The sequence below is a fragment of the Rattus norvegicus genome, chromosome 6, assembly GCF_021556685.1.
Source record: "Rattus norvegicus strain SHRSP/BbbUtx chromosome 6, alternate assembly SHRSP_T2T, whole genome shotgun sequence".
Taxonomy (NCBI): Eukaryota; Metazoa; Chordata; class Mammalia; order Rodentia; family Muridae; genus Rattus; species Rattus norvegicus.
This window is the reverse complement of record NC_141539.1, coordinates 97,872,982-97,945,070: the sequence shown is the minus strand read 5'-3', so window position 1 is coordinate 97,945,070 and position 72,089 is coordinate 97,872,982. Positions and strand designations below refer to the sequence as shown.

The 72,089-nt window shown below is 37.8% G+C and overlaps 1 protein-coding gene, 1 long non-coding RNA gene and 1 pseudogene across 8 annotated transcripts in view; all 3 read left to right on the top strand.

Annotated features, from left to right (window-relative positions):
- Positions 1–961, top strand: part of LOC148005311 (uncharacterized) — a 12,014-nt gene extending 11,053 nt beyond the window's left edge. For all 3 annotated transcript variants that reach the window (XR_015622459.1, XR_015622460.1, XR_015622458.1), the window contains one exon: positions 429–961. This is a non-coding gene — a long non-coding RNA (uncharacterized LOC148005311). The remainder of the gene's footprint in view (positions 1–428) is intronic.
- Positions 962–15,126: 14,165 nt separating this feature from the next.
- On the top strand, positions 15,127–51,399 carry Six6os1 (Six6 opposite strand transcript 1). 5 transcript variants are annotated; one of them, XM_087554272.1, is made up of 18 exons: positions 15,127–15,168; positions 15,990–16,046; positions 16,148–16,204; positions 17,645–17,771; positions 19,683–19,772; positions 22,846–23,033; positions 23,124–23,166; positions 24,804–24,924; positions 26,265–26,356; positions 28,800–28,921; positions 29,642–29,718; positions 34,924–35,009; positions 35,167–35,213; positions 38,967–39,028; positions 40,905–41,080; positions 42,822–42,960; positions 46,461–46,518; positions 50,319–51,314. In XM_087554272.1, the coding sequence occupies exons 2-18, from the start codon at positions 15,998–16,000 to the stop codon at positions 50,513–50,515; spliced, it is 1,731 nt and encodes a 576-aa protein (XP_087410398.1). In that variant the 5' UTR covers positions 15,127–15,168; positions 15,990–15,997; the 3' UTR covers positions 50,516–51,314.
- LOC120093488 (U2 spliceosomal RNA) lies at positions 20,928–21,027 on the top strand (annotated as a pseudogene).
- Positions 51,400–72,089: the final 20,690 nt, after the last annotated feature.

The following is a 72,089-nucleotide window of genomic DNA, read 5'->3' as shown; positions in this document are numbered from 1 at the left end:
CATTGTTATTAACTTACCTCTTCCTTTTTCCTCACCACTTTCACATCCCAGATCAAAATATTTTTTAAAAATACCCATAATGGGAAGTCAGGGTGGCTCATGGATAACCCTTCTTGCCACAGAGCCTGACAACCTCACAACAGTCCCCAGATTCCACATAGAGGAAGGAGAGAAGCAACTCCTACCAGTCATCTTCTGACCTTTAAACACATACTGGGGTAGGCCAAGCAGGTGTGCATGCGCGGGCACACACACACACACACACACACACACACCCTTAATAAATATTGTAACTTTTCTGAATTAATCTCCTCGGTTCGCAGAAAACACTTTTAAAAGTTGCATTATAAAAAATACACAACATCTTACCTCCTAAGTAGCCACATTCTCCTGAAAGAAGTCTTACTTTTTCCTCCCACCACTTCCAGGACACGTTGACAATATCCAAAGACATCTGGAGAGCCAGAATTTAGTGACCGAGCCAGAGCCAGAGCTAACACTGGAACAGAAGATCCCCTGACAACGAACAACAATAACATCGCTTCTAAGAACTCCAGCATCAAGGGTTTTGAAAGTGAACAATGTATGAAGCCTTGCTAAGGTTCTGCTTACTCTGTGGGTGGATTGCTTGCAGAGGAATCAGTCCAAGCCCTGCCTTGAATTTATCTATTGTATTTATGTGTATGAATGTTTTGCCTATGTGTATGTTTGTGAACCAAATCTGTGTCTGAGGTCTGAAGAGGTTAGAAGAGGATGTTGGATCCCCTGGAACTGGAGTTATAGATGGTTATGAGTCACCATGGAGGTGCTGGAAGCTGAACCCCGGTCCTCTGCAAGAGCAACAAGTGTTCTTAACCCCTGAGCCCTCTCTCCAGCCTTGGAATCAGTAAACTTCCTATTGTACCTTTTTTGTAGGCCACATTAATAAAATCAGTTTGTAGGACCCACTTTTTTCTTAAAATTTACTGTAGTTGTTGTCTGTAGTCATGTTTATATGCCCCCCAAAAACCCCACTGTGATCAGAATAAGTTTTTCTTTCTGACATTATGGTATCTATGGTCTTTGAGTAATTTAGGACAGAAAGAGGTAGGTCTCTCTCCATTTTACAAAAACCAAAGATTACCCACATTGCACATCTAATTAGTGGCAGACAGAGGAATACAACACCCTCAGATTTCTAACCATTGCACGTCCTGCTCTTTCTGCTCAAGGGAGATGGTTTAATTGTAGCAGAGGCCAGGGCAGAAGGTCTGAACCACACACACAGGTAACTGACCCTCCATATACACAGGTCAGCACTGTGACTTCAGCACCTGAAGCACTCTAATTCAAGGAAGGGAGGTAGATTTAAACTGTCTTGGATATAACCCTCGCCACTCCCCAAAGAGACCCTGAATCTAAATGTGGCTTTGGGACTCCATTGTCTTCTTCGGAGACCGGAAACTGCTGGAGTCTGGGGCTGGCTCTATTGAAGAGTTTTTCCTGAGTCAGCATACTGTCCACTGGAAAGGCGAACTGAATACAGCCTCGGGGGACAAGAGATTGGACTTGAGGTGTTGTAAGGCTGGGTTTAAGTGAAAAAAAAAAACCCTCTGAACTCTTTTGTCAGGTCTTTCAAAAGAATAACAGTGATGCTCACAAACACTTCTATAATTAACAAGCTGTCAACATTTTCTATTGCATTTACAGAAGTCGATTACAGACCTCAGAATGGTGATAAATGTTTCTTTAGGTCTGAAATGTTAGCCTTCATCTTCTTTTCAGCCTAGGGGCAATTTTTGAAACCAATTTTGTTTCAATCATTTTGGATCAGTTGTGCGGTAATTTTGGAAGTGCAGATGCTCCAGGCCTACCTATTGAAATAAAGATTTTTAAATGGAAACACAGAGAGGAGGCTGCTTAAGCCCCAGTAGGACCAGCTGCAAAGCTCTGCTAGGGAATTATATAGGCAGGCAGAGGAAACGGAATTGCAAAAAAAATTAAAGGATGGAGAAATGTGTGTGTGTTTCTTTAAGAGCAGATTTCCCACCCCCCCCCACCTTGAGTCCTTTTCTCTGTTTTGAAAAAAGGAACGTAAGAAAATTTATTTAAAAAGTTATTAACGCTGGGGTTGATCTGTTTTATAAGTTTAAATATTTATTTTTATTCTTCCTTTAGTGAATTTTCTTCTATATCTTTTCTATTTCTTTACCATTTGCTACTTGTCACAATCTTGTGTGTGTGTGTGTGTGTGTGTGTGTGAGAGAGAGAGAGAGAGAGAGAGAGAGAGAGAGAGAGAGAGAGAACTTATTCCTTAATGAGTGCTAATGATTATTTTTCGGTGGTATAATAATATGTTACTTTCTCTCTTTTCTACTTGGTCTGTTCCATGGCTCCCTCCATCTGCCCGATAGTCTCCATTGCTAAGAACTTCCTCAGTAGACTAAGCTTAACTTTGTGAGGTAGACAAAAACAAATATTCATTCCTGAAAAGACGGGAGGAAGGAGGGCCTCAGAGCAGAGGAATTGAGTCATTGTACTGGTGCTTTAGGGTAGCAATGCTCTCACACTAGCATTTCCAGGAGCCATGAAACAGTAGATGCAGGGGACTTCAGATGGTTTTTGCAGCCCCAATTTTCTTATCTACTGAATAAAGTAATCCTTAGACGGGAAGTGCAGGGCTAAGTGAGATATGAATGACTGTCCTTTGCACAGTGTCTGACATCATACATTTCAACCAGAATTAGTTCCCCTTTTGTGACTGAACCGTTGACTGAGTCTAGCAATTAGGCCTTTTGTATTGTCTTCATGATGGCTGACTTTCCATTTGGTGGTTGACTTTGCTATCTTTTGCTGTTGTCTTTGGATCCCTGGAAACTTTCTTTAAATTAAAAAAAAAGATTTATTTTATTTTATGTACATGAATTTGCCTACATGTAGTAAAAGTGTGTACCACACACATGCCTGACACCTACAGAACTTCAGAAAAGGATGTTGGGTCTTCTGGAATTGGAGTTACAGATGGTTTTTAATCACTTTGTGAATGCTGGTAATTGATCCAGGTCCTGTGCAACAAATGCACTTAACCACTGAGCCATCTTTCCAGCATCTCATAGCCTTCAGAGCAAGGGTTTGTCCAAGGTAAATGTACTGGCTGGTTTTGTGTGTCAACTTGACAGAAACTGGAGTTATCACAGAGAAAGGAGCCTCAGTTGAGAAAATGCTTCCATGAGACCCAGCTGTAAGGCATTTTCTCAACTACTGATCAAGGTGGGAGGACTCAGCCCATTATGGGTGGTGCCGTCCCTGGGCTGGTAGTCTTCAGTTCCATAAGAGAGCAAGCTGAGCAAGCCAGGGGAAGCAAGCCAGTAAGTAACATCCCTCCATGGCCTCTGCATCAGCTCCTGCTTCTTACCCTGCTTGAGCTCCCGTCCTGAGTTCCTTTGGTGATGAACAGCAATGTAGAAGTGTAGGCTGAATAAACCCTTTTCTCCAATCTTGCTTCTTGGTCATGATGTTTGTGCAGGAATAGAAACCCTGACTAAGACAGGAAGCATTCCTATTCTCTGTTTCAGCAAACTAAATGTTTCCTCTCCTGTTTCCTGTGACTGATGTAACAGTGCGCCTCAAAGCTGGGTGCTACCAAAACCCAGAAATGTATTCTCTCACAGGTCTGGAGGACACATGTGATCAAAGTGTTGGCAGAGGTCTTTCTAGAGCTCCAGGGAGGAATGCTTCTTCCTCTTCTAGGCCGCAGGCATTTCATGTTTTGTAGCTGATTCTCTCTACTTTGTGCTCTGATCTCTATATCACTCATCCTTTCTGTGTGCACGTGCGCGTGTGTGTGTGTGTGTGTGTGTGTGTGTGTGTGTGTTAGTGTCTATGTGTGAATGTATATGCCTGTGTGTGTATGTCCGCATGTGAATGTCTGCATGTGAGAGTATGCGTGTGTTAGTGTTTACAAGTGAGTGTATATGTCTGTGTGAGAGTGTGTGTGTGAGTGTATATGTCTATGTGTCAGTAGTGTGGGTGTGTGTGAGAATATGTATATTTAAGTACGTGTGCGTATATGTGTCTGTGTGTATATCTGTGTGTGTACACATGTGAGTATATGATGTGTGTGGGTGTTAGTGGTGTGTGTGTGTGTGTGTGTGTGTGTGTGTGTGTGTGTGTGTCTGTTTTGTGAAAATACCCATATTTTATAAGGATAAAGAAGATTCTACTAGAGATCACCTGTGTAATCCAGGATGTTTCTCCTTATAAGATCTTTAACCTGGTCACTTGTCTTACCACATAAAGTCAGGTTCACAGATTCTGGGGGTGAGACAGTGAATTTATCTCTGGCAACCTTCTTCTTTCCAGCTGACACACCCAGGTACCTGACATGTCAGTCTCAAATGTTTTGGAAGTAAACAGAAAGGATAGAATATCACAACTGATTGATTTAGAAATATAAAAGACATTTTTGGCTCTGTTATTTTTAAAGTAAAATCAAAGATGAATTTTCATTGATTTCTTCATTTCATTTGAAATTGTTAATTTTTTGTAGGACAATTGATATAAAAATAAGCAAAATATAGGATTTATGTCATGGGATTCAATAACTGAAAGAACATTCCACCTCTCTTTGCATTTTCTATTCAAATGTAGAGTCTTTAATTACAATGCACTTATAGGAAGAAATCTGCAGGTTATTTGTACTTTATTTCAGAGAGTTGAAATAGAACTTTTACCTTTTTAAAATAATATATGTAATTGATCTCTGTTAATAAATCACCAAGTCTCAGAAGAATCTTGGGGCAGAATTTTGATTCTTCAATATAATTTACATAATTTAGTATAGAGCAGTGAGGCACTTCTTCAGGTTTAGCAGAATCCCCCCTTAGCTGTGAATCTGTTATGCTACCCAATCTTTCGTTTCCCTTCTTATTATAAGGGTATAAACTTTTATTCAAGCGAAAGCTCTTCTATTAAGACCTCACCGTAAGATGGGTGGTGGTGCACACATTTGATCCTGGCACTTGGGATGAAGAGGCAAGTGGATCTCTGAGTTCTGGTGGCAGAAAAGTCTGCTAGAACACCTGGAGCAGCTGCTAAGGCTGTCCGCACACAGCATTGCATTTGTCAGGTGGTCTACATCCTTCTCACATTCACCTAGTACTAATGACCCTTCACTAAGCCATCTCTCCAGGCCCATCACTTCTACAAATTCTTAACCCAAAACACCACATAAATGACCCTGGGAGAGCCTCTGCTTCCTTTTGAAATGTCGCAATCCAGGCCTCCATCATCAACATTGCTCTCAACACTCTTCTAAGCTCCCTGAGAACACCTTGTTAGGATCTGAACCATGATCATGAGCATCTTGAGGAGGAAAAAGGGCTTATTTCATCACACAGTTTACAATTCAACATGAACCCCAATGGAGCCATAGGGACACCAACCCACCTACAAAACTTTCGACCCCAAATTTATCCTGTCTACAGGAAATGCAGGGATGGGGGATGGAGCAGAGGCTGCGGGAAAGGACAACCACTAACTGGCCCAACTCGACACCCATCCCATGCTGTCAAGCACCCATCCCATGCTGTCAAGCACCCATCCCATGCTGTCAAGCACCAATCCCTGACACTATTAATGATACTCTGCTATGATTACAGACAGGAGCCTAGCACGGTTGTCCACTGAGAGGCTCCACCCAACAGCTGACTCAGACACAGATATCAAGAGCCAAACAACAGTGGACTGAGTTTGGCGACTCTGACGGAAGAATAGGAGGAAGAATCGAGGCCATGAAGGGGATAGGAACTCCACAGGAAGCCAACAGAGTCAACTAACCTGGACTCTTGGAGCTCTCAAGAGTGTGAACCACCAACCAAAGAACGTACACGGACTGGACCCGGGCCTTCCTGCTCATGTGTAGCAGATGTGCAGCTTGGTCTTCATGTGGGTCCTGGACAACTGGAGTGGGGACTATCCTAAAAGCTGTTGGCTTTATGTGGGATATGCTCTTTTAGCTGAGCTGCCTTGCCTGGCCTCAGTTGGAGAGGATGCAATTAGCTTCAGAGAGACTTGAAGTATCAGGGTGAGGGGAATAGCCAGGGGAACACCCTGACTCAGAGGCAAACGGACGGTCAAAGGGTTGTGGGAAGGGGTGACCGAGAAAAGAGCAGTGAGTAGGATGGTAAGTGAGTAGGTAAAATAATAATAATAATAATAATAATAATAATAATAATAATAATAATAATAATAATAATAAAAGGTGATCCCTCACATTCATTCCCACAGACCAGTCCAATATAGAATAAAAACAAAGCCCATTTTCAGGTTATTCTAGGTGGCATTTGAATTGACAATTAAAGTTGTAATTATCATGCTGAGATTTAGAATATCATTTAATGTGGTTCAAGTAGGTAGAGATATTTGAGGAGAAACAGGCTGATACCTAGAACAGAAACAAAGGCACATGAACAGTAAAAAAACTGAGAGGAGTGAGGCTGACCTTAAGTGGTATTTCCCTGAGATGGGTTACGGTTACACAGTGGTGTTTTGCTGCAAAAAGCATTGTAATCTGCTCCAGAGACAGGGAGTCAAGTAAAGAAACAAAGAGATGGTTTTGTTTTAATAGTTAAATGTGAATTCTAGGGGGTTGGGGATTTAGCTCAGTGGTAGAGCGCTTGCCTAGCAAGCTCAAGGCCCTGAGTTCGGTCCCCAGCTCTGAAAAAAAAAAAGTTTAAATGTGAATTCTATCACACATACAAAAATCTTGGCACATTTTAACCCCGTTTTTCCCCCATTAACCTGACTTGGAGTCATGTAAATAAACTAGTCCTAGCAGGTCACACTGGTAATTCTTCTATGCCTATGTTTTCCGTAAGAACAATTCTTAGGACACGTGTGGGGTATTTCTTTCCTTGGAAGTGCTTGTTAAATTGAATTGAGATTGTAGCCATAATATAAACTATTTTAAAGCTGTCACCTATCACCTATTTATTGTGGCTACCAAAGTGTGCCTGGTGTGGGAGTTTGGAGGAATTGGCCTGTTCTTGAGGAGTTTATAGACAGGAAATTTATGTAACAGTTATACAAATAATGGATAACTGAAACTCTGTTAATGACCATGAAGGATAAGGGCACAATCTCAGAGTTTACTTATGTATGTGAGTTTACTTGTATATATGAGTTTGTGTCCATAGGTACACCTGCATGCCAGAAAGAGGCCTCAGATCCCATTAAAGATGGTTGTGAGCATCATATGGTTGCTAAGAATTGAACTCAGAACCTACAGAAAAGCAATCAATGCTCTTAACCACTGAGCCATCTCCTCAGCCCCCAAGCTACTAGCTAATAATGCTGAGACTGTTAATACTTCAGTTGAGAGTTGGAAGGTGTGTAGATTATTCAGTGAAGAAAGATGGAGAGTTCTAGGCTGAGGAGCTACCTAGAAACTGAATCAGTGGTGGAAAAGAGTGTGTTCAGTGCTGGAAGATTCGTAATACAGATGCATTGCAAAGAGACAGATGGATGGGCTGGACTTGTGCCGAGATGCTGGGAGAGATCACGTACACAAGGACTAATACATACATGTTTAATGGATTTACTGACTGTGCTCACTAGTTTTGTGTCAATTTGACACAAGCTATAATCATCTGAGAAGAGGGAACTCAACTGAGAACGTACCTCCAGGTGATCAGGCTGTAAGCAGGCAAACTGTAGGACGTTTTCCTAATTAGTGATTGATGGGGAAGGGCCCAGCCCATTCCCTGAGCTGGTGGTCCCATGTTCTATAAGAATGCAGGCTGAGCAAGCCAGTAAGAGCATCCCTCCATGGCTTCTGCATCAGCTGCTGGCTTCAGGTTCCTGTCTGAGTTCCTGCCTCAGCTTCCTTCAATTGACTGTTGCCTTGGTTACGGTTTTACTGCTGTGACCAGACACAACATCCAAGGCAACTCTTATAAGGACAACATTTAACTGGCTTACAGGTTCAGAGGTTCAGTCCATTATCATCAAGGTGGGAACATGGCAGCGTCCAAGCAGATATGGGGCTGGAGGAGCTAAGAGTTCTACATCTTCATCCAAAGCAGACAGGAAAACACTCGCTTCCAGGCAGCTAGGATGAGAGTCTTAAAGCCCAGGCCACAATGACATACTTTCTCCAAAAGGTCACATCCACTCCAAGAGGGCCACATCTCCTAATAGAGCCACTCCCTGGGCCAAGCATATTCAAACCACCACAGCTGTGACTGAGCTATTTAAGCCAAATAAACCATTCCTTCTCCAAGTTACTTTTGGTCCTGGTGTTTTATCACAGCAATAGAAACCCTAACTAAGAAGTGATAGAAAGTCATTTTAATGTTTGGCAAGAACTAAGTTTATGTTGCAATGGAATTGGAAGGTAGATTTGAGTTCGTTGAGAAACAAGCTAGGAAACAGACAATGGGAGCTTGAACAACTGTTTAAAAATGTGTTGGCTGGAGGCCGAGCAAATTGACTGTGGAGAAAGACTCTCCAGAAATCTATTTGAACAGCACTTTGTGTAGAAAACTGTCTTTCAGGGGTGCTAAGGACAAGGTGAAAAGTCTTAGTTTTAGCACAACGTGATGAAAAGGTGCAGAAGGAAAGAATAGCTGATCATACCCCTTCCGTGATTTCAGGCGAGGTTGCATGGAGGAGACTGTTATAGAGAAAGTCTGTAAGAGCTAAGTATAAGCTGGAGAGCACGGGAGGGGTAGAGTCATGAACCAGGGCCACCAGGAGAGCCCAGCACTGAGCTGTCCCATGGCTCTTGCCTCAGTCCATAGCCTTAGAATGGAGCCTCTGGGGCCCTGAGAGGCTTATGATCAAAGGGCCGGACTACACACAGAGACTCCATGGGCTGGTGAGACTGTAGGAAACTCAGTGAAGGGCATCATCTTGGATCCCACCACCAGGCTGGTAAATGCAGTGTCTGGCAGATTCAGTGAGCCTTGGTCCCAGGCTAGTTACTCATGATGGAACCTCTGCCTGTGACCTGCTCTCTGCCCTATTTCAAAAATCTCTTCTACAAGGGCAAGGGAGATGATCTGCCTAGTGGATACATTTAAATAATTTGATTACTCATACATGGGTCAGATGATGGTGGTGTTGATAAAACTTGGGAACCTGTGTGTGTGTGTGTGTGTGTGTGTGTGTGAGAGAGAGAGAGAGAGAGAGAGAGAGAGAGAGAGAGAGACAGAGAGACAGAGAGAGACAGAGAGACAGAGAGACAGAGAGACAGAGAGACAGAGAGACAGAGAGACAGAGACAGAGAGACAGAGGGAGAGAGAGACAGAGAGACAGAGACAGAGAGAGAGACAGAGACAGAGAGACAGTAACTAAGCCATGCACAAATGTGAATTTAAATGCAAATAAATTGGGGTTTACACCACAGTAAGGTGATGTTTCTAGATTTCTGTAAAATTTTATTAGACTGTCTTGAGTTGAAGTGACTCTTGACTTATTAAGCTTTCTTGGAAGCTATAGTAGTAACATAATTCCAGCAAAACAATCCCCCAGCCTAGACGTAGTTATTCTCATATACTTTCCTAAGAGGGAGAGTTAATAAATACAATACAGCAAATATAATAAGTATAAAACTGGGTTAATTACCTAAAATAGGAAGGAAGAACACAGTAACAAGAAAACACAATATGATCTAAAAAGGAGTCAAGGACCTAGGTAGGCAATTTTTTTAAAAAAAGACATTTAATTATAATAAGTACATGGAAAAATGTCTAGCATTACAAATTACCAAGTAAATGAAGTCAAACCCATGAAATATTGCCTCACGTCTATTAAAATAGTATGATTTAACAACAATGCCAACCAACCAGAGCTTCCAGGGACTAAGCCACTACCCAAAGACTATACATGGACTGACCCTGGGCTCCAACCTCATAGGTAGCAATGAATAGCCTAGTAAGAGCACGAGTGGAAGGGGAAGCCCTTGGTCCTGCCAAGACTGAACCCCTAGTGAACCTGATTGTTGGGGGAGGATGGTAATGGGGGGAGGATGGGGAGGGAAACACCTATATAGAAGGGGAAGGGGAGGGGTTAGGAAGATGTTGGCCCAGAAACCAGGAAAGGGAATAACAATTGAAATGTAAATAAGAAATACCCAAGTTAATAAAGATGGAGGAAAAAACTAGTTATGATTTTAGAAGAAAAGATAACAGGTGCTGGTAACAATGTTTGAAAGATGCAGCATTGAACACTATTAGTGGAAATAGAAATTAGTATAGACATCACAGAAAAAAACAAGAGGATCCCTCGAAGAAGTGGAAAGAGAGGACCCTGGTGTGATTGTATATGCCTGTAGTCAGTGCTGCAGAGGCCAAGGCTAAAGGATCTCGTTCTAGGCCAGTTTGGTCTGCTAGCAAACCTTGTCTCAAAATACATACATACATACATACATACATACATACATACACACACATGCATCATACATACATATATGCATGCATGCATACTTAAATGCACACAATCATGAATGCATGCATTCACACATACATGGATCATATATACATGCATGCATATATACATACAAACAATGCATGCATGAGTACATGCATGCATACATACCTACATGCATACTTATATGCACACATAAATGCATGAATAAATCAGTGTTAACAGAATCCAGTGGTCCTATTTCTGGGTATATATCATACAGCAAGGAGGTGTCTACATTCCCATGGCCACTGCTGCATTGTCCCCATAGCCAAATGTGTGGCACTAAGTGTCCACTGACCAATGATGGAATAAAGAAAATGTAGCATACACATGACAAACAATACAGTGCTATTTAGTTTTGAAAAGGAGATAGTCCTGTTACTTGTGACAATGTGCACAAAGCTGAAGGATGTTATGAGAAGGAAATATACTAGACACGGAAAGACAGATATTGCATGATTTCACTTGTCTGTGGATATATAAAAGTCTAGCAGTTAGGGAAATGCAAATCAAAACAACTTTGACATGTCATCTCACCCCAGTCAGAATGGCAAAGATCAACAAAACAATCAACAATAAATGCTGGAGGGTGCCAGGAGCCCTCAGTCACTGTTGGCGGGACAGCAAAATGGTGTAACCTTACGGGAATTCATGTAAAGAATTCTCGAAACAGTAGAGATAAATCTACCTTATGGCTCCGCTGTCCCACTCCCTGGCATATGCTGTAAGGACTGGACATCCTGCTCCACAGACGCCCTCAACCATGTTCTCTTCACCATAGCTAGGGAATAGAACTGATTTAAATCTGCTTCTGCCAATGAACGAGTAATGAAAATGGGGCACACACACACACACACACCATAGAATACTATTGAGCTGTAAAGGAAAATGAAATCATAAACTTTGTAGGTAAATGGATGGAACTAGAAAATGTCGGATTGAGTGAGGTATCACCGAAAGACAAACGTCACACATTCTCTCTCCTCAGATGTTCCTAGCTCCAAATGTTCAGATGTAAAGCAGAGCCTGAAATCACCGTAGAAACCAGGAAAATACGACAGGACCATTGCCAGAATGGGGGCGGGTGGGGTGGCCTGGGATCAATAGGGAGGGGAAGAGTAGGGTCCAAGGGATCTGACAGGGGAAATGGAAAGAGAGCCCTTTAGGGAGCGTGAGTAGAGAAGAAGCAGGGCATGGGGTAAAATCACAGTAAGGAGGCTTCAAAAGGCACGAGGAATCATACTAACTATTCCCCTAAGAAAAACTCTGCAACGCACTCGATTCTGTGCAGAGATGTGGGTATAAGCGGTTTTTGTTTTGTTTTGTTTATTTGATTTCTCCAGGCAGGGTTTCTCTGTGCAGCGAAGATAGGAGACCCACAAGCACAACTTTGCACAGCCAGCTGTACCAGCAAGTCAAGCTGTGTCTCCATGGCTCTGTGGAGCTGTATTTATAACCTCCAAGCATCACGTGCTCTCAGCATGGCTCTTGCCACAGCAGGTGCATCCAATCAGCTGGACTCTGCAGAAGCGGAAGCAGCAGCACCCGGGGACACACCACCAGAAGTTTTTTGGTGTGTTTCCCCACCACGGAGTCCCGACGAATGCAGCTCAACGAGTCAATGTATGGGGGACCAATGCATGTGTGTCATTAGCAAAAAATCTTTCATCACGTGTCCTTTCACATGCTTGCTTCAGCAGAACATCTTCCCTCCTGTGTCTGCATCGACCAAATATTCCTTCGTGAGTCTGCCTTAGCCTTTCACACCTCTGTCCGCTTCAGCTAAATGTTCCTTCACGTGTTTGCCCTAGCAAACTGCCTTTCCAAAGAACCCTTAAGTTTCCACCTCACGCCTATGAACCACATCAGTGAACATCATGGCACATAACCCTAAAGATACAGCAGTGGCAGACTTAGCAGTGACCAACAGCTTTCTAAACAGACTTAAATTCTGCGCAACAGGGGGCTGGAGAGATGCCTCAGCAGTTAAGAGCCCCAGAGGTCCTGAGTTTAATTCCCAGCGACCATATGATGGCTCATAGCCATCTGTAATGGGATCCAATATCCTCTTTTGGAATGCAGTTGTATATGCAGACAGAGCCGCATATACCTAAAATAAACAAACAAATGATCTTAAAAAAAAACCCTCACTCAACAAGAAGCAAATTATGTCTGGTACTGGAAACCCAGCTAACTTCTAAGTGCCAGTGAAGTCATGGGTTGGAGAAGGAACTACAACCACACTTTACTAAGCTAGCATAGCTCCTAACATCGATCTAAAAATCTAAACATACCCACAGGTAAGTATAGTCTTTACTCCTCATCAAGGAAACTTCTCTTTGCAACAGATAGACCACTACAGAAAATCACAGCCAATCAATCCCAATGCATGCATCTACGAAACATTCCATATCCAAGGCAAAGGGAACATCGTGGAAGATGGGGTGCAAAGACTGTAGAGGCAGAGGCACGGGGTGTTTGCTATGAGACTTTGTCTCTTAATAATGGCTGACCAAATGTGAGCCAAACAAAGATGCCACCAAGAGACATGCCTAAGCAGACCAAGGATGGTGGTGGCGGTGGTGGCAGCAGTGATGGTGGCGTTGGTGGCAGTGGCAGCACACTACATAAAGCACTACAACTAAGGGATGCTGAGGATGGGAGGAAGAGTGTCCCCAGGGAGGAGCACATCACTTGGGTATCCAGTTTGAAAACGTCGGCCCTGAAAACGTACATACGAGTGATATTATATGCATATACGCATGCAATAACAATGAGAGATAACGAGATCAAGGAGTCAGATATGGGAGGGTTGGAAGGGGGAACGGGAAGGAGAAATGTTGTGATTATATTATAATGTCGAAAAATGTTTTAAGAGGTCACAATCATAGAAGTAGAAGGCAGTTCAGAGGCAGTTGAGAATTAGGAGAGATAGGAAATAGAGGCGGGAACATTTTAATCAGAGGGCACGAAACTTCAGCTAGGCAGGATGAATAAATTCTGGAAAGCTTATGTGCACCATGGTGACTATAGTCACTAACTGTATTTCGTACTTGACATCTGGTAAGAGAGTAGATTTTAAATGACCTCACCACCCCTACAAATAACAGTTGTATGAGGTGGTGGATATGCTACATAAATTGATTTACTTTCAGCCTTTCATAATTATTTATGCTTTGGATGACTGCCTCCAGGCTTCCTGTGTTGGAATTTAATCCCCATTTTGAGATATTAAGGTGGTAGGCATTAACCTCACTCTAGTGTTCAGAAGTGGGGACTTTGGGATGAATTAGAATTAGATACAGTCACTGTAATGGGTCCTTTATAAGTAAATGCTGATAGATTATAAAAAGAAGATAAGGGACCAGAAGAGACACAGTACCTGGTTGATGGATATCTTGTGGTGTGAGGCCTTGCATTGCTTTGGGACTTAATTGCCAAGAGTGCTATCACCAGATGTGGCCTCTCAGCCTTGGTCCTCAGGAAGGATGAGCCAAAATAAACCTCATTAAAACAAATTTACTGGTCTGTAGTGTTGTGTTATTAGCAACAGACCGAGAATACACTAATGGATTCAAGATTATGTTATACTCTGCAAATGTATACTCGGGAGGTATGAGCCAAAGCAAACTTCTTTAAAACAAAGTTACTAGTCTGTAGTATTGTAGGTTTAGCCATAGACACCGAATACATTAATGCATTCCAGTTTCTAAGTTTCGCACTATAAATATATACAAATTTATTTGTAAGTTATACTTCGGTAAACCTGGAAAAATAGATTCTCATATACACAGAAAAAAGAATAAATTTGTTAAATTTTTATGTCATCAAAGCATATTAACCTTGATGGCTTGGTATCATTAATACCAGTAAGTAATATGATATGTTATAATAAAATTGATTACATGTATGTGTGTGTAACTTGAGATATTTGAGAAAAATGCTGGATGCTTGTTTTTTAAATTTAATTAATTTATGACAACACTTGTTGAGATGATTTAGGATGATAATAGAACCACTTCCGTTAGTAACATAAAACTGAGGGGTTGGGGATTTAGCTCAGTGGTAGAGGGCTTGCCTAGGAAGCGCAAGGCCCTGGGTTCGGTCCCCAGCTCCGAACAAAAAAAAAAAAAAAAAAAAAAAGAACTTGTAACATAAAACTGAGAAATGGTATAGCTCCGTGGGTTCGGTCCCCATTACTAGTCGATTAAAAAATAAAAATAGGCATAAGTTAGTGAATACTTTAATTTTTCCTCTGTATGTTCGCTTTAGATACACAAAGTTCAAATGCATAAATTACGTAGGGGGAGTAGTTTTAAAAAGAAAAATTTTTTAAAACCAAAACAAATGAAACGGTCTTAAAATTTGCTTTGCAACAAGTTTTGAGAAATGCTAAGTTCAAGCTGAATTTTGAGTTCAAGTTTCTTCTTGTGTTACTGTCCATTTTACTGCTGATTTCCAAGTCACTTTTGTTGTGAGGACTGGGTAGTGTTTGAAGAACACCAGCCTTGAGAGAGCTGTAGATTCCTTCTGGCACTACTTTCTGCACCCAGCGTCCATTTTGGGATTTTTGACAGAGCTCCACCTCGGGAAGGCTTGGTTACAGCAGCCCAAGGCACCCTGTCAACGTGATCTCGCGAGATCTGTGGCTGACCACGTGGTGCGCAGGGTCTTCCAAGGCCGGCACCAAAGGGCTTAGACTCTTAAAGCTCAGGGCAGGTAGCGTTTGCAGAACCCCGCGCTGGGGACCCCGGGAAGAGCGAGCGTGGATGTCCGGGGGTCCGTAGGGACCTATTAGGTGGGCCGGGGAGGGGAGGGGACGTGCGTGGGCCGAGGTCTGAGGAAAGGGCCTCGGGTCTGAGGAGAGGGTGTAGGTCTGAGGAGAGGGCGTCGTCTGAGAAGAGGGCGTCCGTCTGAGGAGAGGGCATCTTTGGGTCTGAAGAGAAAGCAGCAGGTCTGAAAGAGGCAGCGCTGTGGGCGGTGCACCAAGGGACCAGGGCCTCCACAGGCGAGCATCTGTGGGAAGGGGCGTTGTCCTTGAGCGAATTCCCGCCACAAATGCAGGAGCAGATATGCGAAGCCAGCCTGGGGCAGATCTAGGACTGTGAGTTGTGGAAAACCTTAAAAAGCAAAACAAAACAAACACATGGCGGTCAATTCATACACGTCAAATTGCACCATTTCACTTTCTTTAAGAATTCTCCAGTTGACACAGAAGTTTTAAAATATATATCAAGAAATCTGGATGTCTGGGTTCTAGTGTTTCAAAGACTTCCTGCAGTACCCTATATAAACAGTCACGAAGGAAAACTTCCAGAACTTTCCTTCTTGAAGAACCCTTCGAGTTTCCACTCAGTTGCTTATCTGAGCTCTGAAAGCTCTGGCTGGGAATTGAGCCGATAATTGCTCTGAAGAGACTCCCTTTTCTCCTCGTCTTAATCCACCTATATTTTCCTTTTGAAAATGCTATATTTGAAAGGTTCTTACATTATGCTGCTTTATGCATGACTTCTGAAATTTTTATTATTTATTTTACACAGTGTCCAAGATGAATGACAGCCTGTTTGTCAGTTTGGACAGGCTTTTGTTAGAATTTGGTAGGTATAAAATGAAAATAAAGAAGGAAATAACTATTTGTATTAACAATTGACCTTTAACCATGAAGAAAAAAAAATCACAAAAGAAATCTTTATTTTAGTTTTCCAGTATGAGCAAGACATAAGTATTAAAGAAGATAAGATTCAAAGAATTAATAGTAAGTAGTTTTGCATGAAATAAATATTTTAGTCTTTAAATTTTATATAGCATAATGCATAATTACACTACTTAGAGCAACTTATAAGTTGTTTGTGTGTGAGAAGGAGATCTTTCCTTTGAGTAACAATGAGCTATTTATTTGGGGAATAATAGTTGAAACAGTGTTGCAACAATGTTTGTATTCAACATCACTTTGTAAAGAATTTCTCAGAAATAATTCCTTATATACAGCTCAAAGACCTCTTTTTTTTCCCTTTCAAGTAAAAGTCACTTTAAATATTGAATTTTTTTTCTAGAAATAATAAAAAAAAACCCAGATGGTGGCAAGTGGCAACTTTCAGGAAGAATGATTCTGAAAAATAATAAGTAAAATAACAGGGTAAATTAAATAAATTAAAATGGTTCAGTTCTAATTTTAGTCTTGAAAACTGAACTGGTAACTTTTTAGTATTCTTAGTATTCCTTAGTATTCTTTTTAGTGTTCTTTAGTATTCTAAAAAATGTTATTTTATGAAATAAAAAAGAAAATAATGTATTAATTATTTCAGAGCTGGAGAGATAGTTGAGTAGCTAAAAGCACTTGTTGCTCTTGTACAAAACTCATGTTCGGTTCCCAGCACTCACATGGTGATTCACAACTTCTTGTAATTCCAGTTTCAAGGAATCTGACTGCCTCTTACATGGACACTAGACAACACATAGTACACGTGTCATAGCACACATACTATACAGCCAGGCAAAGTACTCATACACATAAATTTTTAGAAAACTATTCCAATTTTATGTGGAATCTTTTATATTTAATAAGCAACAAATGTGTTGGTGTATTTACTAACTGATGTGCAATGGATGAAATTTCACATTTGTCAAGAACCCCTTTGGTAGTATTATTGTTCTTTTTTTTTTTTTTTTTTTCTTCGGAGCTGGGGACCGAACCCAGGGCCTTGCGCTTTCTAGGTAAGCGCTCTACCACTGAGCTAAATCCCCAACACCAAAATGTGTAGCCCAGGCTGGCCTCGAACTCGTGATCCTCCTGCCTCTGCCTCCTTCAGCAAATCCTACCGGTGTGCGCCACCACAACCGGCGCCCTTTGGTAGTATTATTAATGAGTAAATGTTTACATGAATTTATAGCAGCACAAGATAAATTAGCTTTAAATGCCCTCTAATTTAACACTTATTATAAAAGATGAGGGGGCGGGGACATTTGTTTTTAGAGTCTTCTGTTCTTTTTAGTTTCTGGGTCTAGGAAGTGGTAGGTCTTGCCTTGGTTCTTTTGATTTTTAGTATAGATGCCTATCTCTTAGGCCTCTCTTCCTTTCAGTTTTCTGATCTCCCCCCGTTAGGTATATTGCCATATACTTTTGTTTTTCTGGTATATTTCTTTATTTTGAACTTATTATTTCTGGTTAAATAAAACAAACATTTCCTTTTTCCAGAATGCCTTGAAAGTATTAAAGAAAACAAAGCAAATATTTCTAAAATATGTGAAGCTATAAACAAAATAGATGAGGACATCGCTTTTTACTATAAACATAGTAAGGAAATCAAAGACAGCTGTAGTAAGTAAGTATTTGACAGAAATGAACGCCCATATCATTTGGTACTTTTATTCAAGGGTTTAGAGTTTATAGTAGAAAAATGTCAAATTGGGGATGTAGCTCAACGGTAGAACACCTACCTAACATGTGCAAGGCCCCCACTTTTTTTTTTGAATACCACAGACAAACAAGTTAAAATAAATCCTATTTTAAAGTAACAGTGTTCTCTATCCCCCTTTTCTTCTTCTTCCTTCCCTTGCCTTCCTCTTTCTCCTCCCCTGGGAATTAATCCCAAAGCCTTGTACATTCTTCCCTCCCACTTCTAAGTTAGTATCCATATTAGCAAATAAAAAAAAAAAAGTCAGATTGCCTAGTTATGTGGCATTGCAGAAGAACTTAGAGAAGATTCCACAGAAAATAGAAATAAGGGTTATAAGTTCTCACTAATTCAGATCTACTTAATCGAAATACAGAATTTTGTAAACTAACAGTGTTGGCACACGCTTGTATCCTAGCACTTGAGAGATATAGATAGAAGAATTAGAAATTCAAGGTTGTCCTCAGCTGCATAAAGAGTTCCAGGACAGGTTGGGATATATGAGATCCTGTCTACGTAAAAACAAATAGGTGATTTTGAGTCTGAGCTTAGTGTGTAAAATTGCTATTAAATAAACTTTGAAGTAATTTTCATCTTTGGCTTTTCAAGTTCTTATATTTCTTTAAGAATTTAGCCTAGGGACTAAAGAGGTGGCCCAGCAGTTAAGAGCTCTAACTGCTCATGCAGAGGCCGGGGTTCAATTCTCACCACCCACATGATGGAGCACTACTGGCTGTAATTCTAGTCCCAGAGGATCCCATGCTCTCTCTGGCCTCCATAGGAACTTCATGCATTTGGTACTCAGACTGACACACAGGCAAAACACCCATAGACATTAAAAAAAATTCAAGATCGAAGACTTAAAAAACTGTGTCTTTGTATTTATTCACTCAAATCTTTTTGGTTGCAATTGAATTGAGTTTCTTGTTTAAAATTTTAATGGTCAGAACACTAATTCAAATATCTAAAATGGGGTTTCATTGATTTAGGTACATACTTATTACTAAGCATTTGACCATTAATGAAATTATGACATGTACATTTGACATGGAAAGAAGTTAACAGTAATGATGACTAATGTGGAGTACTAATCAAAGACCATTAGTAGAATATGTAATAAAATGCCATAGAGGTACAGAATCAAACCTATACTTTTCTAGTAATCAGAGCCAATTTTTGTAAAATTTAATGAATATTAATATTATGATCATATGAATGCTGATAGTGGTGATGATAGGTTATGACATTTTTTAATGTGAACTTGTTTTGGAAGAGAAGGATGTAGATTAAATGATTATTATGTTCTGTATATATTAATTAATGGTGGGAATTAATGCAGTGGCAATTATTCCTTAACCAGCTTTCCCCCAAATAACCACATCGAGACCTTTTAATATTTCAAAGCTTAGGTCTTAGCTGGGCAGACTCTCAAATGGCTCATCTAAGCTAACCCGACCACCTAGCCCCATCTAGCCACATAGCTAGCTATACCTCCCAGACCTGTAGTCAGTGTCTGCCTCCCCTGATGTCTCCTGGTAAAACCTTTCCTCCTTCTCCTTCCCAGAGTTTTTTGTCCTTCCCAGGAAGTTCCTGCCTTCCACTTCCTGCCCAGCTAATTGGCCATCTGATTTTTATTAAAAACTATCAGAGAATGCCTTAGATAGGTGTGAGGGGAGGGAGGACAGAGACATAGTTTCACACAGCATACCCCAATAGAAAGATGCATTGTTCCTTAAATTATTACATTCTTTTTTGTTCTTATACTCATCCCATAATGTTATTTTTACATTATCAATTTGTCATTTTGAGATGGTAATCACAACTGTAATTTTTTCATAGCTGGAAGCCAACATGTGATGTTTTTCATAAGCATGAAGATTATATAAAAGACCAACTTACTACTTACCAAGAAACCCATGAGAAAGACAAGTAAAGTAATTTATATGTTGTATCAGTTCCATAAATGTGTATTATCAGAGCATGTTGTATAAGAATGATAATCAAAAATGTAAGGAGTTTGTATGAGTTTTAAGTTAACAGGTTCTCTGTACCATTGTGAGTCTGTCTATTATAAATCTCCGTTTAACTTTCTGTGTTTAGATATTTTTCAGATATAAACTATTTCTCAGTAGCAACTATTGTAGCAGAATCCTTCAAATAATTATCTTTGTAGAAAACCATGTAAAGGAATACTAATATGGAGAATTAACTTATGAAAATTTGGGGATATTGACTGTTTTGCAATGCTGGAAATTATATTACTGTAATTGGGTGGTTAACAATATTAATATAATTAGGTTAGCATACAAAATAATGGTATTCATCCTGACATGTTCACACAAGTGTGTCATACTTTGCTCTTGTTTGTATCCTTTCCTCATTTATTCTCCTCTACAACACTCCCTCTCAAATCTCAAGCTGGTTTCCATTCTTCCACTAGTTAGCCCCCCTCCTACATTTTAAAAACATTACTGTTTTCCATCTCCCTTAAGATCTACTCCTCTTCCTCCTCTTTCTAGTTTTGTTAGACACACACAAATAAATACAAATTAAAAATACATTCTACATATAAAAAATGCAGTCCTTTTGAAGATGAACTCTAAAAGAAGTGGTGAACGTTATAGATTTAGACTTACTGTCATTAGAATTCAAGGAAATGTCGTGGATTGTTTGGGAAGGATGAGGAGCTGTAGCCTTGCCATAGGAGATGTGTCACTTGGGGTGGGCTTTGAGGTTTCAAAAGCCCATACCATTCCCAGTTAGCTTTCTCTCTCTGCCTTGTGCTTGTGGGTGAGATGTGTAAGCTCTCAGATGCTACTCCAGGACCCTGCTTTGCTGGTTGTTTCCATAATGGTTAGGGACTCCATCCTGGAACTGTAAGTCCCCTATAAGCTCTTTCTTCTATAAGTTGCCTTGGTTGTGGTGTCTCTTCAAAGCAATAGAAAAGTAACTAAGAGTAGGAAGCTAGAGTATATCATCTGAAGGCAGAAAATAGAAAAGGAAGACTATTAAGCTATCATTTATGGACACTGCTTTATTCCCCCAAAGAATTTGAAATGATTTATAATGGCTTTTAGAATCATCATCGCTTCTCGGCCTTTTGGCTAAGATCAAGTGTAGAATCATGGCTTACATCTAATCTCCTATTTTTGTCCAGGGAGTAAGAATAATGTAAGAAACCTTTGATTGAGTTAGAAATTCATACAAGGTGATCCTGCATATCTTATTAAGTATAGGTGTAGATTTTGAAATTCCTAATAGTCAAAGCATTATAGAAATGTGATCAGGTTGGGACTCAGACCATTTATTTAAAAAGCAGTTCAGTTGCCTAAGTAGATTTTCCTGATGTTTCAAAGAAATTTCTTTCCTTCAAAAAGAAGAAATAAAAGAATGGAATGATTAAAATTTTGTATGAGTGTGCATATATATATATATATATATATATGCATGTGTGCTTATGCCAGTACAATTCATCATCATTTAAGATTTTAAAAAATTAATTATTTAATTATTTAATGTGTATGGGTATTTTGCTTACATGCATGTCTGTGTACTGCAAAGTGTACCTGGTGTCCCTTGAGGCCAAAAGAGGGCATCAAATCTTCCAGAGTTGGAATTATAGAGAATTGTGAAGTGTCATGTGAGTCCTGGGAATTGAACCTGGGTCCTTTGGAAGAACAGCCAGTGCTCTTAACTGCTGTGCTATCTCTGTAGCCCTCATTCAAGTGTGTGTGTGTGTTTGTTTGTTTGTTTTTTTAAAGAAAAATGTTTTCATGAGATGCTAAAGCAAATCAATTCAAATATATATCTTTTTATAGTGTTTATTGTAGATAACTTTTTAAGCTAAACAGAGTTTTAAGTAGAAACAGTGGTTTTTCTTAACCAGTCATATATATAATTTGAATTGATGACTTAAGATCAGACATTTAAAAAAGAAACAGTCATGCACTAGCCATTTTGCCTGCCTTCTTCACATCATTTTCCAGACATGGTTTTTCTATGTACTATCAACTAGCTTTCAACTTGCTAAAACCTGTCCTTGCTTCAAACTTTAAATACTTTACTGTCAGTCTACTAACTTCTTACCTCTAATCTCCTATTTTTGTCCAAGATTCAGGAAAACTACTATTGCTATCAACAGGTGAGATAATGACTCTTCTTAATTGATAACTTAGGGAAGTTATGCGGTTGACCAAATTATTATATGGAGCGGTCATACACATATGTCATTAACAAGATGGATATATGCTAATCTCACATGGTATATTAGCATTCTTTGAGGTATCCTCTTTCTTAAAAGTATCCCCTGAAACTTTTTTCCAAGTTATTACAAGTGATAAGTGATTGATTAGCAAATACACAGTTTGAAAAGAAGCTTATTTAGGGATTCAATTTCAGTATCTTGTTAAAGAGGGCAGAGTTTAGAAATAGTGTCTAAGGAAGCCACAGTTAGGAATAGCAGCTACGGTTGCCTGCAAACTATTGAGCCAGTCAACATTCTAGCCCCATCCACAAGAGAAGAGCTATGGATAGTCTATGCCTTCTATGGGTGTGGAGAGTCAGTTTTCTTTAAGCATGTAGCTTCTGGCAGGTTGACCATGCTGCAGTGGGCTTCCCCACACCCAGAAATACATTAACATCACAGATGGGAGTTAGTGGGCTAGTAATTAACAAAAAGAAGACAAAAAGTTTGGGGTACTGAGAAGACAGGTAAAGATCTGTGCAAAGTTCAAGGTTAATAAGATCAAAATGCATTGTATGAAATTCTCAAAGAATGGCATTAAAATGGCAGGAATGGATGATAAATTGAAGAGGATTAAGGAGTGCAATGACTAACTCAGGTAATAAAACAGGTTCAGTGGAAGAGTCAAAGAGAGTTTGAAGAACAGAGTCTTGAAAGAAGTAAAGTTGAGTAGATGCCATTTGTGCTTAATGGAAGAGTTTAATAAATGATATTTGCTAAGTTTGTAGATTTCTACATACTTTCTTTTCATTTTAACAGAAAAATGTATCATGATTATATAAGTCAATATGAAGATGTTTTGAAACAATACCAACTAAAATACTCAGAAACACATTTTTCATGTAAATATTACGAGAAGAAAAAAGAACATGAAGAAATTAAAAATAGAGTGTTGGCATGTACTGAACAACTAAAATTGAATGAAACTACTCTTATGAAATTTCTAGGTATTAACATTTTTATTATATACTCTTTGATTACAGCATTTTTACACTGAAAAGAATATAATCATTCTCAATTACAAATTTGTTTTACAGTGCCTGCTCCTTTCCCATCTCTTACTAAATGGACATTATACATGTATCCACAACAGATTTCACTTATAATTTTATTAGATAAGTATAATTTATGTTTTTAATTATTAATGTGTTTTCATGTTAGAGTCTCATATACTTGCTTTTCAGTTTAAGTCAGATTTTTAAAGATTACTTTAAAAGTCTTCTGGGGTTAGTTTTCATATGTACCCATGTGATCAGAAGCAAGCAATTTAAGAGAAAACGAAATGGTATAGGCTTCTGACTTTAATGTGACTATCAAATTATGAAAAATTATCTTTACCTTTTAAAGCATTCCAGATGAATTGATTATTAAATATTCTTTAGGATAGAACAGAGTAAGAAGTGAGTCATAAGTATTACTTTTGAAATGTGTTGACGAATTGAAGAAAGCAGGCAGTAGAGTCTTTGAAAGAATGGCTTAAAATGGAATGGGAGCAAAACAAATGCAAGGATAAAGAAGACAGCACAAACAGGAAGAACTTGTGATTTAGCATGGGAAATAGACACATAAATAAATCTGATACGTACCACTGTAATAGACAATTAAGTAATTCTTAAATGGTTTAAGCCTCACCTGTTCATCAGAGAGATCTTTCCTGATGATGAACTTAAAACTTTAATCTTCTTCCAACCCTTAGAATCCTTATATGCTTTCTTAGCAGATTATAACTCCACCATTTGAGCTGTCTTCTTTACCCATGCATTTGTTCCGATTCCATCCGAAGCCATTCTTTTAATGCCTCTACTGCCTGCTTTCTTCATATTTTGGTTTTAGACTATATTTTTATTTGCTGTGCATTAAATTCTCAGTGGAAAATCTCAGGGCAGAGATTGTTAGGCACTTTAAGATGCAGCCAGAGTTCAAGGAGTTGGGTATGATTGGGATGACATGCGAGGTTTGAATGACAAAGAAAAGTAGACAATGGTGGGAAGAATCGACAATCAGGGATTACACGTTTATGTGTAAGATTTTAAATAGACACTTTCAGCAATAACGCGTGATAGAGTATTCACTGGATGCTTTGAATTGTAGCATGCAAATCATGTATGTTATAAGTCAAGATAGGAAAGGAATAATACATTTTCTTAAGAATTTTATTCACAGTTTATTATTCTACTCACTTCTTAGTTCTCCTAAATGGATTGTACAGTAATAGGAAATTGCATTATTTAATAACGGCATAGGATGTCTATTAATAACTAATAAATACACTATAAATATAAATTCAGTTCAAGCAGGTATCCAGATGTGTGCTCTTTTCTGTTATACAGGATATATTGTTGAACATTGTAGATAAACAAAAGATAAATTGAGTGGATTTTTAGTGTTGTCTGGAATAAATAAATGATAGGAATTTAATTTGTACTTGAACTTATTATTAATATTTTATTAGCTATGCCAAATAACAGGATGAAGTTGTATAAAAAGAGATCAGAATGCTACCTTGTAAAAATATTTTATTGAAAAAGATTTGTAATAAGTATTCTTTATAGAATATTATTTTTTAAGCTCACTAATGTACTATAGGTAAACTAACTATATTAGTCATAGTTTTGTTTTCAGATATACTGCTCTTGTAGAACATACATGTAAATGGTAAATATTAACCACATAATAAATGTAAAATTTATTTCACGCCCATTCCTTAACATAAAAAGAGTTAACTTGAGATACAAAACACAAGATATTCTTAAATGTGCCAACGATTTTACAAAAAGATCATTTGAATTGGAGAAAGAAGCAAATGATATGGAAATAGAAATTAATTCTTTAAATAAGGTATATATTTTAGGTTTATATATTGTTAATGTATAAATATGTTGTTATTTATATGTCTAATATGTCTTAGAAGAGTTGCTTTTTTAAGATTAATTGATTTATTTAATACATTAGTGCTCTATCTGTATGTACACCTGCGTGCCAGAAGAGGACATCGGGTCCCCTTACAGATGGTTGTGAACCATCATGTGGTTGCTGGGAATTGAACTCAGGACTTCTGGAAGGGCAGACAGTACTCTTAACTGCTGAACCACCTCTCTAACTAAGAAGAGCTGTTTTAAAAGACAGTTTAAATATGAAGAAAGGCTTTTTTTTTCCTTAGCGAAGCCAAAATGTATTTCAGGTTCTGAAAAAATTTAATTCTTTGTTTGGGAAATAGTTAGGCATTATTTGAGGTCTGAGGAAAGATGAAGAAAGAACAAGATTTAAGTTAGTCATAAGATTTATTTTGTTCATTGAAGGATCAAATGTAGGCTACTGTGCTTGTTAGACAAATGCATCACTGACTACACTCTCAGCCAGACTTTAAAGAACAACAGTGTATTTGAAAGAGGGAACAAAATAGTAAATACCTTAGGGATTTAATCTGGAAAAACTTATAGTTTGTAATATTTAGAAGACTAGGATAAAAATAACTTAGTTTTTATGATTTTCTGGAATATATTTTAGTATCATTCCTTGAGTTGTGTTTTTTTATTTAAAAAATTATGTATTTGTGTGAATGTTTTTTCTGCATGTATATGCACTAAATGAATGCCTGGTGCCTGTGGAGATAAGAAAAAGCCACCAAATTCCCTAGGACTGGAGTTATAGATGGTTGTGAGCCACCAGGTAAATTCTGGGAACTGAACCTGAGTCCCCTGTACGAGCAGCAAGTGTTCTTAACCATTAGTTATCTCTCCAGCCAGGGCATGGCAGTTTTTGACAAATACTAACAAAAATTATAGAAAGAATATACCTACTAGTTACGAGAAATATATACATGACTACTCTAAAAGTCAGTCTCTCTCTCTCTCTCTCTCTCTCTCTCTCTCTCTCTCTCTCTCTCTCTCTCTCTCTCTCTCTCTCCACATGGAGGCCAGAGATCAGCATTGGTATCTTCCTCAGTTCTGTCTCTACCTTCCCAGTACTGGCTTTACAGGCTCACAACCTTACACCTGGCTTGTGTGGATGCTGGACATCTGAAGTGAGGTCCTTATGCTTTCAGAGCAAGCACCCTACCAAGTTAGCTTTCCTTAAATGCTAGGCAGTGGCTCTGCTATAGTCTTCTAAGTACTGAGGATTGAAAGTGTGAGTCATCATGAAGCTAACTATTTTGTTTTTCTCGTTTTTCTTTTTAGCAGATCGCAAGACTTTTTGAAAGTAAAAAATTTTCAGAAGCTCTAGATGAAAAGAAAAAAAATACAGAAAAGAGAAAAGAATTTGAAGAGAGGTATAGGTAAACTTTAAAACAATTTTATGTGAACAGATATTCTGTATCTAAAATTTTTGAGTGTGTTCCTGATATAATTTTATGCATGATTTTCTATTAATTTTATGAAAATAGTATTTTTAAATGTTATGAATTAATATCCCAAACTGCCTTTTGCTTAAGAAGACCAAAGGTTCATACAGTAAAACACAGGGTAACAGCAGCACATCTATTCTAGAACTTATCAGAGTGTAAACTCTGTCCAGTTTTTGTGCTAATACCACAGCAGTTACAAACCAGGTTAAACAGTAGAGAAGCAGTGTCTTTGCCTTTTTTCACTTGACTAGTGACCAGTGTGACTGGTTCTTCCTTTACCACAGAGGAAGATGAGACCCTTTGGAGTCTATACCATAATTATTTTCATTCATCCTTATGGAGATAATACAAAGCATCGCTGAGACATTAAAAACATACTGATTTTACCTATTATTGTGGGAGAGAAAAATACATGGATTACTATTCCTAGTTCTAATCAGCTTTCTTCTTTTGGTTTTTGCATATAACTTGTTTGTTTGTATGTTTGTTTATTTCGAGACAAGGTTTGTCTAAGTAGCCTTGGCCATGCGGAAACTTGTTGTGTAGATCAGGCTGGCCTTGAACTTACAGAGATCTACCTCTGCCTCCCAAGTGCTGAGATTAATAACATATGCCACCACCACCCAGCTTTTTGTTTGTTCTTAAATTTCAATCCCCATACTCCATTACCTTTATCCTAATTTTTTTCAAACATACTTTTCTTCTGAGTTAATTTCCCTGATGCTACTTTCTTGGAACTATTATGTTGATGCCTCCACTCTTTCATATTACCTCATGACACTGTGTCATTAATTTTATGAAGAAATTGATTGAGCAGTCTGTAAATATATAGAGAGACTTTTTTTATGAATACTTGAATATTATAAAAACTTTGTATATTATAAGGAATGTATTTAATTACTTAGCCAATTTTTTACTCAATATATATTATTTACAATTCATGTTTTTGCTTTCCATAATTTGTTATTAATACTCAATTGTTATCTAAAAATATCATATGGTAAATTCCAGAAATAAACAAATTAAACACCATTCTGAACTGAACAACATTCATGCTGTTCTTTCACACATAAAATGTGAATCATTCCTTGGTCCAGTGAATCAGTGTTATATACACTGTTGGTTGCTTAGTATCCATCTCAGTTATCATATCAACTGTGCTGATATCATATTGTCTATACCCAGGGTAACCCGTATTTTTGAAATGGCTTGTACATATAAGAGTAGCAATGCTGGACTGGGAGATGGCTCAGAGGTTAAGGGCAGTGACTGCTCTTGCAGATGACCCAGGTTCAAATCCCAGCTCCCACATGGCAGCTCACAACTCTCTGTAACTATAAGATCTGACACTCTCACATAGACACACAGGCAGGCAAAATACCAATGCTCATAAAGTAAAGGTAAATTTAAAAAAAAAAGATAAAAAGAGTAGCAATGCTGGCAATTGTGATATGCCAGAGAGATGATGTAAAGGGTTTTCTTAAAGAGATAGTTTTCAACTCACAGAAAGAAAGCAACGATATACTTTGGTTAAGATTTGTGATATAAAGTTTATCTGTGAAACTCTGTAGAAGGAAGAAATAAATACCACTTTTACTGTCATACATTAATGCAGAAGTTAGGAAAAGTGTATAATAAGTGCTTATTTATAATGAAAAAGACATTTAGTATGTGCATGCTTCTGTGTATAGCAAAAGATATACTATAAATAAACTTTTACATTTAGGCATCCATTGAGGGTTGGGGGTCATATAATGTATCTTCTGTTCACAAAAGAAGAATAATGTACTTTTACAGTGCATATACTCAGTTGGGGATTTAGCTCAGTGGTAGAGCGCTTGCCTAGCGAGCGCAAGGCCCTGGGTTCGGTCCCCAGCTCCGAAAAACAGAGAAAAGAAAAAAAAAACTACAGTGCATATACTCATTTAATTTAGAAAAAATTCAATGAAGTTGTTCTTACAGTAATAAGGTTAAAAGACACATTTACCTTTTGACTATAATATTGCTTTAATAATTTTTGTATTCATGATAATCGATTGTTTCTAAATAAATCTTTTAAAATTTCAAGTCTCTGAAGTCTGGAACACGTTATTTTTAGTGTAAGTGTTTAAAATGGTTTTTATCTTTGTTAAGTGGTTATGTTTACAAGGAAGGGTGAGGTATATTGAGAAGAGCATTGGGTTTAATCAGGACAGTGCTGGTACTACTTATTTCCAAGTAATTTAATAATAATGATTAAATCTGTTAAATGCTTTGTAAACCTAGTATCATAATCTGCAAAAGTGAAGATGTTTAACAGTATAGTATCTAAATAATTGCCTTTGGATTTTAATTGTAATCTAATAGTGAGTGTGAATTCTTTCTTCAGAATTCCTGAGAAAGATGAGCAAGTGTGGAACACAAGTTCTCAGAGCAGCCAGTTACTGCCGTGCGACCCTCAGAGACTTGTGAGACTCACAAGTAAGAGTTCCTCAGAACCAAGAGGTACAGGTACAGAATGTGTTTATCATTCAGAAACTTCGTTTTTTCTAGACAGAGAGGAAATAAAAGGTAATTTTAGTTATCATTTGATGTAAGCAAGGACAAAATACTTAAGACCTGTAGACATGGGAAAGTACCACTTTAACTTTGAGAACAAACAGGATATGACTTGTACACCATCTTTTCTACTCTGTTTTTGAGGAAATCAATTTTGTAATGTTTTTAAAAAGTATTCTAGTCTGGTAGTACAAACGTCAGATGAAAATGACTAGCTCTGTTTAAAGGGCTAGGTCATATATTTATAGTGCTGGTCATTGAGATGTTTCAATTACATTTCATTCAAGAGTTTGCAGATTCTATTAAAAACATTGAATACTTTGATTACACTTTAAATTTTTCTTCATTAATATTACTACTGTCTTTTTAGTAATCAATTTTAAGAGAGTAGTTTGTCACTTGACTGTCTTGCCATTTTACATTCATGATTATGTAATAACTAGTGTACAGTAGTGAGTTAAAATGTTTGAAACTTTTCATATTTTAAGTTAAATACTCTTATAAACTTGATTTTTAAAGTATAAATTGTGATCAAATGGTTGGAGAAATGAGGGTGGAGCTGGATTTACAGCTCAGTGGCAGAGTGTGAACTTAGCATGTATGAGGCAATGAGTTTGAGATCTTGTTTGGTTTTATCTTTGGAATTAATTTGAAACAATACATTTAATCTAGATAAAAAAGAAGAAAATTCAGCCAATCAGTCCAAGTTTGTTAGAAGTGACTTGAGACAAAAAGAAAATGATCCGCAGGTATGTATTTCTGTTTTCAATAGGATAAATAGCTTGCTTAAATGAGATGATACATGTAGGTAAGACACAATAATGTATGTGTGTGCCTCTGTATTTATTTGCATTAAATTAGCCACTACTATTACCTCAGAGTTTCAATGTGGATGGGTGGTGGTGGCACATGCCTTTAATCCCAGCACTTGGAAGGCAGAGGCAGGTGGATCTTTGAGTTCAAGGCCAGCCCTGGCATGAGTTCCAGGACAACCAGGACTACAAGGAGAAACCCTCTCAAAAAAATAAAAAGAAGAAGAAGAGGAACAGGAACAGGAAGTGGGAGAGAGAGGGATAGGGAGAGGGAGAAGAAAGGTATCAATATGGCATTCAGGATAAACTTTCCCTTTGTGACTAAATATCATATAAAATATATTTTAAAATACCAAGCCTGGTAGTTAGTATACCAAAACTTTTGATAAATATCTACTAAACCCTTCATTAATTACAGGACCAATTTCACAGGCTGCACCTATAGCACTCTCTCATAGGGATTTCTGTTACTTACAAAATACCAGAGACAGTTCATAAAGAAAAAAAGTGACTCCCATAACATTATGGATTATTGCTATTGTGCTTTGTTGACTCTCAGAACTTGACCCTACTGCTCGAGATACCACACATTTCCAACATGGAACCTGAAGAAATTGAAGTGGGATCTGACCTAGAAGTCTCCCCACAAAAGACTGATTCTCTTAGTATTCAAAGATACTATTAGAGCTGCTAAGAGAGAAAAGCAATTAATAATCCTTCCTAACTCTAAAGCCTATGAACCCCAACAATGGGGTGTTTATCACTCTGTTTCATTCCCTAGAGACAGAGTCTCTCACTGAACCTAAAGCTTGATATTTCTGGGACCTGCCCATCCTTGCCTCTCATGCACAATTTTTATGTGGGTGCTAGGAATTCAAATCCAGGTTCTTATGCTTGCCCAACAAGTGAAGTTACTAGCATCCTTTTCTTTAGCCCTTTAAAAAAATTCTGTTTCTGTCTCTGTCTCTAGCTCTACCCAGTCTCTCTATATGTATCCATATCTTTATCTATAAGTATCTGTATCTTATGTCTCTATACATCTATATTTGTCTATCATCTCTCTATGTATATACATTATATATATATATAGCTACCAAGGGAAAAGAATTTTGGGGATTATAGAAGAAATCAAAATAGAATTTATAAAATTTAACAAAATACTATAAAATATGTGATATGTGGACAGACTGGTTCTCAGAGCAAAATATATATTTAAAAACAAACATTAGAAAGTGGAAATTATTAATTATCAAATATTTCTACTTAAAAATTGAAGAATAAAATTTATACAATAAAGATTAGTAAACAGAAAGCAAAAAATTAGTGACATTAAAAGGTTGGGTTGATGATTCTGATCAAGAGCTAACATACCTTAAATATCAATAAAATTTCAACAACTTAAATAACCTTTCTGGAACAGAAGAGACAAAAGATAAATATTTATCTTCCGAATAAACAGATCATTCTACATGTGGAAGAATATTTTATTTAGAATATTGAGAGAATACTATGTAAGACTTTTTAAAATTAAATGTGGGGTAAGAAGGATATTTCTGTAAAACAGTTTAAATTATAAATAGGCTGACAGAAGAAAAACATAGCTATATAGTTTCCTCTCTCTAACAGCTTTTGCTCTTTCTCTGTTAATCTTCTCCCAGCATATATGGCTAGACTCAGAGTCTCAGGTGAGCATCATCAAAGCTTTCAGGATCCCATCAAGACTGCTTAGCCTTGATGCTACTGACTGTTTTTTTTTGTTGTTGTTGTTGTTTGTTTGTTTGTTTTAAGACAGGGTTTTTCTGTTCATCCTTGGCTATCCGGAAACTTGCTCAGTAGATCAGGCTAGCCTCAAACTTAAATCTGCCTGCCTCTGCCTCCCACGTGCTGGGACTAAAGGTGTGCAGCACCATGCCCTGCTGCTACTGATAATTTTGACTAGATAACTTCTTTGTTGTGGATAGAGGCCAGAAACATCTTACTTCTAAGTTAATGACAATCAAAAATATCTGCATACATTCTTAGATGTTTTCTGACAGCAAAATTGTCCTCAGATGACAACCTCTGGTTCAAATAAAGCTCTTTAAACAATTTCAAAATACAAAAAATGTTGGAGAATTATCACAACAAACCTGATAGCAAAGACAAGAATACTTATACAATCAGTATTAAGAATAATCATAGCTGTAAAAGTCCCAATAATTAGCAAAGTAAATTTAATAGAATAACATTAATAACATAATTATCAATACCTCTGAGACATGCAATGGACTTTGAAAATTAGAAAAATCTGTTAATATGATTCATTACATTTACCAATTAGTAAAACATTTTAGCATCCAATCCCTTGGACCTGGAGTTACAGACTGTATGATGTCATGTGGGTATGTGTGCCACCAAGTATATCCTAGTAATTAAACCCAGGGTATTCTTAATTGCTGAACATTTTCCAGTTCTATGTATGCGTGTGATACTTGCCATAAGTGGTATGTGCCTTGACACATGCAGAGATCAGAGGTTGGCCTTCAGAAATCATCAGTTCTGCCTTCCACCCTGTGGGTGGGATCTGGGGATCAAACTCCAGTCATCAGGCTTGGCAGCCAGTGCCTTTATCTTCTGAGTCATCTCTGTGGCCCCCAAGAAATTTTTTAAAGGACCAAGCAAGGACTGCCAGCTATTGAAAACCATCCAATGGAAAACAGATAGCATTTTCAACAAATGGTGCTGGTTCAACTGGAGATCAGCATGTAGAAGAATGCAAATTGATCCATTTTTATCACCCTGTATAACCCAAGTAGATCAAGGACCTCCACATCAAACCAGATACACTCAAACTAATAGAGGAAAAAGTGGGGAAGAGTCTTGATCACATGGGCACTGGGGAAAATTTCCTGAACAAAACACCAATGGCTTATGTTCTAAGATCAAGAATTGACAAATGGGACCTCATAACACTGCAAAGCTTCTGTAAGGCAGCAGACACTGTCATTAGAACACAATGGCAACCAACAGATTGGGAAAAGATCTTTACCAATCCTACATCTGATAGAGGGTTAATATCCAAAAATAGACAAAGAACTCAAGAAGTTAGACTCCAGAGAGCCAAATAACATTAAAAATGGAGTACAGAGCTAAACAAAGAATTCTCAGCTGAGGAATACAGAATGGCTGAGAAGTACCTAAAGAAATGCTCAACATCCTTAGTCATCAGGGAAATGCAAATCAAAACAACCCTGAGATTCCACCTCACACCAGTCAGAATGGCTAAGATCAAAAACTCAGGTGACAACAGATGCTGTTGAGGATATGGAGAAAGAGGAATACTCCTTCATTGTTGGTGGGATTGCAAACTGGTACAACCACTCTGGAAATCAGTTTGGAGGTTCCTCAGAAAATTGGACATTGCACTACCTGAGGACCCAGCTATACCTCTCCTGGGCATATACCCAAAAGATGCTCCAACGTACAACAAAGGCACATGCTCCACTATGTTCATAGCAGCCTTATTTATAATAGCCAGAAGCTAGAAAGAACCCAGATGCCCTTCAATAGAGGATTGGATACAGAAAACGTGGTACATCTACACAATGGCATACTACTCAGCTATCAAAAACAATGACTTCGGGGTTGGGGATTTAGCTCAGTGGTAGAGCGCTTGCCTAGGAAGCGCAAGGCCTTGGGTTCGGTCCCCAGCTCCGAAAAAAACAAAACAAAACAAAAACAAAAACAATGACTTCATGAAATACATAGGCAAGTGGATTAAACTAGAAAATATCATCCTGGGTGAGGTAACCCAATCACAGAAAAACACTTGGTATGTACTCACTGATAAGTGGATATTAGCCCAAAAGCTTGAATTACCCAAGATACAATCCACGGACCACATGAAGCTCAAGAAGAAGGATGATCAAAATGTGGGTGCTTCACTCCTTCTTAAAAGGGGGAACAAAAATATTCATAGGAGGAGATATGGAGGCAAAGTTTGGAGCAGAGACTGAAGGAACAGCCATTCAGAGCCTGCCCCACATGTGGCCCATGTATACACAGCCACCAAAACTAGGTAAGTTTGATGCATCCTGACAGGAACCAGATACAGATGTATCCTGAGAGACACAGCCAGAGCATGTCAAATACAGAGGCGAATACCAGCAGCAAACCATTGAACTGAGAACAGGACCCCCGTTGGAGGAATTAGAGAAAGGATTGAAAGAGCTGAAGGGGCTTGGGACCCCATATGAACAGCAATGCCAACAACCAGAGCTCCCAGGGACTTAACCACTAGCCAAAGACTATACATGTACTGACCCGTGGCTCCAACTGCATATATAACAGAGGATGGTCTTGTTGGGCACCAATGGAAGGAGAAGCCTTTAGTCCCGCCAAGGTTGGACCCCCAGTGCAGGGGAATGTCGGGGGGCATGAAGGGAGTGGTTGGGGAGGGGAACACCCTTATAGAAGAAGGGGAGGGAGTGTGATAGGGGGCTTATGGACAGGAAACCAGGAAAGGGAATAATATTTGAAATGTAAATAAAAAATCCAATAAAAAAAAACTCATTTGCCTTTTTCTTAAAAAGTAAAATATACTTACCAAGGAAGCGCAAGGCCCTGGGTTCGGTCCCCAGCTCCGAAAAAAAGAACCAAAAAAAAAAAAAAAGTAAAATATATTTCTTTGAGGCATTCTTCTACATAATTCCATTACAAAATTTACTAATTGTAAGTTCAATGATTTTTTGCATACAGTTTGCATAACTATCGTAACTGTCAGATTCCAGAATACTTCCATCACCTCGTTTATTTTGAAAAATAACATAAAAATCAAGTGATTAATAAAAAATTAATACTCATTTGATTAGTGAATATGGATAGGTTAAAATTTTAAAGTTTACCTTAAATGAAAAATTTCTACCACAAATAGTTACCATATTTATCAAGAACATCAATTATTTAAGAATCCTAAACCTTTTTGCTTCTCAGTATAGTTGCCTTATGTTTCCTTTGTAGCTATTTCAGTTAATGTATATAGTTTTAGGTACTGATCGTGGTAGTAATTATGGGAATGAAATGCTAATATAAGTAGAGATCCCAGTGTAGTTATGATACAGGATTATTTTATATAGTCAATCTAATGCTTAATTATTTTTTCAGATATTTAATGACTCCGGTATGGATAGTAATTCAAAATCTTCACATGTTCCAGCTGTTAAAAGTTCACAAGGTTTTATGCAATTCAGGTAATTTTTAAAATTTAAAAACTGCCCAAAGTGTTGGGATTTAGCTCCATGTTAGTGTATTTGTCTGCTTTCATCCAAGAAAAGAAACATTTTCATCTCTGAGGTAATTTCAAATATTGACTCTGAAGTAATAAAAATTATATTTATTGCATTTTAGATTGAATCAACCAAATTACAATCAATGGATTGAAAAGGAACATATAGGTATTTACTGTTTATATTTTTTCTAAATAATAACTATATCAGTTTTTACTAAATTATTTGGATGTTTTTTTGTTTTGTTTTGTTTTGTTTGTTTTTTTTTTTTTTTAGTTTTTTTTTTTTTTTCCAGAGCTGGAGACCGAACCCAGGGCCTTGCGCTTGCTAGGCAAGCGCTTTACCACTAAGCTAAATCTCCAACCCCTATTTGGATGTTTTTAACTCTCACTAATGGAAGTATATATGTGGTTTAATGATACATTTTTATCAGAAAAAATACATTTCCTTATAGAAAATGTGGGAAACAAAGAAAAATATAAAGAAAACAAAATGTAACTAACCAAACATAACTAAAATAATGCAGTCTGTTGTATAGTCTCTTAGTTTTTTAAGATATGTGTTAATTTTACTCTCTATTCCCCATTTGAATTATACAATATATGTAATTTAATCCCATTTCCCAATTCGACTGCATACAGTCATTACAAATAAAACATGACATGAGGCCATTTTTCCTATCATTAATTTTATTTGCAATGACTACATAATATTCCATTGCATGAATATAGTAGATTTCTGTTATTTTCTTACATTTAATATCTTTTTGTTTCTATTTTTGAAACTATACATAATGCTTTTATATTTTTATATTAATTTTTGCTGCCTTGACTATTTTCTTTAACTGAACATCATAGAAAAGTCATAGGATATATGTATGAGCTTATTTTCACAAGATCAACAAAACGTTGGAACTGTGGCAAACAATGGGACATACCTTTTCTAACTATTTATATGTGGATGTGAATGCATGGATGTATAGTGACATAAGCACACACGCATGTATATCATATACATAGATACATATTGATAACCTTTTAATGAGTCACATTATACCCCATATCATGGTATATGAAAGTCATCACCTTTTGACTTTTTGAAGTTTTACAATGAATCATTTGGAAACCATACAGTTTTGCAAACTGGGGCTGGAAAGATGGCTCAGTGGTTAAGAGTACATCAGCTTTTCCAGAGGACTCAAGTTCAATTTGCAGTACCTACAATGAAAACAACCATTCATAAGTCAACTTCCAGGGGACCTGCTACTCTCTTCTGTCTTCCTCAGACTGTCACACGTATGGCAAACATTCACATAGATACATATACATAAATAAAAATATCTCTAAAAATATTTGTAGATGTATATATTTTCAGAATGTTACAGTCTATCAGACTATTTTTTCACTTCTCATATATGGATCAATTTAAACAACATGTGTATATTATACAGATGAATACTCTTTGCTTTCTTTTAAGAGGAAAAAAATGCCTTTCCTGTGCATGTGATCTACTCCAGCTGTTTATAATCCTCTTCACAAGCTAAGCCGATTGGATTAAACAGGGAGGAATAGCTAATCTCTTAAGAACAATGCATCCTTGACATAGAGATGTTGGGAAATATATATAACTGGCATAGTCCTACTTGTGCTGAGCATGTGTTGTGAGACTTCATGCTCAAGAAGACATGTAATTATTTTAGAAAAAAACAAAGACTTTCAACAATCTCTAAACCTGTAAGTTGAGGAAATTAGTATGTGGTAAAAAAATAATAGGTGTGATTTAATGCAAGAGACAAAGGGTACAAAGCTTTCAGGAAATAGATGCATGACTTCAAGAGAGGCATTTTTATTTTTAAAGATTTATTTTATATACCTTATGATTTATTTTTAATTATGTACATGTATGTGTGTCAGAATATAGGCATGTGAACAAGAGTGAAGGTGCTAGTAGAGGCCAGAAGAAGGTGTTGGACCACCTGAAGCTAGAGTTACAGGCAGTTGTGAGTTGCCTTGAATGTGGGCTGGAAACCAAAATCATAATAGCTGCATATGTAGCAGAGGATTGCCTAATCTGGGCATCAATGAGAGGAGAAGCCCTTGAAACTATGAAGGCTTGATGCTCCAGCATAGGAAAATGCTAGGGTGATGAAGTGTGAGTGGGGGTTTGGGAGAGTACCCACATAGCGGGGAGGGGGATGGAATAGGAGGTTTGCAGAGGGAAACCAGGAAGGGGATAATACTTGAAGTGTAAATAAATAAAATAACCAATAAAAAATTAAAAAAAGAGTAATAGTCATTGTTAACCCATTGAATCATCTCTCCAGTTCCCAAGGCAAAGATTTCTTAAGCAATAATTAAAAGCCCAATTAATAAAAATTGATGTTTGGCTATATTAAAATAAAGAAATGTTATCAAAAGATACAATAAAAAGAAAGCTATAGAGATAGCTTAGAGGTTAAGAGCACTTATCCTTGCAGAGGATCAGTGTTTGGTTCCCAACACTTACAGATCCACTAATACCACCTTTAACTCCAGTTTCAGAAGATATAACACCCCTTCCTAGATTCTGTGTGCACTGCACACATTAAGTGGACAGACATACATGCAAGCAAAACACATGTAAATAAATATCTAAAAAAAGATGCAATAAAAAGAAGAAAATGAGTCATAAAGCCAAGGAATATATTTGTATGTAATACATAAAATTGCCTAGAGAGTAGTTCCAAAAAATGTAAAGAACCTTTACAAATCAAGTAGATGACAGCAGACAACTCACTTAGAATATTTCAGAATAGAGGTGTGGCAGGTGGCCTAGTCGGACAATGGTGACAGGACAATCCCTGGAAATTTGTAGGCCAGCTAGCCTGGCATAGTAGCCGCAAACAAGATGAAACAAGTGATTGACAGTCAGCACTGTCCTCTGACTTCCACATGCGTAAAAACACATGCATACACATGAATATGCACACACATGTAAATGGAAAGATTAATAATTTAAAACTTGAAAAGTAAAAATATGTGAACTGACATTTCAAAAGAAACTTTTCCAGCAGATAAACATGAAATGATGGTTAGCAAATTATGAAAGTGTAAAGCTACAGTAAGATCTGGTACATATCTACCAGATTAGCAAGTCTTAAAAAGTACCAAGATTAATACTTATAAGAGTATTGACCAATAAGGGCTCTCATAAGCTAGTGATATAAACTGTAATAATAAATATTATATATTAGCATTAATAAATAGTATTGTGATATAGTGACATAATGAATCCATCTTAACTTAGAGCTAATTTTCTGAGATTTCATTATTTTTACAATGGCTAGTTATCTCAGCCAAAATTGGTACAGCCATTTTAGAAAAATTTGACACCTGATATTGGGAGATACACATACTCTGTATCTCAATATTCCATCTTAGATATATGCCTAGAGAAATACAAATATGTTAAAATGGCATTACATTTTTCCAGTGCTCATCTGTTGTAGAATGCCTGGATATATGGTTTATACCAGTAATGAGAAAACTGTGTCTATATGTAGTGATATGGAGGATTTAAACAAACACATACTAAACAGAAAGGGATACATAAGAAAGATATTTAGGTGATAAAGCATACTAGGGAATTGTTATCACTCAAGTCAGGATAGGGATTACCTTTGAAGAAGAGGATATGGGAAACAGGACCTTTTGGAGTGTTCTTTACCTGGCTGATGGTTACATGAGTGTTCTTTGGTTACTGTTAACTATTATATTTTGTGCTCTTACATGTATATATTGGGTAAAACCGGATGAACTTGTCATTTTTGTAAATAGATATTTACAAAATGCTTTATACAGTTGAAGCAAATTATTTAATTTCATAATGAGTCACATAAATGAAATAAATTAATGAATTTGTTAAATCTCATCTGACAAATAGATGCTGAATGTGGAGATAAAGAAACAGTAAGACAACTAAGAGAATCAAAATGTAGTACACAGGTAAGTCAAATGTTCGATTTTTAGTTTCTAAGCAGAGCATCCTAATTTTAAAAATGCTCAGTGTTCATTTAAATTTTAGCTTTATTATGATGAAGATTACTTATGTAAGATGTTATTGGCTTGAATTAGAAATATTTTTTCAGATTAAAAAAAGAATCCAAAAAAGTTGATATGAACAAATGCCAACAGTTGTCACTCATACGTGATGATAAATATTGAGGTCAAAACCAGCACATGGTTGAAGAAAATAAATTTGTTTGGCAAGATTTAATGATTTGTTATGGCAATTCAAGACCAGTGGATATGAAAGTATCTTGATAATAGTTTTGTATAGTGGAAAGCTTTAATGATGACAGATGCAAATAAGCTACCAAGGGTTAAAATGAGAAGTGACTAAGTAGTATTAGACTATAAAAAAATGAGCACGTTATAATTGTTTTAGACAGACTCAAATTGTTTCTGTAATAGGATTTGGTATAATCATATGTGATCTCTCTCTCTCTCTCTCTCTCTCTCTCTCTCTCTCTATCTGTGTGTGTGTGTGTGTGTATGTGTATGTGTAGTGTGTGCATTAAGTGTGTATAGAAATAAAGGAAAAGTTAGAATTTAGGTTCTCAATCTTTAGAAGTAAAATAGTATAAAAATTATAATGGCAAAAAATTAAAGACAAAGTAGTTGTTTATTATTATTCACCTTAATCACAGTTACCTAAAATAACTTATGAAGAAAGATTTATTATAGTTCAGAGTCTGAGAGTTCTTAGTTGGTCCCACTGCTTTGGGCCAGTAATAGCACACATCATAAAAGAAGTTCATAATGGGGTCAAACACCTCTGTAGGCTTAGACTTTCCAAAGCCTACTTTATTTAGGGGTTTTTAACACTCTTAACCTCCCCTCTAGCCCACTGACCAAATGTAGGGAAGGAAAATGGTTAATAGGACAAGGAGTTGTGGGCCTGTTTAGAAGTAGTTCTTTGGGGAGATTCCACGTTCATTATCAGGATACCAGCAGTCCAAGAGCAAACATCAAACACTAATCAGTAGTGGGCTACAATCCAGCAGAGATGGTGAGGCTCTGCCTTATTGGCACAAGTCAACAGAAATGGCAAGAAACAGCTGGAATACCATGAGAAGTTCTTTGGTACATTTCTCTCTACGAAGTCATGACAAGCAAAGATCAACAAAGACCAGTGAAGCCTTACAAGGCATAACAATGCAAGAGCGTCCTCTCACGCCTATTGGGTTCCACTTATACTCTCTCCAAACATCAGGAGCCTTCTCAAGAGTCTGCCTCAGCAAAACATCCTCTTACAAGACAGTTTCCAGAAAAATATCATGTGACACAATTGAGTTTTCAAAGAATTTCTACTTCATAACTCATCTATGGCCAGGATTTTTTTTTCTTAAAGAAGAAAGCCCTTCAGAGCATGCTACCTACCATGATTTAAAAGACTCTCATGCCCTCCAAAAATTTTACTACCTCCTAGGAATGACAAGCTGGGGATTAAGCCTGTAACACAGATCCAGATTATAGCATAAAGCAATAAATAATATTGCTTAATTCCTTTTCATGGAGTTAGAGTATAATGTGAAACTTTTAAAAGAAAAACCACTCATTTTTCTTCAATGTCAGCATTTTTGGTTATCATTTAATTTTTTCATGTAATGTTAAGGGAAGTGGAGCTGGAATAAGAGAAGAATTTAGTTACAGAGTAACTACTTTTTTCTTTGAATATATATCACTTCATCAGTTCTGATTTTAGTTATCTGTGAAGTGGTAACAGAATAATGCAGTGCATTCTACCTTATGCAGTACATGTGTGTTCTTTTAAGTAACGGTCATTGTTAAACATTGTGCTGTTACTTTCCATTTACAGGCCCTATACATAGAACACTTTGGAAAGTCAATAGAAGCTGATAGTGTTGAAGAGGAAAAAGCTGAGAATTTTCCACAAACTCCAGAAACTCCTTCATTTCTAAGAACTCCTGAAGCTCTGAAGACACCTGAATCTGTGGAGAAAATGCAGTTCCCTAAAAGCCCCTTCTTTGAAATGTATGATTTTATTAATAATTCTAAGTTATTTATTTATTTGCTGTGTTATAAAGTAATTTATAGTAATAATTACCAAAGACTCTACTCCCTGTTTTTTGTTTGTTTGTCCTTTTGATGGTTGGGACTTGTTAAAGTGAAAGTGATAAAGAGCCTGAGTATCCAGTGTGACAATATGGTGGTTTAAGATTTTACAAAGGATAAAAGATGTGGAAAAATTAAAGTCAAGCTCAAGAACTACTGTCACATATAGTAGTTATAGACTACTGATGGAGTAATGTTTCAGTGGTCAATTTCCATTTGTGTGGTGTCTGAAGCAAGGGTTCCCACTTTTTAAGACTAAATGTCTCCAATATGAATATACAACAGTGAAAAGCAATGATTTGGGGTTTGTAGCCAAGAAAGTAGTGCTGCATTTAACCTTTGGGTTCCATTCAGGCTGTTCCCTAACACCGAATCCTAAGTTCTCCTGAGACATAAATCAGATTTTGCTTCAGCAGGTATCTCTCATCTGTGTTCTACTCCTGTAGTTTAAATTGCTAGTAAAATTTTGTGTTTGAATCTCATACATTTGACTCAAGAAAAAAAGTATTCAAAATAGAATTTATCATCGAATCCTAAAATTGAATGAACATTGTTCATTCTCTGGATGATAACATTATGATCTGTAAAGGTACGCTATTCATTTATGATTATAGAGAAAGCTGTGGCAGTATTGTCAGGCTGGCATATTAATATATAGCTATACATGTTTGTCTATGGGTTGGTGGGCAAGGAAATTAATCTAAACTCTCACTCATGCTTAGTGCACACTCTGGCCTAAGCTACAGTCCATCAACAGAAAACAAAAACAAAAGCAAAGCCACTTTATAGATCCCTGTGTACAAGCAGCTTTTGGGTACTTTATGCCATGATCTTTTTATATTAATATTGACTTTATGAATCATTGCTACACCATCATTTTTATCCTGTAGATGCCAAAACAGAATTATGGGTAATACAGTCAGTGTTAAAGTTGAATTTGTTTGTTTTGTTTCGTTTTTGTCCAAGGCAGGGTTTCTTTGTGTAACCCTGGTTGTCTTAGAACACACTCTGCTGAACTTGAGCTCAGAGATCCACCAACCTCTGCCTCCCAAGTGCTGGGATCAAAGGTGTGCGCCACTGCTGCCTGGCCTAAAGTTGGAATTTTAAATTAGACTACTCTGGCTCTATATTATATACTGTCTTGTCTACTTACTCCAGAACACGTACCTTTTCTTATCACTCTGTAATGTCTGACTTCTCATTAAAACATGTCTTATGACTAGTTTTCAAGGTCTTAAAGACAGTGCCAGAGTTGAGAGCTGGGCTTTTCAGTGTGAATTGCTGCATCTGAATTTCAGTGTCACTTGCTATTCTTTTAAACAAATCTCTTAATATTGCTAAACTTCAAAAGTATTTGCTGTAAATGAAAATGATAGTAACAGTGCTTTGTTCTGATGGATTGTGGAGAGAAATAAATCACACTTACGTAAGCTCTTTGAATAGTGCCTGGCAACATATTCTTAGTAAGTATTCACAGTTACTATCCCCAAATTTGTTTTTATATTCTTCATTCAAATGTACTTTCTTCATAAATTTGTCACCTTAAAACCTACCTTTACAAATTCCTACCTGTACACCATTGCTTTTGTAGTTTCCCAGTCTGCATTGTTTAGTAATATATTTATAACAGTTTGATGATTTTTAAATCTTTCTGTAACAGATCTAAAAATGCAGCATCTGAAGGACAGAAACAAAAGGATTCTCCTGGATTTTCATTTCTTATGAGTTATACCTCTAGATCACCTGGACTAAGTTTATTTGATTCTTCTGTATCTGATTCAGAAATCTCATCAGATCAGGTAAAGCGAGAACCAAATTTTTATTTCTAAAAATTGTACATTGGACCTTTAGGCCATTTTAGTTCTTTAGTACCAGATTTTCTTGGGACAGACTATTTACAGGGACAACTCTGAAAAAAAAAAACTATGGCTGTAACTCGGTGGTACAGTGCTTGACTAGTGTCCTTGAGGCATGTTCCCACCTCCAATGTGAAAAAAAATTCTGAGTATTGATAATATAGCAGAGTTTCCTATGACCTCCTCACTTTTAACTTCAGATGACCAAGATTCATATTTTTATTAAAAGAAAAGAAACTCTTGAGACCAGAGGGATGATTCTGCAGCTAGGATCACTGCTGCCTTTCAGAGGACCTGAGTTCAGCTTCTAGCACCTACGTCAGGTGATTCTTCAGTTCCAGGGTATCCAACAGCATTCTAGCCTCCAGTTTCCAAGAGCGTGCACACACACACACACACACACACACACACACACACACACACAACAAATAAATAAAAATCTTAAGAGAAATCATAGCGGGGATATGGCTCACATAGTGAGAGTGCTTGCCTACCATTCATGAGATCCTGAGCTTGATTTGCAGCACCCAAATCAAATCAAATCAAAGTTTAAAAAAAAAAAGACTAAAACCCTTAAAAATTTGATTAAATAATTCCATTCCTTCTCTGCAAAATATAAATAATGACAGTGCCTGCCATAGAGCTTATAGATATTAAGTGGGTTTATACACATAAAGCATTCAGAGGTATCACTTACTAATGCTATATAGTAGAATGTAAGTATTTTCTTGTTGTTGTTCATTTAAATACCTACACCTAAGAATTTTGTGTGGCTTAAGTTTTTGTTATATTACATTGGAAAAATTATGAATTTATTGATAGAAGATATGGTATTATAGATTTTATAGTATTTAATGTGTTTAGCTTTTGTTGTTATTTATACATTTACTATACTTTTTTAAACAAGTAATTTCTTAAAGGAATATGCTGGACTTGAAAAATAGATCAAAATTCTCCTTTAGAATAGTAACAGGAATTTAAATATGTATGACTTTGACAGGAAGCACATATATTTTGCACATATAAAGCACATACAAAACTACTGAAAAATTATTAAAAACATAAATACATAAAGTTTTTATATAGGAAGAAAATGTTTTGAAGGTAATTTTTTTCAATGCAATTGAAAAAGCCCTATTAATAAATTTCCTAGGATAAAAATGACTTTTCAAGAAAATGCTCAAAAGTAATAGAATAAAATCCTAAACAAGTATATAACCAGAAGAGGATAATAAAGAAATTATATAAGAAAGCATAAAAGAAAAACATAAATATAAACAGCATAACTTACGAACTTCTTAATAAGTGAATTAATATTAATGAGTTAAATACTCCACTAAAAGGCAGAGTTTGTCCAATTGGGTAAAAAAGAAAGACCCGAATATAAGCTCACACATATTTCATTATAAAGCTGATGATAGGCTGAAAGTTGAAGATGTAAACTTACATTTCATGAAAACTTTAAGTCTAAGAAGGCCACAGTGGCTATATTTTCACTTGGGGGTACCCTTCAGGATAAAGATGTTGTTAGAAATTAGAGATAATGTATAAAAATTAAAGATTCAACTCATAAGGAAGATATGACACTTGTAAATATGGTTTATATCTAGCAACAGCTTTAAATTGTGCAGCATAGAGCTGTGTACTGAGCTTAGTGGTGGAGTGTTTGTCTATAAACTGTGCCTTGGGTTCAATTCCAAGTAATAAAACTAATGAGTTAATTAGTTAAATTTGCATGAGAAGAGAGAGACTCAGCTATGGAGGTTTTATACTCCTTTTTCTCAACAGTTGGTAAAATTAAACAACACAAGAAACATATCCTGTAAGGTCTGAATGATATAGTTAATCTTTTTGGTCAAATTGACCATATCCAACAACTGCAAGTTTTCAAGTGCTAATGGTGTAATTACAAAATAGACCATGACTTTTCTTTTTTGAGACAGGGTTTATCTATGTAGCCCTGGCTGTCCTGGAACTTGTTGTGTAGACCAGGCTGGCCTTGAACTCATGAGGCATGCCTACCTCTGCTTCCCAAGTGCTAGAATTAAAGGCATGGGCCACCATTGCACAGCTCATTAATGAATCTTATGAATACAAAAGAATTATAATCAGAATGTGTTCTTTCACAACAATACAGTTTAATTAAAAGTTAATAAAATATCTAGGAAAATCCTAAACATTTAGGCTGTGAGTCAAGGGAATGGTCATGAGAGAAATCATAAAAGATTTTGAAATTATTATTATAAAAATTCTGCTTATCAAAATTGAAGAGTCTAACACAGCCAGAGCAAAAGTGGCAGCTAGATAATTTAGTTAATAAAATAATTAATAGAAAATAATTCTCTAAAATTAATGACCTTTACTTCGTTATGAAAAGAACAACAAAGCAATTGCAAAGCGAGTGAAGAAATAATAGACTAGAAGTCAATGAACTGGAAAAACAACAAAGAAAATTAACAGACCCAAAGTTGATTCTTGGAAAATAACTGACAAGATGACCAACTCTTAGCTAGATGAGCCAACTCTACCAGAAACATTAAGAGGACATAATTATAAATTCTAAATATTATAAAGTAGTTTGGTGAAAGAAACTTATTCTGCACATTAAAACAGTGTATATGGTGGTTGAAATGACTGAACACTGGTCCAAGCCTGGGACCACAGGGTGGATGCAGAGAACCACCCTACAAGTTGTCCTCTGATCTCCACATGCGCACCATGGCACATCTGCACCTGCACATGCACTCACATTAGTAACTAATTTCATAAAACTGTACATAAAAGTGTAATCAAAGTGGTATGAGAAAGATAAAAGGATTGGTCAAGTAATCAGTGGTATAGGCTAGAAAGTCTTGAAATAAAAGGATTTAGAATGTGATACGTTTGGGACTTTTAATTGTAAGAATAAATTAGGAAGTTATACATTATACCAATAAAAATAGATAAATTAAATTGAAAAATATTAACCATAAAATATTCAGAAGAAATGTAAATGGATGGTTCTCTAAGTGCAAATATTTTATATATTACTATAATCTAGTTAATAGGATTTATTTATTTATTTATCTATCTATCTATCTATTTATTGCAGTGCTGGAAATTCAACCCTAGGCCTCACAAGTACTATAGACAAGCACTCTACCACTGAGTCACACCCTCCAGATCAGTCCTTGGTTTAATATAAGTAGATGACAAGTTTATTTATCTAATGCTAGAGATTGAACCAAGAACCACATGTATGCTAAACAAGGATTCTACCATAGTTGCATCCTGAGCTCAAAGAGAGATGTTTTTTAAAGTCTTGTAATGTGCTATGTAGAAAGTTACTGTTATGTCTACCCTAATATTATATGCTAAAAGTACAGGCTCTAGTGTCAATTATAATGCTATATAAACTGTTCTTTTGATTTCACAAGTAATCGTTAATGGAAATTACTTTGCAGTTTAATGAACATTACCCTGCAGTAAATCTAAATCCTCCTTCATCACAACAAGGAATTGGTGAGTGTTTTGAAGTTTTCTACATGTAAAATATGTTAACTTTCCTCTATGTAGGAAAGTTTGTTTGAAAGGATAGGTTGGTTTATTTCTAATTGATTTTTGGCATTCTGTTTATTTATTTATGGACATTTGCTTGTAGACCCTGTTAACGCAGTAGACAGTCTCATCACACAGAAAAAAATAGTAACTGCTCTCTCTGTTCTCCTTTCCCTTCCTCCTACCCTCTTCCTTTTCATCCTTTCAGCACTTGACCATCTTTCACAACTCTGCCAACACTTGTTTTCTTCAATATTACTGACTTCTCAATTATCAAATGTTATGGTATTTATATTTGTTATCATATTTAGTTCTTTTTAATAATTAACATTAATTATTCCCATTCTTTTGGAAATTGTTTTATCTTGGTGCATACTTTTTATTGGGTAGCCTTTCTTCTTTTATTCTTTGGTTGGTTAATTCAGTCAATATTTGTATATGTGTATGTATTTCATTTGTTGCCAGGTACTGCTTTTGTCCACAGTGGCAAGAATTCAGAATCTTCATAGGGCTTGTATTCCACTGCCCTATAGACAAATAAATGTGTATAATATAATTATGTATATGATATTAATATACTAAATAGTTTATGGACTTGAAGAGGTAGTAAGATTCATACTATAAATTTAATATATTTACTTTGTAGAAGGATGAGGAGTAAGAGATAACAGCGTGTTCAGTGTCTTTTGTCTCATTGAGAACCTGTTAATTACCCAGATATTAAGATCTCTTTTGCTACCTCATCTACATAAACATGTCATGCTGCTATGGACAAGACACATACATGGAGCATGTCTGTCACCTTGACACAAAAGCTACCCTATCAGTTTCCCATCATCATTTTTTTCCATTTTAGTCAGACCTATATGCCAATTCTTAGCTTCTCTGATCCAGGTGTATTCTTACACAGCACAGTTGGCAGGGAAAACATTCGATATTTATCCATAATACTATGTTTTCTAAGAAAAAATATTATGAGAAATGAAACTATTAAGTCATCCTTCCATGTTGGTCTGACTCAGCCCTAGTTTGAGTTAACCTTTAAATACTCAGAAGAAAAATAAACTAGAATAAGAAGACTAGAAGATACTTAGCTTAGGAAAATGGTTGCTGTGCTAAAAGGGCATTAGGGAACACATCAATGAAAGACATTTGAACAGAGGCATGAGGAGATGGCCGTAGTAGCTACTGGAAAAAGTATTCTAGACAAAGTCTGAAAAGATCTTACATGGAAGCATGCATGGTATGTTCAGTGAAAAGCAAGTAGATTGATTTAAATGGAGAGCAAGGAGAATAGTGCAGAAAAAAATAAGTCAGAAGCGTGAGAAGGAACAAGTCGTGTTTGACCCTTGACCATTAATATCTTTTTAAGTGAAGAAAGAGGCCACTGGAGAGAGAGTTTTGAGCAGATGACTGAAATGATCTGATAGGGTTTGTTTGTTTGTTTGTTTGTTTGTTTGTTTCTTTCTTTCTTTCTTTCTTTCTTAAGATTCTCTGGATTGCTATATGGAGAACACACTGTATAAAAAAACTAGGATAAATGCAGAAAGATGATTAGCATGCTATTAAAACGATTTAAGTGGAAACTGATAGCTGTGAAACCTTTTCTAAACTGGAGGCTTGTATTTCTGATTGGATAGTGATAAGCTCTTTATAGCTAAGATATTTTTTGACATTAAAAACCCAGTCATCTGGGGCTGGGGATTTAGCTCAGCGGTAGAGCGCTTACCTAGGAAGCGCAAGGCCCTGGGTTCGGTCCCCAGCTCTGAAAAAAAGAAAAGAAAAAAAAAAAAAACCCAGTCATCTGAGACAAGTGCTATTCTCCTTTTGACATCTCTGATGATTATCTGCATTACTCTGTCAAGATTCAGAATATCAGCAATAACTTCTCTCTGTTGTTATAATTAAATTCAACTAAGCATCGAGCTTTATGTTTCTAGAAAAACTTCTTTTTCTATTTTTAGTGATTTTATTGTGTTTCCAACTCATAACCGCTCACACGGGATATTGTAATGACATCCTAATGATGTTTTGTCCTCTTGGCTTACCTGTAAATCACATCTTCACCTTCTCTAAGCGTAATGCTGACTATCATCTGCCATTGTCAAACACTTGAGCGGCTTTCATTGGCTGTCACTTACCATCTTCTTACTTTTCTAACTTAACACCAATATAAGCAATTTAAAAGCAAATTACCTGTCTTTGGTCAGACTGAAGAGTTCAGCAGATCTCAAGTATGTCCAGACTTTTTACCTGTTTGCTTCTTGCAACCTTCAAATCCCATCTTTATCTTTGAAGAGTACTTTCTCACCCATAAAACTGTTATTTCCACCTTCTACTTTCCATTCCCAAAAAATCTCTCTACTTTTCTGAACTTCTTTTAAAAAAAAGTAATGTTTATACTCTACATAATATCATTAAGTGTTTATGAATATATAAAAAAAACTCTGGATCTTTTGATAAGGGCTTGCTTTATTTTTACCTTTGAATTTCTCAGAGCAGTTAAAATATTGTCTTATACAGCAATATGCTTTTGTTTATAAAGCGATTAGGAATTTTAATACTTCATGGGAACTCTTAAAAAGAAAATAAAACTTATTTATGCAGAGGGAAATTCAAGATTTTATTTCTTTCAGAATCTATATACTTTTGTCTGTTTAAGTCTTATGGTTAGGAAATGAAGTTGGTAAAGAAACAAATAAAGAAGGGAGTGAGAGAACTCAAATATCTGTAATCTGTGCGTCCTGCTGGCCAGGGTCTGACTATTGGTTGACTGAGCTTTGTTTAGAGTGAAATAATGGATGTTGATTTCCAAGTGGCACATAGAAAATTTTCTGTTTAATTACCAACTACCTAACTCTGTATAGGAAACAGTTAAGCTTCATGCCATTTGTTTCCCATAAGCCATTCTATTGCTGTAGATTTTAAACTGTGGAGTAATAGTTGATTTTAAAAAGACAGTGAAAAGTATTTTTATTTTATGTTTTAAATAATGAATGAAAATGTATAATTTTTTGTTATGCCAATCCTTGGAGTCAACAAGCAAATCTACAAGTGAAGTTGATTTATAAATTTTCTTTTGAAACTGTGGAAAACTCTTTTCACAGATTCATCAAAGGTTCTGAACGCTGCTATAACCGTATTTTGTAATTATGCAATAAATAGTAGCTGGATAAATTTGACCTTTACAGCATCTCAGATGCAGCATTTTCCCTCTCCATATCCACTGCTGTGGTAATAGGTAAAGGACACGTTCTCTCGAACTGTTGGACACTATGTCTTTCCCCTGTTGGTTTTCATTACTTCTAGATGCTCCTTTTCATCCATTCTATACATGTTTTCCAATTGTTAATGGTTTCCTCTTCCCTATTTAAGCCTACATTCTACGGTGAGACATTCAGTAGTTTTTGCAAGCTCGTTTTCATCAACTCTTGTTCAATATATCTTTGTTAGTCTTCAGTGCCCCTGATAAGTGGAGTGGATGGATGCTACCCTACTGTTTGCTGTGCAGATCTGTCTCTGGACATGCGTACTATTCTCTTTTTTAGAGATGTATTACCCTAGTTTCTGTTCTGCTTAAGTTCGAATTTACCTTTCCATAGTACCAAGGACAATGCCTTATATGTATGAAGAATACATTTAAGTATCTACTAAATAGATAAGTGATTTAATGTAATGTATTTACTGTGTGCAGTACACTGTAACCTAGTAAATTGTTTTATAAAATATGAATACAATGATATTTCAATATTTATGTTCTTCAGGAAACTTATTTGGGAAATCAGAAGGAGAAGATGCCTTCACATTTTCTTTCTCATCAGACTCTTCTCACACATTTGGAGCTGGAAAAGACGACTTTAGTTTTCCATTTTCTTTTGAACAGGATCAAAACACAATGTCTTCCTCTTCCTCAAAAGATTTTTCATCCTCACAAAATAAAACACAATTTATGTTTTTTTGAATCATTATTTTTGAACTATTTAATGCTATTTAACTATTTGAACTATTTAATAACTGTAAAATTTTGTATTATCACTGAATGCAAGATACATTTTTCCCAATTAAAGTAGTAATTGTTACTACAGTTGAATTATTTGATTGAAGTTATTTAGATAGTGAATATTTGATTTTTATTTGTGACACTAGCTAATCATTACTTACTTTGACTTTGACTTTGTAGGCCCTGTCAGACAATCCTTTATTTTAGAGATGTCAATACTTCTTCCATAAATTTTTTAAGTAATATTAAGTCTACTTCTTCCTGGAATTTGAGTTTTAGTCTAGTAACTAGTAGCACTTTAGTTGTTTTGATAATAACAAGAATGCCTTCAAACTATCAGAAGATCTTTTAATGATAACCGTGCAGAATTTATACTTTAGCCATTAAAAATTTTGAATCACTGGGTTTTAGTTATGCTTTTGGGGGGGCAGGATGCTGAATGTTATTCTGATTATAATTTTAAAAAATTCATGCCAATGACAATAAAAATACAACAGTAAAATTCCAATTTTGTCAATTATGTTAGTATATCTTTAAGAAAGTGAAAAGTGAGAGAAAGATGAATATTTGAAGATTGTGTTGTTATATCACTGGTTTCCCTGGTTAAACCTTTTTTTGAAGAACCAAATTTTTTTGTTTTTCATCTTCAACAAGGAACACTTAATATTCACATTTTTATATTTTGTTTTATGTTTGTATTTCATTTTTTATATTTGCCAATTATATAGCTTAAATTAAAATATTTAAAATTTGATGAAATTATATATGTATTACTTAATTTTTATTTGCTTTTTTTATGTGCTTTTCAAATTGAGTTATCAAGTAATAAAAAGAGTATGACTGCATATTTGATGCATAATTACTGACAGATTTTTATTTTTATTTTTTTACATTTAAAAAAATTTTTTTATTTAATCTTTTTTTTTTACAGTCCAGATTTTATCCCCCTCCGGGTCCACCCTCCAACTGTTTCACATCCTATACCCCCACACCCCACCCCCATATCCACGAGGATGTCCCCATTTTCCACCCCACCAGACCGCTAAACATCCTGGGGCCTCCAGTCTCTTGAGGCTTAGGTGCATCTTCTCTGACCAAACCCAAGGCCCTGCAGTCCTCTGCTATAAATGTGTTGGGAGCCTCATATCAACTATTGTGTGCTGCCTGGTTGGTGGCCCAGTGTCTGAGAGATCTTGAGCAGTCAGGTTAGTTGTGGCTGCTGATCTTCCTACAGGGTTGCCCTCCTCCTCAGCTTCCTCCAGCCTTTCCTAATTCAACCACAGGGGTCAGCAACTTCTGTCCATTGGTTGTGTGTAAATAGCTGCATCTGATGCTTTCAGCTGCTTGTTGGGTTTTTTGGAAGGCAGTCATGATAGGTCCCTTTCTGTGAGCGTCCCCAACCCCACTAGCCTCAGTAATAATGACTGACAGATTTTTAAGCCATCATATTTTTCCCTACATCTAGTCAAACTGCAGGGAAAATACGATTGGTTTCTCCTTGCTGCCAACAAGAAGCTCAAAGCTTTTATGGTTCCCTCACCCCTAATCATTATTTATAATGCAAATGCTGCTCTAAAGCCATTCTCAAGACATTTTAAGCTTGAACTTTTCTCCCCAGAAATCTTTGTTATATGAGCATAAAATTGTTTCTTACTAGATTATGATGCATGTATGTGGAATCATGATTCTCAACATGCAAGTCAGAATTTGAATGAAGGTCTGTGAATATCTACATGTCACAGTTTAGTGAATTAAGCCTTTCCAAAGACTTCAGGGTACTGATCTAATGAGTGATAGAATTTAAGACCACTTTAGACTGGATAGTTTATATTTAAATATTTATTTATTTGTATGAATGCTTTCTGGCATATATGTCACTACGTGTATGTCTGGTGCCTGCAAAAGTCAGAAGAAGGTGCCAGATTCTCTGAAACTGGAGTTACATATAGTTCTGAGGCACCATGAAGGCTCTGTGAACCAAATCCAGGTTCTCTGGGAAAGCAGCCAGTGTTAACCCCTGTCCCATCTATCCAGCCTCAGAATAAATATATATATTTAAAATCTAAACCTTCAATAACTGATTAAAAGCATGAAAAAGAATTCTAGTTTAAGTACAACAATGTCAAGCAACCAGAGCTTCCAGGGACTAAGCCACTACCTAAAGACTATATATGGACTGACCCTGGACTCTGACCCCATAGGTAGCAATGAATATCCTAGTAAGAGCACCAGTGGAAGGGGAAGCCCTGGGTCCTGCTAAGACTGAACCCCCAGTGAACTAGACTATGGGGGGAGGGCGGCAATGGGGGGAGGGTTGGGAGGGGAACACCCATAAGGAAGGGGAGGGGGGAGGGGGATTTGCCCGGAAACCGGGAAAGGGAATAACACTTGAAATGTATATAAGAAATACTCAAGTTAATAAAAAAAAAAAAAAAAAGAATTCTAGTTTAAAATTTAGAGTTTTATAGTTATATGGTATTCTTTGAATAAATATAAGATAAATGGAAATATATCTTTGTGAAAAAATGTTTTTAAAAAGAATTTTACAAGACGGGATACTGTGTTGTGTGGTGTGTGTGTGTGTGTGCATATGATTGAAGCACACTGAATCCACGAATGAGGATGTCATAGAACTAATCTGTATAATGCATACATACTTTAAAAACGTGGAGCGTTTGTTTTTGTGTCAGATACCTTTATATGGCATGCTATAGATTTGTTATGATAAAGATACTGTATCTGAGAAAAAAAGATTCGGAATTAGATTGTTTTAAGAGACTCTAAGTCAGGCGGTAGTGGTACTGCATGTTTTTAATCCCGGCACTTAGGCGGCAGAGACAGACAGATCTGAGCTCAAGGTCAGCCTGACCTACAGACTGAGTTCCAGGACAGCCAGGACTGCACAGAGAAACCCTGTCTCGAAAAACAAAAACAAAACAAAACAGAAGATTCAAAATTTGTTTTTTAATTTAATAATATGTAAACCACTTGTATGGTTAGATTTATTAAATATCAATAAATGAAGCAAAACAAAATGATGTTTTTAAAATATCTAGTGGATGTGCACATGTCATTTTGAGAATATATGAATAGTTCGGTCTTGCACTCAAGAACATATAACATGATTGATAAGACAAAACTCAGGTACTAACAATAATACTACAATAAAATAGTTATATTTTTTCATAGACTATACTGATGTGTTGTAGAAAAGATATTGGTTTCTTTATAAAAAAAAAACTGTAAAGTATGAACTGAAAAGCCTAAGAATGATTCATTGAAGAAGTAGGTTTGTAGTTAGAGCTCTACAAGTATGTAGATTATAAATGTTCAAGAGTAAGTTGACACTGTTAAGTGTACATTTTTGTTAATTAATCAGCTAATTAATTGAGCACTAGGGATTGATAGATCACAACTGATGGAGATGACCTAGAAATAAAGCAGACAGGCATCTCCAGAAGCAAACTTGTCCTTTCATCAGAACAGCTAAAGGCTGCATCTTTCTGCAGAGTAGAGATTGTGTGCACCTAGTACCAAGGGGTTTGGGGTTTTATAGACAGGAAAAGGAGGAACTTTGAGGATGAAAATGTCCATCTGCAGGTCAGTTCTTCTGCAGTCTTGCAGTGGGAGACCCCAGAGGGGTCTGGTATTCTAATCTACTGAACAGAAGCATCCACAAGTGTTACCAGTCAAGTCAACTTTTATCTGGAGTTTCTCAGTCCACCTGAGGCCTTTATTCAATTCAGGGATTGAATCCAGAGTCTTGATGTATCTTCCACTGAATTACCTACAACTCTGAATTGGTGGCATTTATTTATTTTACTTCTTTGTTTTGTTACATGGGTAGTTTTGTGAGACATTCGTCCTAGTGTTAAGGTATGTATGTCTGCCCATGCATGTGCCTTTATCTCTTTCTACTGAATTGTCTTGAGACAGGGTCTGTCACTGAACATGTAATTCTTGGTTTTGGCTAGCCTGGTTGACTGGCCTCTGAGCTCCCAGGATCCTCAGGCATCTGCAGTCACACCCAGCTTTTTGCATGGGTGCTGGGGATTTGAGTTTACATCCATTCCCACGCTTGCATAGCAAATACTCTTAGCCACTGAGCCAGGCCCCAGGCCCCAGCTGATGGCATTTTGGCATTGCATATTTTGTTGGCCAATTCTAATGACTAATGTTAACAGGATTTTAATAAACATTTAATAGAGGTGAGCTGGATTGGTAAAGGAGACAGGGAAAGGTTTCCATGTAAAGGAGACCATTGGCCAGAGAAAAATAGATACTATTTATGAAGAGGAGAAGTCTTTCTGGACTAAAGAAACACAGGAAACTGAGTTTAGTAGATATTGTAGAACTCATATTGGTAGATCATGGTGTACTTGACATTGTATTCTGAGAGCAGTAAGGACAATGAAACAATTTATGTTTTAGATATGAGAAAATGAGTGTCGAGAGCTGAAGACAGTAGCCCATCAGTAAAGTGTTTGCCGTGCAAGCATGAAGAGCTGAATTTCTTCTTCTGACTCCACATAAAACAGTTAGTGCTTGTGATCCTAGCACTAGGGAGGCAGAGACTGGAAAATCCCTGAGGTTCATTGGCCAGCCAGCATTGCAAAATGGAATAAACAAGTTCTAGGGAAGGAACAGATCTTGCCTCAAAACAAAACAATTAAAAACAAAACCCAAGGGGGTTGGGGATTTAGCTCAGCGCAAGCCCAAGGCCCTGGGATCGGTCCCCAGCTCCGAAAAAAAAAAAAGAAAAGAAAAAAACAAACCCAAAGTGAATGGCATTTGAGAAACAATACTCAAGGTTGGTCTCTTACCTTCGTACACACACTCACATTCACAAAATGGAAAGCCGAAGAAATTAAACTGACAATATAGTCCATCAAGTGTTAAGAGAACCTAAAGACAAACCACTTAGAAGGCAGTTGGAATTGTCCAGGTGTGTGGGCATCATAACTAATTGACCTATGGTTTGATTCTACTGGCCCTGAAAATTAGAAAAACATATTAAAAAGAAATTCATTTGACTAAATACCATCTTGATATAAGGTAAAAAGAAGAAAATTACCTTTGGTAGGTTGTGTTCTGCTTAATCAAGTCATCAAATAGCAGGAACTTGTGCAGTGTTTCTCATTTAAAAGTAATTTTGTGCTTGCCAGTGTGCCTGCACATGTACACAAATACCTATGGCAGCCAGAGCTTAGTGCTGGGTATCTTTCCTAATCACTGTCCACTTAGGGTAAATTTTTTTTGGCATTTGCATTTTAGTCTTTATTTCCTTGATTTGTCTTTTTTTTTTGTTTTTATTACCTTGAGTATTTCTTATATACATTTCGAGTGTTATTCCCTTTCCCGGTTTCCGGGCAAACATCCGCCTCCCCCCTCCCCTTCTTTACGGGTGTTCCCCTCCCCACCCTCCCCCCATTGCCGCCCTCCCCCCAGCAATCTAGTTCACTGGAGGTTCAGTCTTAGCAGGACCCAGGGCTTCCCCTTCCACTGGTGATCTTACTAGGATATTCATTGCTACCTATGGGGTCAGAGTCCAGGGTCAGTCCATGTATAGTCTTTAGGTAGTGGCTTAGTCCCTGGAAGCTCTGGTTGCTTGGCATTGTTGTACATATGGGTTCTCGAGCCCCTTCAAGCTCTTCCAGTTCTTTTTCTGATTCCTTCAACGGGGGTCCTATTCTCAGTTCAGTGGTTTGCTGCTGGCATTCGCCTCTATATTTGCTGTATTCTGGCTGTGTCTCTCAGGAGAGATCTACATCCGGCTCCTGTCGGTCTGCACTTCTTTGCTTCATCCGTCTTGTCCAATTGGATGGCTGTATATGTATGGCCACATGTGGGGCAGGCTCTGAATGGGTGTTCCTTCTGTGTCTGTTTTAATCTTTGCCTCTCTATTCCCTGCCAAGGGAATTCTTGTTCCCCTTTTAAAGAAGGAGTGAAGCATTCACATTTTGATCATCCGTCTTGAGTTTCATTTGTTCTAGGCATCTAGGGTAATTCAAGCATTTGGGCTAATAGCCACTTATCAATGAGTGCATACCATGTATGTCTTTCTGTGATTGGGTTAGCTCACTCAGGATGATATTTTCCAGTTCCAACCATTTGCCTACGAATTTCATAAAGTCATTGTTTTTGATAGCTGAGAAATATTCCATTGTGTAGATGTACCACATTTTCTGTATCCATTCCTCTGTTGAAGGGCATCTGGGTTCTTTCCAGCTTCTGGCTATTATACATAAGGCTGCGATGAACATAGTGGAGCACGTGACTTTTTTATATGTTGGGGCACATTTTGGGTATATGCCCAAGAGAGGTATAGCTGGATCCTCAGGCAATTCAATGTCCAATTTTTTGAGGAACCTCCAGACTGATTTCCAGAATGGTTTTACCAGTCTGCAATCCCACCAACAATGGAGGACTGTTCCTCTTTCTCCGCATCCTCGCCAGCATCTGCTGTCACCTGAGTTTTTGATCTTAGCCATTCTCACTGATGTGAGGTGAAATCTCAGGGTTGTTTTGATTTGCATTTCCCTTATGACTAAAGATGTTGAACATTTCTTTAGGTGTTTCTCAGCCATTCGGCATTCCTCAGCTGTGAATTCTTTGTTTAGCTCTGAACCCCATTTTTTAATAGGGTTATTTGTCTCCCTGCGGTCTAACTTCTTGAGTTCTTTGTATATTTTGGATATAAGGCCTCTATCTGTTGTAGGATTGGTAAAGATCTTTTACCAATCTGTTGGTTGCCGATTTGTCCTAACCACAGTGTCCTTTGCCTTACAGAAGCTTTGCAGTTTTATGAGATCCCATTTGTCGATTCTTGATCTTAGAGCGTAAGCCATTGGTGTTTTGTTTAGGAAATTTTTTCCAGTGCCCATGTATTCCAGATGCTTCCCTAGTTTTTCTTCTATTAGTTTGAGTGTATCTGGTTTGATGTGGAGGTCCTTGATCCACTTGGACTTAAGCTTTGTACAGGGTGAAAAGCATGGATCGATCTGCATTCTTCTACATGTTGACCTCCAGTTGAACCAGCACCATTTGCTGAAAATGCTATCTTTTTTCCATTGGATGGTTTTGGCTCCTTTGTCAAAAATCGAGTGACCATAGGTGTGTGGGTTCATTTCTGGGTCTTCAATTCTGTTCCATTGGTCTATCTGTCTGTCTCTGTACCAATACCATGCAGTTTTTATCACTATTGCTCTGTAATACTGCTTGAGTTCAGGGATAGTGATTCCCCCTGAAGTCCTTTTATTGTTGAGGATAGTTTTAGCTATCCTGGGTTTTTTGTTATTCCAGATGAATTTGCAAATTGTTCTGTCTAACTCTTTGAAGAATTGGATTGGTATTTTGATGGGGATTGCATTGAATCTGTAGATCGTTTTTGGTAAAATGGCCATTTTTACTATATTAATCCTGCCAATCCATGAGCATGGAAGATCTTTCCATCTTCTGAGGACTTCTTCAATTTCTTTCTTCAGAGTCTTGAAGTTCTTATTGTACAAATCTTTTACTTGCTTTGTTAAAGTCACACCGAGGTACTTTATATTATTTGGGTCTATTATGAAGGGTGTCGTTTCCCTAATTTCTTTCTCGGCTTGTTTCTCTTTTGTGTAGAGGAAGGCTACTGATTTATTTGAGTTAATTTTATACCCAGCCACTTTGCTGAAGTTGTTTATCAGCTTTAATAGTACTCTGGTGGAACTTTTGGGATCACTTAAATAAACTATCATATCATCTGCAAATAGTGATATTTTGACTTCTTCTTTTCCGATCTGTATCCCCTTGACCTCCTTTTGTTGTCTGATTGCTCTGGCTAGAACTTCAAGAACTATATGGAATAAGTAGGGAAAGAGTGGGCAGCCTTGTCTAGTCCCTGATTTTAGTGGGATTGCTTCAAGTTTCTCTCCATTTAGTTTAATGTTAGCAACAGGTTTGCTGTATATGGCTTTTACTATGTTTAGGTATGGGCCTTGAATTCCTATTCTTACCAGGACTTTTATCATGAAGGGGTGTTGAATTTTGTCAAATGCTTTCTCAGCATCTAATGAAATGATCATGTGGTTTTGTTCTTTCAGTTTGTTTATATAATGGATCACGTTGATTGTTTTCTGTATATTAAATCCATCCCTGCATGCCTGGGATGAAGCCTACTTGGTCATGGTGGATGATTGTTTTGATGTGCTCTTGGATTCGGTTTGCCAGAATTTTGTTGAGTATTTTTGCGTCGATATTCATAAGGGAAATTGGTCTGAAGTTCTCTTTCTTTGTTGTGTCTTTGTGTGGTTTAGGTATAAGAGTAATTGTGGCTTCGTAGAAGGTATTCGGTAGTGATCCATCTGTTTCAATTTTGTGGAATAGTTTGGATAATATTGGTATGAGGTCTTCTATGAAGGTTTGATAGAATTCTGCACTAAACCCGTCTGGACCTGGGCTCTTTTTGGTTGGGAGACCTTTAATGACTGCTTCTATTTCCTTAGGAGTTATGGGGTTGTTTAACTGGTTTATCTGTTCCTGATTTAACTTCGGTACCTGGTATCTGTCTAGGAAATTGTCCATTTCCTGAAGATTTTCAAGTTTTGTTGAATATAGGTTTTTATAGTAAGATCTGATGATTTTTTGAATTTCCTCTGAATCTGTAGTTATGTCTCCCTTTTCATTTCTGATTTTGTTAATTTGGATACACTCTCTGTGTCCTCTCGTTAGTCTGGCTAAGGGTTTATCTATCTTGTTGATTTTCTCAAAGAACCAACTTTTGGTTCTGTTGATTCTTTCTATGGTCCTTTTTGTTTCTACTTGGTTGATTTCAGCTCTGAGTTTGATTATTTCCTGCCTTCTACTCCTCCTGGGTGTATTTGCTTCTTTTTGTTCTAGAGCTTTTAGGTGTGCTGTCAAGCTGCTGACATATGCTCTTTCCTGTTTCGTTCTGCAGGCACTCAGCGCTATGAGTTTTCCTCTTAGCACAGCTTTCATTGTGTCCCATAAGTTTGGGTATGTTGTACCTTTATTTTCATTAAATTCTAAAAAGTTTTTAATTTCTTTCTTTATTTCTTCCTTGACCAGGTTATCATTGAGTAGAGCATTGTTCAATTTCCAAGTATATGTGGGCATTCTTCCTTGATTGTTATTGAAGACCAGTTTTAGGCCGTGGTGGTCCGATAGCACGCATGGGATTATTTCTATCTTTCTGTACCTGTTGAGGCCCGTTTTTTGACCAATTATATGGTCAATTTTGGATAAAGTACCATGAGGAGCTGAGAAGAAGGTATATCCTTTTGCTTTAGGATAGTATGTTCTATAAATATCCGTTAAGTCCATTTGACTCATGACTTCTCTTAGTCTGTCTACATCTCTGTTTAATTTCTGTTTCCATGATCTGTCCATTGATGAGAGTGGGGTGTTGAAATCTCCCACTATTATTGTGTGAGGTGCAATGTGTGTTTTGAGCTTTAGTAAGGTTTCTTTTACATATGTAGGTGCCCTTGTATTTGGGGCATAGATATTTAGGATTTAGAGTTCATCTTGATGGATTTTTCCTTTGATGAATATGAAGTGTCCTTCCTTATCTTTTTTGATGACTTTTAGTTGAAAATTGATTTTATTTGATATTAGAATGGCTACTCCAGCTTGCTTCTTCTGACCATTTGTTTGGAAAGTTGTTTTCTAGCCTTTCACTCTGAGGTAATGTCTGTCTTTGTCTCTGAGGTGTGTTTCCTGTAGGCAGCAGAATGCAGGGGCCTCGTTGCATATCCAGTTTGTTAATCTATGTCTTTTTATTGGGGAGTTGAGGCCATTGATATTGAGAGATATTAAGGAATAGTGATTATTGTTTCCCTTTATATTCATATTTGGATGTGAGGTTATGTTTGTGTGCTTTCATTCTCTTTGTTTTGTTGCTAAGACGATTAGTTTCTTGCTTCTTCTAGGGTATAGCTTGCCTCCTTATGTTGGGCTTTACCATTTATTATCCTTTGTAGTGCTGGATTTGTAGAAAGATATTGTGTAAATTTGGTTTTGTCATGGAATATCTTGGTTTCTCCATCTATGTTAATTGAGAGTTTTGCAGGATACAGTAACCTGGGCTGGCATTTGTGTTCTCTTAGGGTCTGTATTACATCTGTCCAGGATCTTCTGGCCTTCATAGTTTCTGGCGAGAAGTCTGGTGTGATTCTGATAGGTCTGCCTTATATGTTACTTGACCTTTTTCCCTTACTGCTTTTAATATTCTTTCTTTATTTTGTGCGTTTGGTGTTTTGACTATTATGTGACGGGAGGTGTTTCTTTTCTGGTCCAATCTATTTGGAGTTCTGTAGGCTTCTTGTATGCCTATGGGTATCTCTTTTTTTAGGTTAGGGAAGTTTTCTTCTATGATTTTGTTGAAGATATTTACTGGTCCTTTGAGCTGGGAGTCTTCACTCTCTTCTATACCTATTATCCTTAGGTTTGATCTTCTCATTGAGTCCTGGATTTCCTGTATGTTTTGGACCAGTAGCTTTTTCTGCTTTACATTATCTTTGACAGTTGAGTCAATGATTTCTATGGAATCTTCTGCTCCTGAGATTCTCTCTTCCATCTCTTGTATTCTGTTGGTGAAGCTCGTATCTACAGCTCCTTGTCTCTTCTTTTGGTTTTCTATATCCAGGGTTGTTTCCATGTGTTCTTTCTTGATTGCTTCTATTTCCATTTTTAATTCCTTCAACTGTTTGATTGTGTTTTCCTGGAATTCTTTCAGGGATTTTTGTGTCTCCTCTCTATGGGTTTCTACTTGTTTATTTATGTTTTCCTGGAATTCTTTCAGGCATTTTTGCGATTCCTCTCTGTAGGCTTCTACTTGTTCTCTAAGGGAGTTCTTCACGTCTTTCTTGAAGTCCTCCAGCATCATGATCAAATATGATTTTGAAACTAGATCTTACTTTTCTTGTGTGTTTGGATATTCCATGTTTGTTTTGGTGGGAGAATTGGGCTCCGATGATGCCATGTAGTCTTGGTTTCTGTTGCTTGGGTTCCTGCGCTTGCCTCTCGCCATCAGATTATCTCTAGTGTTACTATGTTCTGCTATTTCTGACAGTGGCTAGACTGTCCTATAAGCCTGTGTGTCAGGAGTGCTGTAGACCTGTTTTCCTGTTTTCTTTCAGCCAGTTATGGGGACAGAGTGTTCTGCTTTCGGGCGTGTAGTTTTTCCTATCTACAGGTCTTCAGCTGTTCCTGTGGGCCTGTGTCTTGAGTTCACCAGGCAGCTGTCTTGCAGCAGAAAAGTTGGTCTTACCTGTGGTCCCGAGGCTCAAGTTTGCTCTCGGGGTGCTGCCCACGAGCTCTCTGCGGCGGTAGCAACCAGGAAGATATGTGCCGCCCTTTCCGGGAGCTTCCGTGCACTAGGGTTCCAGATGATGTTTGGTGTTTTCCTCTGGCGTCCGAGATGTGTGTGCAGAGTGCAGTCTCTTCTGGTTTCCCAGGCATGTCTGCCTCTCAGAAGGTTTAGCTCTCCCTCCCATGGGATTTGGGTGCAGAGAACTGTTTATCCGGTCTGTTTCCTTCCTCCTGTTTCTTTCTGCAGGCACTCAGCGCTATGAGTTTTCCGCTTAGCACAGCTTTCATTGTGTCCCATAAGTTTGGGTATGTTGTACCTCCATTTTCATTAAATTCTAAAAAGTCTTTAATTTCTTTCTTTATTTCTTCCTTGACCAGGTTATCATTGAGTAGAGCATTGTTCAATTTCCACATATATGTGGGCATTCTTCCCTTATTGTTATTGAAGACCAGTTTTAGGCCGTGGTGTTCTGATAGCACGCATGGGATTATTTCTATCTTTCTGTACCTGTTGAGGCCTGTTTTTTGACCAATTATACGGTCAATTTTGGAGAAAGTACCATGAGGAGCTGAGAAGAAGGTATATCCTTTTGCTTTAGGATAGAATGTTCTATAAATATCTGTTAAGTCCATTTGGCCCATGACTTCTCTTAGTCTGTCTACGTCTCTGTTTAATTTCTGTTTCCATGATCTGTCCATTGATGAGAGTGGGGTGTTGAAATCTCCTACTATTATTGTGTGAGGTGCAATGTGTGTTTTGAGCTTTAGTAAGGTTTCTTTTACGTATGTAGGTGCCCTTGTATTTGGGGCATAGATATTTAGGATTGAGAGTTCATCTTGGTGGATTTTTCCTTTGATGAATATGAAGTGTCCTTCCTTATCTTTTTTGATGAATTTTAGTTGAAAATTGATTTTATTTGATATTAGAATGGCTACTCCAGCTTGCTTCTTCTGACCATTTGCTTGGAAAGTTGTTTTCCAGCCTTTCACTCTCAGGTAGTGTCTGTCTTTGTCTCTGAGGTGTGTTTCCTGTAGGCAGCAGAATGCAGGGTCCTCGTTGCGTATCCAGTTTGTTAATCTATGTCTTTTTATTGGGGAGTTGAGGCCATTGATGTTGAGAGATATTAAGGAATAGTGATTATTGCTTCCTGTTATATTCATATTTGGATGTGAGGTTATGTTTGTGTGCTTTTCTTCTCTTTGTTTTGTTGCTAAGACGATTAGTTTCTTGCTTCTTCTAGGGTATAGCTTGCCTCCTTATGTTGGGCTTTACCATTTATTATCCTTTGTAGTGCTGGATTTGTAGAAAGATATTGTGTAAATTTGGTTTTGTCATGGAATATCTTGGTTTCTCCATCTATGTTAATTGAGAGTTTTGCAGGATACAGTAACCTGGGCTGGCATTTGTGTTCTCTTAGGGTCTGTATTACATCTGTCCAGGATCTTCTGGCCTTCATAGTTTCTGGCGAGAAGTCTGGTGTGATTCTGATAGGTCTGCCTTATATGTTACTTGACCTTTTTCCCTTACTGCTTTTAATATTCTTTCTTTATTTTGTGCGTTTGGTGTTTTGACTATTATGTGACGGGAGGTGTTTCTTTTCTGGTCCAATCTATTTGGAGTTCTGTAGGCTTCTTGTATGCCTATGGGTATCTCTTTTTTTAGGTTAGGGAAGTTTTCTTCTATGATTTTGTTGAAGATATTTACTGGTCCTTTGAGCTGGGAGTCTTCACTCTCTTCTATACCTATTATCCTTAGGTTTGATCTTCTCATTGAGTCCTGGATTTCCTGTATGTTTTGGACCAGTAGCTTTTTCTGCTTTACATTATCTTTGACAGTTGAGTCAATGATTTCTATGGAATCTTCTGCTCCTGAGATTCTCTCTTCCATCTCTTGTATTCTGTTGGTGAAGCTCGTATCTACAGCTCCTTGTCTCTTCTTTTGGTTTTCTATATCCAGGGTTGTTTCCATGTGTTCTTTCTTGATTGCTTCTATTTCCATTTTTAATTCCTTCAACTGTTTGATTGTGTTTTCCTGGAATTCTTTCAGGGATTTTTGTGACTGGTCTCTATGGGCTTCTACTTGTTTATTTATGATTTCCTGGAATTCTTTCAGGGCTTTTTCTGACTCCTCTCTATGGGCTTCTACTTGTTCTCTAAGGGAGTTCTTCATGTCTTTCTTGAAGTCCTCCAGCATCATGATCAAATATGATTTTGAAACTAGATGTTGCTTTTCTGGTGTGTTTGGACATTCCGTGTTTGCTTTGGTGGGAGAATTTGGCTCTGATGATGCCATGCAGTCCTGGTTTCTATTGCTTGGGTTCGTGAGCTTGCCTCTCACCATCAGATTATCTCTAGTATTACTTTGTTCTGCTATTTCTGACAGTGGCTAGACTGTCCTATAAGCCTGTGTGTCAGGAGTGCTGTAGACCTGTTTTCCTGTTTTCTTTCAGCCAGTTATGTGGACAGAGTGTTCTGCTTTCGGGCGTGTAGTTTTTCCTATCTACAGGTCTTCAGCTGTTCCTCTGGTCATGTGTCTGGTGTTCACCAGGCAGGTCACTTGCAGCAGAAAAGTTGGTCTTACCTGTGGTCCTGAGGCTCAAGTTTGCTCATGGGGTGCTGTCTACGAGCTCTCCGCGGCGGCAGCAACCAGGAAGATATGTGCCGCCCTTTCCGGGAGCCTCTGTGCACCAGGGTTCCAGATGGTGTTTGGTGTTTTCCTCTGGAGTCAGAGGTGTGTGCAGAGTGCAGTCTCTTCTGGTTTCCCAGGCGTGTCTGCCTCTCTGTATGTTTAGCTCTCCCTCCCACGGGATTTGGGTGCAGAGAACCATTTATCCGGTCTGTCCCTTCAGGTTCTGGCGGTGTCTCAGGCGCAGGGGTCCTGCTGCTCCTGGGCCCTCCCCCACGGGAACCCAGAGGCCGTATACAGTTTCCTCTTGGGCCAGGGATGTGGGCAGGGTGGGCAGTGTTGGTGGTCTCTTCTGCTCTGCAGCCTCAGGAGTGCCCACCTGGCCAGGCGGTGAGGTCTCTCACGGGGTTTGGGAGCAGAGAGCTGATGCGGGCCGGGATCTGCAGGTTTGGGACTCCCGGTAAACACCGGAAGTGCCCGGTCCTAGAGGAATTTTGCCTCTGTGTGTCCTCAGTTCACCAGGCAGGTTTCTTGCAGCAGAAAAGTTGGTCTTCCCTGTGGTTCCGAGGCTCAAGTTTGCTCGTGGGGTGCTGCCTACGAGCTCTCCACAGCGGCAGCAACCAGGAAGATCTGCGCCGCCCTTTCCGGGAGCCTCCGTGCACCAGGGTTCCAGATGGCGTTTGGTGTTTTCCTCTGGCATCAGAGATGTGTGCAGAGTGCAGTCTCTTCTGGTTTCCCAGGCGTGTCTGCCTCTCTGTATGTTTAGCTCTCCCTCCCACGGGATTTGGGTGCAGAGAACCTTTTTTTTTTTTTTCTAATTAACTTGAGTATTTCTTATATACATTTCGAGTGTTATTCCCTTTCCCGGTTTCTGGGCAAACATCCCCCTAATCCCTCCCCATCCCCTTCTTTATGGGTGTTCCCCTCCCCATCCTCCCCCCCATTGCCGCCCTCCCCCCAACAATCTAGTTCACTGGGGGTTCAGTCTTAGCAGGACCCAGTGGAAGGCACTGGTGCTCTTACTAGGATATTCATTGCTACCTATGAGGTCAGAGTCCAGGGTCAGTCCATGTATAGTCTTTGGGTAGTGGCTTAGTCCCTGGAAGCTCTGGTTGCTTGGCATTGTTGTTCATATGGGGTCTCGAGCCTTAGGGTAAATTTCAAAAGGGAAAGTATTCCTTTAAAGATAATCTGCTGGGGCTGGATTAAAAGCCCCAGTTAAGGGCACTAACTGCAGTTAAGAGCACTAACTGCTCTTCCAGAAGTCCTGAGTTCAATTCCCAGCAATCACATGGTAGCTCACAACCATCTGTAATGGGATCTGATGCCCTCTTCTGGTGTGTCTGAAGAGAGCTGTGAAGACAGCTACAGTGAACTCATATAAATAAAATAAATAAATCTTAAAAAAAAGATAATCTGGTGTCGTCTTAAAATTACAAACTTGCTTGCATTTACATTGCTTACATAGCCCAGGTTGGCTTTTAATTTGATAGGTAGCCAGGGATGATCTTGAATTCCTGATCTTCCTATTTCCATCTCACAAGTACTGGGAATATAGGCATATGCCACCACTTCTGATGAGTGTCCCCTGTTTTTAGTCAGTAAAATTTCAGAAACATAGGTGCAACTTCCAGAGTCTTCTAATACATTTGAAAGAAAATCACTCTATATCTAATTTTGTTTAAGAAAAAAGCTACTTTAATAGAAGCAGGATAATCTTGTCTCTAATTAGGAAAGATTTTTTTAAGAATAAATACTTCCTAAAAGTAGTCAAGACTCTCATTTTCAAAGTACATGTATGTCTAATCATACGCTGGCTTCTAGAATATCACTGCTGAAGGAACACATACACACCTCTACCTATGCATGTACAGTTAAGTTAGTGTCTAATAAAAATGAGATGAAACATGAATTTATACAAGTAATTCAGCAGCATGCATTTATCCTGTGTGTGTGCTTTGGATGCTGAGGGTTTGCATGTTAAACCTGAGGGTCCATATGCTAAAGGCTTAGTCCCCAGGGAGAACCTATATGAGGTGATGGGAGATTTAAGAGTGAGAAGTTATTGGGTCATTGTAGCATTAGGAATATGGGACCCTGCCTACCTTATCTCTGTGTTTTTGATCAAAATGTTTTCATTTGCATCTACAAATGCTCCTGCATGGTGTACATGCCTGAGCTTGCACCTAGAACTTCCAAGCTGAACTCAATAGTCCCTTTCTTCTGAGTTAACCCTTTCATGATTCCGGTAATCTTCTGTTATTTATAACTACTGGATGTCATTATCTATAATGTATAAATATTTTCCTGTTCTTAATATTTAATGTAGTTTCATGTATAAAAATATTTTAATTAAGTTGTCAACTAAAGCATATTAGTTTCCTGTGGTTCTTGTAGTAAATTATCACAGCAATTTTTAATTAAACAACATTCTGAGGTCTGTAGTACAAGAACTGATTTTAGTGGACTGGAATCAAGATTTAGTCAGCTGGATTTGCTTTCTCTTGAGGCTCTGAAGGAGAATGCCCTGTGCCTCCTCCATCTACTGATCACTACTGACATCCGCTTGTGGGGCATCACGGCATAGTAACAGGACCAGTGGCGTGCGTCCCTCCACATGCCCGTCTGGATTCATGTTAAAGAGTTAGAGGTCAGGATTGAGGAGTTGGAAGATTAATATTGTAGGGTGAGTTGGCAGGAAAACATTCAGGTAAGATTTGATACTGGAAATCAGGTTTAAAACCTACAGGACAGGACAGGCAGGAAACTCAAACCGAGTTTCTATACTGAGTTCTTGAAGCTAAAATCTCTCTCCAATGGAAAACTACAAATTTTGCTCTTAAGGTCTTCAGTTGACTGAGTAAGGCCCACTCACACAGTAGATGATAATTTGCTTTATGTGAACTGTATCGATCAACATTCATCACTAACCAGCTGGTGGTTCACACTTGCAGTCCCAACTTCTCAGGAGGCTGTGACTGGAGGATCACTTTAGAATCTAGTTTAGGAAGAGTCTGGGAAGCATCACAAAACATGATCTCTTAAAAAATGGGAGAAAGGGCTGTGCATGCTGGTGTCTCGTTAACCCCAGTACTCTGGACACTACAGAAGCAAAGGTAGGGGTATCTCTTTGGATTTGAGTTCAAGGCCAGCCTGTCTCACATAGTGCGTTGTAGCCATCCAGGACCATATAATAAGACTACCTCAAAAGAAAAAAAAAATGACTACCTCAAAAGAAAAAAAAAGGTTAGTCTCATTTATAAAATAAATATCTTCACAACAAATTATAGAGGTGTTTGGCCATTGGTTGTTATATTCGGTTAATAAGGTTACCTATCACGGCTGGGCATCTTCAAACGGCTTTCTTCTTCCTTGGTGTGTCTTCCCTGTCTATGAAATCTTTGCTGCTTTTATCCGGATGTGTGCAATGCCTTTAGGATCTGTTTGACAATGATTCAAACTATCACCCCAGTTGAGGATCCTCAACTTAGTGATACTACCATATGAAGTAACTTTCACAGATTCCAGGAGATAGGTTGTGTCTATCTCAGGGGAGGGACACACTTCTCAGCCTAGGGCACAATAATTTTTGGTCCTCAGTCTTGTCAAAAATAAATGTTTTCCACTGTTTAAGTTAACTCCTGCTGCCATAACACTCTAAGCATGATTATGTCACTGACTTATTATGGATAGATTAAATGATGTCTCTCTACATCCCACTTTTGTCCACCCAACTTCCTGCTTGATTTTAGATTTTTTGTGTATTTTTTTGTCATTTTGGTTGTGAGCGTTAGCCTTTGGTGGATGAGCCGTCTCTCCAGTCCTGTGTTTTAAAGATTTATTTTATTTTTTATTCTTATGAATGTTTTACTAGAGATCCGCTGGAGCTGGAATCACAAATAGTAGTGAGCTGCCATGAGAGTACTGTCCGCCCAACTCACTCCTCTGAGAGAGCAGCGACAGTTCTTAACCACTGAGCAGTCTAGCCAGCTCCAGGCTGGGGTTCTTTATATACAGTAAACTTTTCTTTTTCTTTGTGGCATGTATCATGAATTTTGATAAAGAATCCTTTATCCACTCCCACAGAAAACAGTTCCATCACACCAGAATCCCCTAAGCCCTTTTCTAACCCCAACTCCTCTTTCTACTTCCAATGCCTGGAAACCACATATCTGCTTTCTGTCTCTTTAGTTTTGTCTTTTTCAGAATGCCATATAATAGAAATATAAAATATGCATCTCTCAGGATCTGGCTTCTTTCACATAGCAAAGTGTGTTTATGCTTGCCCACAGTATTAGCATAGTCCTAGAGCTCATCTTTATTGCTAGGTTTGGTCCACTGTATATTTACAGTATATCTCATATGTCAGCCTGTTATAGGGGAGAGGGGGCTACTTTCACAGCTTTTGTAACTTTTGATAATTATGAACAAATTTTCATAAATACCCATGTTCAGGATTTATGTGGATATCTTAGTCTGTGTGTGCTAGAAACTGATCAGCTGGGCAACGTATGAACAAATCCTTGTTTCTAGAAGCTTACCATCAGCTAGGTTGCTTATCAACAAGTATGCGTTACTCACAACCTTGGAGGCTGGAAAGACCACGTTCAACCCTTTGGGAGGCTTGGTGTCTGGTGGAGGTTGGCCTCTCTAGTCATGTCCGATTTATTGTAGCTATGCCATTACATGGTATGGAGAGACTGTCTCCTTCAGGACTCTGATCTGATGAGAGCCCCCATCCCCTGTCACCTCTTGGACTAAAATGTCAGTATATGGAATTTACAGGGATCTAAGGCTCCTGATTAGAGCAATATGTGTTTATTTCACATGCACAAGTGCCCAGCGGTGTTCTCTAAAGTGATTGCATCGTTTTATAATCCCGCCAGCCCTCTGAGCATTTCAGCCTTGACAGCAGTTAGTATCATCAGCTTCACATTTTTTCGAAGCTGTTTGACTAAATGTGGTAATGCATGTAGTGCTTGAAAGCCAGAAGCAGCAGGTCATATGCTCCGGGCCAGCCTGGGCTACATACAGATTTCAGGACATAGTTTGCTGAGTATTTTTATTTTGACTGGCTTTCTTTTTAATATATAAGTGACATTGATTTTTTTTTTGAGGCAGGGTCCCTCAGTGAAGTTCTATCGGTGCTGGAATTCAATTTGTATGCCAGGCTGGCCTTGAACTCAACAGAGATCCACTTGCCTCTGCCTTCCAAGCCCAGTTGACATCTTTTTTTAATGTTGAGGGTCTTACAAGTTTATTATTGTTACTCTATGAAAATTTAGCTTCTGATTTATTTTGTTTTTATTTTTTTTTTTTGTTCTTTTTTTCGGAGCTGGGGACCGAACCCAGGGCTTTGCGCTTCCTAGGTAAGCGCTCTACCACTGAGCTAAATCCCCAGCCCCTTATTTTGTTTTTAATTTTACACATTTATACTCATCATTTCCTACCTTCTCTCTTGTTTTAGTTTTGATTTTTCTCTCTCGCTTTAGTTTTTTCTAATTTTTGTCTTTGAAAGAGGATTTCACTGTGTAGCTACCTCTGACCGAACTCAAACTCATTATTATGTAGACCAGATTCTCCTGGAACTCATAGAGACTACATGTGTCTTATAATCGTTTTCTCTTTTTTCCAGTTAAACTAGGTTTGTTTGTTTTTTGTTTGTTTACATTCCAAATGCTGTCCTGAGTCCTTTCTACCCCCATGTCCCATTAGCCTCTAAGAGAGCAGCCCCACCCCACCCCTGGGTATTCCCCACCCTGGTGCACCGAGTCTCTGCAAGATTAGGCTCATCCCCTCCCACTGAGGCCAGACAAGGCAGTCCTCTGCTACATCTGTGCTGGGGTTGGGGGAGGCTCAGAGCAGTCCAAGTAGGCTCTCTCCTTGGTACCTCAGTCTCTGGGAGCTCCCAAGGGTCCAGGTTACTTGACATTGTTGGTCTTCCCTTGGGGTATGCCATCTCCTAAAGGGCCTTCAATCTTTTCCGTTGTTCTTCCATAAGGGTTCCCAACCTCTGCCCGATGTTTGGCTGTGGGTGTCTGCATCTGTCTGAGTCAGCTGCTGGGTGGAGCCTCTCAGAGGGCTGCTCTGCTAAGCTCCTGTCTGCAAGCAAACATAGTATCATTAATAGTGTGAGGGATTGGTTCCTGTGGGTGGGATGTGTCTCAAATGGGCTGGTCACTGGCCAGCCAGTCCTTCAGTCTCTGCCCCATCGCTATCTCCACATTGCTTTTAGACCAATTTGGGGTCTGGCTACTGGAAGTGGTCTCTTCAGGTTCCATAGCCCTACTGTTGGGCATTTTGGCTAAGGTCACCTGCATTGACTCCTGGGAGCTTCCCTCATTCCAAGTTCCTGGTACTTCCTAGAGAAACCCCTCAAACCCCTTCCCGCCTGGGAACTGCATATTTTCTGTTCATTCTCCTGGCCCTCTGGGCCTCTCTCCCCATGCCTGATCCTGCTCCCTATTTCCCTCACACAAAGGAAAATTTCCTGAACCAATGGCTCAGACACCAAGGTCAAGAATTAATAAATGGGACCTCATGAAACTGAAAAGCTTGTGCAGAGCAAAGGACACTGTCATCAGGACAAAATGGCAGCCTACAGATTGGGAAAAGATTTTCACTAATCCTTTGTCTGACAGAGGCTAACATCCAAAATATATAAATAGCTCAAGAAGACTTCAAAAAAAAACCAAATAACCCAATCAAAAAATCGGGTACAGAAATAAACAGAGGAATCTTGAATGACCGAGAAGCAGTGAAAGAAATGTTCAATATCCTCAGTCATAAGGGAAATTCAAATCAAAACAACCCTGAAATTCTACCTTATACCAGTCAGAATGGCTAAGATCAAAAACCAAGGCAACAGCACATGCTAGTGAGGATGCGGAGAAAAGGGAAACACTCCTCCATTGCTGGTAGGATTACAGACTTGCACAACCTCACTGGAGATCAATCCAGCAGTTTCCCAGAAAATCGGAAATAGTTTTACCTAAAGACCTAACTATACGGCTCCTGAGCACCTACCCAAAAGACACTCCACCATTCTCCAAGGACACGCGCTCCACTATGCTCAAAGCAGCTTTATTTGCAATAGCCAGAAACTGTAAGCAACCCAGATGCCCTTCAACCAAAGAATGGATACAGAAAAGGTGTCTTATTATTGTAAAGAATGCTAACTGTTTGAGAGCATTCTCTTATTCTAGTAAGTCTCTTATGCTAGAGCATTCTCTACTACATAGTGGTATAGATTCTCTTCTTGGTATTACTTTAGCTCTATCTATTATCTGTCTACCTCTACCCAATCATTCTATTTGAAGTACTACTTTATCAAAGTTTATTTTCATATAAAAGTATATGTAAGACTAGAGAGATGGGTGAGCTGCTAAAAGCACTGCTACTCTTCCAAAGGACCTAGGTTCAATTCTCAGCATCCATCTGATGGTTGTCACTATCTGTAACTCCGGTTTCAGGGGCACTGACATCCTCTTCAGTCATCTCTGAGGACCAGTCATCTCTGGACATACATGCAGGCAAAACACCCATACACATAAAATAACAATAATTGTTTATATTTTCTTTAGGACCACCCATGACTTA

Excerpts from the sequence above, each read along its gene's own strand:
- Six6os1 (XM_087554269.1), top strand. The coding sequence starts at position 15,998 with ATGAATGACAGCCTGTTTGTCAGTTTGGACAGGCTTTTGTTAGAATTT. Across the intron at positions 16,205-17,644 it reads TAAGATTCAAAGAATTAATA|AATGCCTTGAAAGTATTAAA; the intron begins GTAAGTAGTTTT and ends TCCTTTTTCCAG. Across the intron at positions 35,010-35,166 it reads CAAGGTTTTATGCAATTCAG|ATTGAATCAACCAAATTACA; the intron begins GTAATTTTTAAA and ends ATTGCATTTTAG.